This window comes from Meriones unguiculatus, chromosome 6 (assembly GCF_030254825.1).
Source record: "Meriones unguiculatus strain TT.TT164.6M chromosome 6, Bangor_MerUng_6.1, whole genome shotgun sequence".
Lineage (NCBI taxonomy): Eukaryota > Metazoa > Chordata > Mammalia > Rodentia > Muridae > Meriones > Meriones unguiculatus.
This window is the reverse complement of record NC_083354.1, coordinates 65581906-65637127: the sequence shown is the minus strand read 5'-3', so window position 1 is coordinate 65637127 and position 55222 is coordinate 65581906. Positions and strand designations below refer to the sequence as shown.

Genomic DNA, 55222 nt, shown 5'->3' with positions numbered 1-55222 from the left:
TACCATAGTGATCAAATAAATTTTAGAACCAACTGCATAACAGAACAGTACAGAACAATGTTAAACTATATGAATTATTCTTGCCACACCAAAACTATCAGCCAGAATGCTTTCCCTTTAAAAGAGCATAAAAAACATTTTGCAATGAAGAATCACCAGCTTTTTAAATTAAGTACAACATACTTAAATACAGTTCTTTCTCAAATCATATTAACTCTCTGGCTTTTTATAATACATCTACTAACCTGCAACATTCTATATACCTTCAGGTTCCTATGTTCGTTCTTCTGGCTTAACCAGACATTCTTACTTTCTTGCTCTCTCTCTCTCTCTCGCCTTTTATATAACATAAAAACTCTCATCAAAATCTTTCCCATCCTGACATGATCCTGCTGGAGCCCAGCATCCATAATTTGCTTTTGATAGGCAAAACAAAAAAACAAGTTACATTAATACAAAAAGTTCTGAAACTGCCAAATTCTTTTTTAAAATAACTTCCCTGTAGCAGATAACATAAAGGTAACATAAACAAACTCTAAGGCACTTAGAACAAATTTTAAGGAACTTGGTGAAATTTCCTCTTTTCTTTCTGAAGGTAAAGACCAGGGTGGTAACGTGTTTTTCCATAAACAAAGCAGCTTAACAAACAAACAAATTATGGAGAACAAACAGCTCTCCATAATTTACATTGTAAAAACTTCAATTTTCTCAGTTAGTGCAAACCACATGGCTTAGTTTTCCTTAGTAAAATTAACAAAATAAATACCAAAATTTTTTGTTCTCCCCCAAAAGGATCGAGAAACTTTCAAATTTTCTGTTATACTACCCAAGATCATTGTCATACACAAATGCCTGATGAACTCTAAACGTTTTATTATAGCCTTAAACATTTAAACAATCTTTTAAAACATGTTTTTGCAATATCAAAATAAAGTACCTCTTTTGTAGGAGAGAAGTCACAAGGCATAACCATAATCTTAAAAGTCAAAACCAGATTTTAAAACCAGAATTTACCAGTGCAAACAGTTTAATTTCTAAAAACAATACCAATATAAAATAACTCATCCTTTTAACCTAGAAGGAAATGAGAATTATTTGACTAAGGTTACTTTTTTTTTAACCCATACCAAGATGGCAGTCACATTATAACCCACATGGTCAAGTCAAGATGGTGGTGAGGCACTGAGGTGCTTCATATACCACGTGATAACCTATACATATGCGTTCATAGACCTTATAAACACATAGACACACGTATACATTTTAAACAAGTTTCATGAGGCCTTTCAGAACAAAAAAACAGAAGGTAGACACAAACAAATAGTGCACAGAGCCATTGAGACAAAAAACACTCAACAGCTGGCCAAATTTCCCGGGACCAAAACTGACTCTTCTGGGGCAGGCCGAACATACTGATTCCTCCTGCATTGGGTGCACCAGGCAAGGGCCCTGATGCCCCAGGAGACACCGAGTGGCACTTACTGGAACCAGGCGTACAGATTACCCACCAAAATACTGAAAATACTGATGAAGCTAGGGGCGTCCCCCTGAACTTTGGCAGCTGTGACCACCAGTGTGTCCACCTTGATCACGTCTTGCTACCCAGATACTGACACCCCGAGCTCTGAAGAATTTTCAGAACAGAGAACAGAAAGTGCTACACATACAGACATTACACAGAGACAATTAGACACTTACAGCCGGCATAAAAACCTCCAGGTCAGATTCCTAGAGTCTTGGGGTCCCGGGACTAGCCCCCAAAATGTTCTGCCCAGTTTATGAACCCAGAAGACCAGGAATAACTAGACTCCGCTGTAAATACATGAGGTTCTTTTTATTGTAAATTACAAGCTGCAGCTTGTGCCCACACAACCCCACTGCCCAAGCAGTGGGAGCCGAGCAGGCATTCTGGTCCATCCCAGCATGCCCAAGGCAGGGATAATTCCTGCCTGACAAGCATGTATTGGTTAAAATGCTACATTTTGAATTGATTGGCTATAGGAAGGTCCCCAGACCATAATGACCTGGTGTCCCTCCCTAGGGGGATGGGCCAGTTTCCTAGCAACTGTTATCTCTGGTGGGTGGGGAAAGAATGCAGTAATGCGGTCCTTCCCCTCAAGGCATTACTGGACTTCTCCACCCACCTAGTTCAGGCTTTAATTAATAATAGCTGCTAATTTTTAATCTTTTTGGTCTCTGAGTAGCTAAAATTCCTTGCAAATGTAAAACTGGAACTACCCTGAAATAAGAGCTTTCCCAGCTCTACAGTAACCTTGTTATTACATCCCGCTTATATATACATAGCAACCCAAAGAGATACAAATAGGAAAATAAGTCTGTGTGAAGCCTGTATACTCCTGGTTGTGCGAGTCCATCAAAGTATAAACAGCAGTATATGCGCCAAACTGTTCCTTATGAAGAATTCACTGACAAATAATGAAAACAATCAAATCACGTGAAAGCTAAATGAAAGAGAGCACTTGTAGTGGTTGGCTGGCTGTCTTTACTTAAGAGTCATTTCATTCTGGAATGCCGGCACATATGTCCTGAAACAATGTTCCTAGAAATGTGCACGGATCCTGTGGTCTTTCCAAATACCTGGCGTTCATTCCACCCGGACATCCAAGCTCCCCGACCCCATCCGCCCGAGGGCAGGCAGGAGGCAGCACCGGACTCTCTGCACTTCCTTTCCGGGAGGACTGCCTCCAGTGTCACTCTTATTCAGGACGCAGGGCACAAGTGTATCCCTAGGAACTCCACAAAGTGTGCTCCGGCCCTCCCAACCCCAGCGACACGAGGGCACGGTCCCCAGTACCAGCAGCCTCCACAGAAGCGCACGGGGAGGCTCTCCCGACCTGTCCAGTCTGCCAGCCCCTGGCTGCAATGCCGCGGCCTCACCCCGCGACTGCTGTCCTGACACACGCTCACAGCCAGCCAGGATCGGCCGGGCTGCGATGGTCGACACCCTTGGACCCGCCGCTCCAGCACTGCGGGGGCCCAACCCTCCAGCTTCCCACCGCCCAGCCGCGACGCCCCGCCCCACAGAGCCCATTGGATGGCTGCAGGGGCGGAGGCGGAGCCCGAGGGCGGAGGCGGAGCCCTGGACGGTGCCTGCCCCACACCCTTACCTGGCTTCTTCTGGTCCTAGCCTACCACGATGAAGTAGTTGGCTAGCCAAACTTGACCACCACCACAGCGCCCGGGAAGCGCGTTCCTGACACTGCCCTCGCCACTGTCGCCCACCCGGCCCCTGAGAGCTCAGCGTTTTCCCTTTGGCGGCTGTAGCCATAGCGTAGCTTCAGCCACCTTTGGCAACCGAGACGCGCACTGCGCCTGCGCGATGCCTCTAGTCCACCCCTCCCCCGACCCACCTGAGAGGGCTTGGCCTTCGGTTCCCGGGTTCGGGAGCCCACGCAGCACTCTGTGGCAGGTCTGACACGGGGCTCAGAAAGTCTGCGGCCGAGCGCAGGTGGCGAGGCTGTGCTCTTAGAGGCCAGGCCTCTGTTTCAACGTCTCCCTCCCCTACTCTTTATTTTCCTGGATTGAGGGTCTTTTCTTCCGCCTTCTCCCTCTCTCCTTTTTGCAGTGGAGAGAGAAGGGCATGGAGGGGCGCGGGATCACTTGGAAAGTTTGCTCTTTGCTGCTGCCTGCTTGCCACTGGCAGCAAGGATGAGTTCTCCTGCCCTTGGCTGGAAGCTTGGAGTTTGCATCACCGAGGCTGTTTGCTGCACGTTTCCTGTTTATGTTGTGCAGATGGGAATTTTAGAAACATGCCATCGAGCTGGCTGGGAAGGACAAGACTTTCACAATCTCCTGTGTAGCCCTGGCTGTCCTGGAACTCACTCTGTAGACCAGGCTGGCCTCAAACTCAGAAATCTATCTGCCTCGTACTCCTGAGTGAGTCCTGGGATTAACGGAGTGCCCCACCACTGCCTGGACCAATAAGTATGAATTATTAACCTTTGCTGTTGCTCTTAAGACAGGGTCTCACTAGAAACCTAACTTCAACCTAGTTTACTCCTGAACTCTGGATCCTCCTGCTTAATTTTCACCCCCAATACTGAGGTTAACAGCATGGAAGTAACCACCAGGCCTAGCTAGCTGAGAAGATGTCTTACTGTCCTCCTGATTTATATTTCTTTAATGACTCATGGTGTTCAGCATTTTTACCTGGGTATGTCTGCCATTTCTAAATCTTCCTTGGAGAAATGTCTATTCAAGTCCTTTGCCTAATCACACCCTTACCACACCCTGCTGAGGGTATAACCCTTGTCTTCCGCCATGTTAAGAAAGCTCTCTTGTATTGAGCCATAATCCTAGCCCAGCCCTGTTTGCTTTTGTTGTATTTGAACTCTAAAGACTAGCTATCTATCAAATATAAACTCTGCAGATGTTCTTTCTGTAGACTGTCATGTTATCTTCTTGATATTGCCCTTTGGTTCACAAAAGTATTTTACTTTTATGAAGTCCAAACTTTTATTGGTTTTCTATGATTTTTGTGTCATATCTAAGAATTGATTGTTGAATTTATCATCATGAATATCCACTTCTTTGTAAGCTACACATAATTATAGCCTTATATTTGGGCCTTTGATCCATTTTGGGTTGACTTTGTAATGGTAGTGTTCTCATTTTACCTTTTTTTTAAAGATCTACGTTTATTTTCTATGTGTTTGTAATTGTGTGTGTACATATGTATGTGTGTGCCTGTGATGACCAAAAGAAGGTGTCAGAGCCCCCAGAGCTTGAGTTACAGGCAATTAAGAGCTACCCAGTATGGATGCTAGGAACTGAACTTAGTTCTTTGGATGAGAATCAAGTTCTCTTAACCACTGAGCTGTCTCCCCAGCCCCCATTTACTCTTTAAATGCATATTGTTTAAATTCTACTTGCAAATATTGACACTAACCCAAAGTAATCATTATTTCTCCTACTAATACGAAGCTACATTCTTACCCTGCAAGTTTATTTTAATTTCTTTCTTTTACTTTATCAAAATTGTTTTTGAACCTAGAATTGAGCACTACCTTCCTGAGTATATGTATTCTGTTAAGGTGTTAGATAGACTAGTGGACATTTAAATGCCTGTTTTGTAAATGAAGTTCTCCCATGACATAAGGTAAAGGCCTCTTTAGGCCTTTATACTGTGTGTTCCTAAAGACAAAAAGCAGGCTATTGACCCTGTCTTAAAATTAAGTCTGTAAGCCAGGCACAGTGGTGCATACCTGTGAGCCCAGCACTCAGAGAGGCAGAGGTAGGTGGGTTGCTCTGAGTTCAGTGCCAGCCTGGTCTACAAAGCCAAGACAGCCAAGGCTACACAGAAAAGTCCTGTCTTGAGAAAAAAAAAAAGTTTGTGTACCAAGCACACCATTTTCAGTTTGAACCGTTTGGGATGCAGGAAAGAGAAATTCAGAGATGGCTGATGGACTGTGTCCTAGGCAATTGAGACTTGATTTTTTAAGTACCCGTGACTGTAGTGGCTCTAGTATAAATAGGTACTGTGAGGCTTTGGAGGCAGCTCTTACTTAGATTGCATGTTTGGTAAACAGGCCTTGTGTACATAATGTGCAGAGTCCAGTACAAAAAGTAAGTGAAGGACCCCTTGTTCAAAATGTAAGGATTTCAAGAGCTTTATCAAAGCATTAGAACAAAGGCTGGCTCCTCTGAGAGCAGATCCAGATCACCTGAACAGGGTGCATTTCCACAAAGCTGGCTGTGTTGGTGCAGTGTGTGTGCACACTGGAGTGGGGAGGGTGGTGCAGATGGCAAGAAAATCTGGTGGAAGTTCTACCCTGGGTGCTACCACCATTCTTCCCTTTCTGCTCTTCTAGCCCATCCACCACATTCATTAATTGAGATGATACTCTACTTTTGCTTTTTTTTTTAAAGATTTATTTGTTTATTTTGTGTACAATGCCAAAAGAGAGCATCTCATTATAGATGGTTGGGAGCCATCATGTGCTTGCAGTGAATTGAACTCAGGACCTTTAGAAGAGTGGCTAGTGCTCTTAACCTCTGAGCCATCTCTCTAGCCTGGGTTTTGGGTTTTTTCTGTTTGTTTTTTGTTTTGTTTTGTTTTGTTTTTATGTATATGAGTTCTCTACCTGCATAGACACCTGCAGGCCAGAAGAGGGCAACAGATCCCAGTATAAGTGGTTGTGAACCACCATGTAGTTGCCAGGAATTGACCTCTGGACCACTGGAAGGATAGCCAGTCCTTATAATCTGAGCCATCTCTCCAGCCTGGATATTCTGCTTTTGTTGTTGGTATTTTGGATCTGACAATGGGACCTAGAGCTGTCTTGTGCATGCTTAGCACACGATTTACCACTGAGCTACAAGCCCCAGCCTCAAAACAATCTCTGGTTGCTGTTGTCTTGTCTTTATTGTTGAGATGATCTCACTACATAGTCCAAGTGCACAATTCTTCTGCCCCAACCTCCTGAAATCCAGGATTACAGAAGTGTAGCATTACACCCAAGAATCAAAAATATTGTTTGTAAAGTGCATGTGTGTGTGCATATTTTCAGCTTTTAGGAACTTTATTTTTCTTCCATCTTTTTTCCCTTTGATCAGGTGTCTGCAGAAGACCTAAGGACCACTCAGTGGTGGCTCCAACCCACTCAGTATCCTGTGCTGTGGGAGCTGCTGACTAGTCCTCAGCGGATGACTGGCCACTGCAGTCTTCAGTAGGGCACTGCTGGATAGGTACAGAGGGCACCTGCATACCCTCAGACCAGTCTGCCACCTCAGGTTGAGTGGCAGTGAACTCAGGAGCTGACACAGTCCATTCACCCTGGAATTCCTCCTTGGTGACAGCTTTCTCAGCAGCAGCCTGCCCCTCTTTCTCAGTCACAGTATCATAGCTGGGAGGTACCTGTGAAGAAAGAAAGATTTGTGCTGAAATTTTAGATTAACTTTCAACTCAGTCTACATTGAACCGGTGAGTTCTCTGTAGCTCCAGAGCGAAGCCCAACATCTCAGAAATACCTTTTACAACACATTTTAAATGGTTTTAAAAGTTATTTTATTGTGTGTGGGTGGGTGTTTTGCCTACATATGTGTATGCGCCCCACATGGGTTCGGTGCCCACAGAAGCAAAACAGGGCATCAGATGTTCCCTGACTAGGGTTTGACAGAGTTGACAGCTGCCATTTGGATGCTGAAACTCAAATATGGTTGGAACATCTGGAAGAGGAGCCAGTGCTCTTAACCATTGTGCCATCATCCCATCCCCTTACACAGTGGTTTGTATAACTATCACATAAGACTGGAAGGGTGTCTCAAGTACCTGTTACACAAGCCTGGGGACCTGAGTTCAGACACAGTGGAACACACCTATAATCCAAGCAGTTGGGGAACAGAGACAGTGCTTAGTGCTCATTGGCCAAATTGATAAGCTGCAGATTTAGTGAGAGAGCTTGTCTCAAAAAACATGTTGGAGAATAGTTTAGAAAAATATCCCCTTTAGGTCTGTAACCTACACACACACACACACACACCACTGCATGTGACAGAAGCTGTTTTTGTTGAGCCTTACCCTTTCCCCTCCTACTTCAAGCACCAACCAGTCACCTTATTGGACAGAGTTGCATCGATCTCTTCCTGCAGTTTCCTCTGGATATCAGGGTGAGTGGACAGTGAATTTAAGATAAAGGAAAGTGTGGGGCTGGTGGTGTCACAGCCACCAAAAATAAAGATAATTGACTGAGCTATGATGTACATGTCAGATAGGGCTGGAAGTAAAAACAATATTTCAGATAAGTCAGGTCAGGATTTACAATCACAGATGGGATGAGGGGAAACCAAATGAGGCTCCTGTTTTCCTAAAGAGAAACACAGAGAAGCCATTTGGTCACCCTGAGCCTGTTATCACAATGACATACGTGTGACACATGCAGAGATGTGGGAGATTAGTTCAGCCAGGTTGTCTCAACGAGTGTGCTATTTTCCTCATCATCACCAGTGGTCAACTTGAAGACATGGGATTTCTTTTTTTTTAAGATTTACTTTTACTTCATTTATGTGTATTTGTGTGTGTGTGTATGTAGAGGGCTGCCACATGTGTCTGGAGGTTGTGCCCATGGAATCCAGAAAAGGATATTTGAAACCCTAGAGAAGGAGTTATAGAAGGTTGTGAGCAGTGAAAGGTAGGTACAAGAAACAGAACTTCAGTCCTCTGCTTGAGCTTCAGAATTTTTTTTATTTTTATTTATGTGTGTACACACACGTGTACAAGTGCCCATGAAGGCCAGAAGATGGCATTGGAGACCATAGAGCTAGATTTACAGGCATTTGTAAACCTTCTGCCATGAGTTCTCTGATTCTGTTGTTGGTAAATTCTTTCTCCTAAATAGTCCTTGCTTCTATGCTGAAACAGGAGTATAAGCCCACAACCAGTCACCATTTTCAAAATTAATATCCATTTTAGCAATCAAAAATGAACCAGAAGGGCTGAGGATATGTAGCTCAGTAGATGGAGTGCCCTGGATTTAATTCCCAGAACAGACCTTCAATCTCAGAAGTTAAAGGTCATGCATTCTCAGGCACATCCTGAATGTGAGGTCAACCTCACCTTTAAACAGGACCACAGAAAACTCTGTTTCTGAAGGGAAAGGAGGTACCAATGAAGTTAAAGTCAGCTGTTCACATGAAAGGCTTTCAAGTGGACAAACTGTAAGAAATTATATATAAAAGAATCAGTGACTTTGAAAAGTAAAAAATCATGCTGTTATATATGCAAGCAAGTGTTCACACTAAAAATAAACAAAGAGGTAACAATTCAAGGCACATGGAGAAAAAAGTCTGGAATTGGAATGACGTCATTTTGCAACCATGATATTAATGATGGATAAGAACACTTGTTGCAGCACAGGCTCTAAGAGCAACAATCAATAAATGGGACCTCATGAAACTGAAAAGCTTCTGTAAAGCAAAAGACACTGTCATCAAAACAAAACAACAGCCTACAGATTGGGAAAGAATCTTCACCAACCTTTTACCTGACAGAGGGCTAATATTCAGTATATATAAAGAACTAAAGAAGCAGAAACGCAAGAAACCAAGTAATCCCATTAAAAAATGGGGAACGAAGCTAAACAGAGAATTCTCGAAAGAGGAACATCGAATGGCAAAGAAACACTTAAAGAAATGCTCATCCTCATTAGCCATTAGGGAAATGCAAATCAAAACAACCCTGAGATTTCACCTTACACCCATCAGAATGGCCAAGATGAAAAACTCAAGTGATAACACATGCTGGAGAGGTTGTGGAGAAAGGGGAACCCTCCTCCATTGCTGGTGGGAATGTCAACTGGTGCAACCACTTTGGAAGTCAATCTGGTGCTTTCTCAGACAACTAGGAATAGTGCTACCTCAAGACCCAGCTATACCACTCCTAGGTATATACTCAAAATTTGCTCAAGTACACAACAAGGACATTTGTTCAACCATGTTTGTAGCAGCTTTATTTGTAATAGCCAGAACCTGGAAACAACCCAGATGTGCATCAACGGAGGAATGGATACAGAAATTGTGGTATTTTTACACAATGGAATACTACTCAGCAATCCAAAAGGAGGAAATCATGAAATTTGCAGGCAAGTGGTGGGATCTAGAAAAGATCATTCCAAGTGAAGTATCCCAGAAGGAGAAAGACAAACATGGTATATACTTGCTTATGTAGACCTACAAGATATGATAAACATAATGAAATCTACACACCTAAAGAAGATAATCAAGAAAGTGGACACAGGCGAAGATGACCAATCCTCATTTAGAAAGACAAATGGGATGTGCATTGAACATATGACAGGTGTCTACCACAAAAGGCATCTGAAAGACTCTATCTAGCAGTGTTTCAAAGCAGACACTAAGACTCATAACCAAACCCTTGGCAGAGTGTAGGGAATCATATGAAAGAAAGGGAGTTAGTATGATATGGAAAGGATAGGAGCTCTACAAGGACCAAATATATCAGGGTCTTTTCTGAGACTGACACTCAACCAAGGACCATCTATGGATATAACCTAGAACTTCTGCTCGGATGTGGCCCGTGGTAGCTCAGTAACCAAGTAGTTTTCCAAAGTAAGAGGAACAAGGACTATTTCTAACAGGATCTCAAGGGCAGGCTCTTTGACACCCCCCCCCCCCAGAGGAGGAGCAGTCCTGTTAGGCCACAGTGGAGGACTTTGCAGCCAGCCCTGAAGATACCTTATAAAACAGGGTCAAATGAAAGGGAGGAGGTCCTCCCCTATCAGTGGACTTGGAAAGGGGCAGGGAGGAGACCAGGGAGGGAGTTGGGATTGGAGAGGGAATGAGGGAGTGGGATACAGTTGGGACACAGAGTTAACAAAATGTAACTAAAAAGAAAAATAAAATTAAAAAAAAGAACACTTGTTGCACAAGCTTGAGGACCTGAGCTGAATCCTATGTCCCCATGTGAAAAACCAGGTGTGGCAGCACACCACTGTCATCCCAATGCTGCGTATCATTGGGACCTGCTGGCTGCCAGCATAGCTCCAGGTTTTGTTTTGTTTTGTTTTTAGTATTTTTTATTAGTTACATTTTATTAACTCTGTATCCCAGCTGTATCCCACTCCCTCATTCCCTCCCAATCCCATCCTCCCTCCCTGTTCTCCTCCCTGCCCCTTTCCAAGTCCACTGATAGGGGAGGACCTCCTCCCCTTTCATTTGACCCCATTTTATCAGGTATCTTCACGAAGTATCTTCAGGACTGGCTACAAAGTCCTCCTCTGTGGCCTAGCAGGGCTGCTCCTCCCCTGGGGGATGGGGAGGTCAAAGAGCCTGCCATTGGGTTTATGTCAGAAATAGTCCCTGTTCCCCTTACTAGAGTACCCACTTGATTACTGAGCTACCATGGGCTACATCTGAGCAAAGGTTCTAAGTTATATCCATACATGGTTCTTGGTTGGAGTATCAGTCTCAGAAAAGACCCCTGTGCCCAGATATATTTGGTCCTTGTGGAGATCCTATCCTTCCACATCATACTAACTCCCCCTTTTTTCATATGATTCTCTGCAGTCTGCCGAAGGTTTGGTTATGAGTCTTAGTATCTGCTTTGATACACTGCTAAGAAGAGTCTTCCAGAGGCCCTCTGCGGTAGGCTCCTGTCCTGTTACTTGTTTTCTCCTATGTCCAATGACCATCCAATTTGTCTTTCTAAGTGAGGATTGATCATCTTACCCCGGGTCTTCTTTCTTGTTTACCTTCTTTAGGTGTATAGATTTCATTATGTTTATCATATCTTATGGGTCTATATAAGTGAGTATATACTATGTGTGTCTTTCTCCTTCTGGGATACCTCACTCAGAATGATCTTTTCTAGATCCCACCATTTGCCTACACATTTCCTCATTTTTTATTGTTAAGTAGTATTCCATTGTGTAAAAATACCACAATTTCTGTATCCATTCCTCCAGGTTTAATAAGAGGATATAAGGCAAAGAGAGATTAGGCGAGATGCCTGGTGCCTTCTCTGTTATTTGTACACACAATGAGGGTTTTGTACATGTATGCATACTCATGCGCACACATGCATATGCCACACAAAGAAGATAAAAATATTTAGGTAGTTTTTAAGTGTGTAAAAGAATGGAGAGAAGCAGTGTGTTTGTACAAAGACCCTTTCCTCAGAAGCTTTTTATTCATCAGGAAAAGTAAAAGTTAATCTCTACCATAGATTAAGGTACAGAACACATGCAAACCAGGGGTTCCCAGAATGTATCAGTGCTATTTGGGTACATGCCTCGTGTCTGGATGTCTAGTTCCAAGTCAGTGTGTGGGAAAAGACAGAAACAGCAACTGTGCTCTTCTGGGTAACACACAGACCTCTGAAGTCTTCCATTGTGACTGACCTTCACATTTGGAACAGTTACGCCTGTGTGCCTTCAGAAAATTTCATGACGGTGATAGCCTTTCAGCAACTTGACAGAGGTATTCCTCTACCTAGAAAACCATCCTTGCATATTTTCAGAGCAGCCTGCACACTCCCCTAGAGCTTCCATGTGCATAGACCAGGGAGTCCTTGGTTACCTTTGTGAGACTCTTTGTCTTTGGGGTTCTTGTAAGCATTCATCATCAGCTAAAGAAAATCCATTCGGTTCTGGAAGTAGAAAGAGAAGTCACAAACATAGAAGGTCAGTAATGATGTCAGAGATGGATCTGGAATACAGAAGCTTAATTCTCTACTTTCTAAGTGTGTGGCTCCCTTATACTCAAAGGCATGGCTAGTGTCACTTGAGTCATCAAAGACATAAAGCACGAGTATCTAGGAAGCAATCCAGCCACCATATCCACTATTTTTACAATAGATTACCATTAGGCTCAATTTTAAATAGTCACTTTTATTCTTTGCAAATGCTTTTGAACGATGGGAAAATAGTACTTCCCACTCTTAAATCATTTTTATTTTTTATTAGAGAACTTCACACATGTACACAATGGGATATGATCATCCACCTCATTATTCTATAGCCTCTGTAACATTTCTTCCTCCAAACTTTATACCCTCATTTTAATAACTCACTGAGTACAACTAGTGCTACCCATATATGCAGGACTGTGGGGACATCCACTGCTACATGGGAATCCTCCATCCACAGCTAATAACTGCCAATAGTCCCTCAGTAAGGGGCATAGCTTGGAGAGTCTCCCTCTGATATATGTTAGAGTTTTATGGACTTGATCTTGTGCAGGTCTTGTGCTGTGTCTAATTTTTTTAAGATTTATTTATTATGCATACAATGTTCTGTCTGCAAGAGGAGCCCAGATCTCATTATAGATGGTTATGAGCCACCATGTGGTTTCTGGGAATTGAACTCAGGACCTGTGGAAGAGCAGTCATTGCTCTTAAACTGAGCCTCTCTCTAGCCCCCATGTGTCTAATTTTTTTAATTTTTCAATTCTTAAGCCTGGCACTCTAGTTTTCATTCTAATTGCTGAGGGTTAATTCCTGGCTTATCCTCAATCAAAAATTTAAAAACTCCAACTACTCCTCCTCCAGAAAAAATAAATATTCTCTGTCTCTGTCTGTTTGAGCCTTCTCTATCTACCTTTAGTGACAGATGAAGGGAAGTACACAGATCACATGTTCACTGCCTAACATGTTTTTAAAACGTGGACCTCTCATGAGTCCACCACTTTTTACCTTCTCATTAGAATCCAGGTGGTTTTCCTTCATTTTGTCCACAAATTTTTTGAAAAGTGCTAAGGAATCCTTTGGGAACCTGGAGATATTTAACATCTCATATATTGGGGAGAGGAATGGAAAGAGTACTGGAAAGAAAAAAAAGGTTTTAATAGACAGGCAAGTTTCATTTAGAGAAATCAAAACACAATCCAAATAAGCCAGTGTCTCAGCCAAAAGCTCTTCTCCCCTTGATCTTGCTCCGACAATGACCTTGCTCACACTGTGACCTTGCTCACTTTGGGTCATTTCCATACTGCTCATTCTGTACTTTGCAGCAGCCAGAGCTGCAAATCTGACTCTTGGATTGAACTCTGTTCCTGTAATCCTTGTGGACCCAGACAGAAAAGATGGGGGCTTTTGAGATAATTCAATAGAAAAAGGGTCCTGCAAACAACTGTGACAACCTGAGCTTGATCCCTGGATCCCACACTGTGGAAGAACACAACTACAAAAACCAAGGTGCACATGTATACACACACACACACACGCACACACACACACACACACACAAATAAAAACAGCTGACATTACGCTGAGAAACCCTGTCTCAAGAAAAAAAAGACAAGCTCATAGACAGGTAACCCCAACTCAGAAAAAAGACAAATCACAAAATGTCCCTCATTTCCCAGTTCTAGCCTATAAAGGATAAAGGTAACTATCTAAACAGGTATAAGTGTGGGCATCATATAACACTTAAAAGGAGACCAAGAGTGTTAGTATAATGTTCTTTTGAAATGTATACACCTTACCTTTGTTCATTCAAATGCTGATTTCTCCCCCACCCCCACTCTCTGGTTTCAATCTGGATATTGCATTGTGATACTTATTCTAAGCATCCTGTCTCAACTTTGGGTAAACAGGCCAAATAAAGCAACTAGTTACAATGTTGAGCAATGGCAGGAGCCAGAGGACAGGAAAGAGGGGAGGAGCCAGAAAGCAGGAAAGGAGCAGGAAGAGAAAGGGTGAGGCAGAGAGAGAGGAGAGCTGAGGCAGGAGCAAAGATCTTGGAAAGACGTGGAGAGATGGACTGGACCTAATATACCACTAAAAGCAAGTATAATGTGGGAAATCTAAATGTTAGTAAATTACGAGGGCTTGAAGGTTTAGAATGGAGTAACTATGCCCAGCATTGTGTTCTAAGTTAACTAAATAAATAATAGTCTCTGTGTGGTGATTTGGTTATACAGCTGTTTAGGATTAACAGCAGCTGTACTAAAAGATACATCAATAGTAAATATTAATTGCCACCTACAACACAAGAGGATAATATTAAGTGGTGAGGAAGAATGGAATGTAGGCAAAAGGACACATGGAAATGTAATTAATAAGAAAGTCATTAAAGCATAAATGAAGCACCACTATTAATACATACATTATATGTATTATTACATATATACTTATATATAATATACATATATGTATATTATACATATACATATAGATGTATATATATGGCCCCTCTACATGGGATGGAGACATCGCTCAGCAGTTAGAACTGGATGCTTTTTGCAGACAACCCAAGTTTCACTTCCAATAATAATGGCTGCTCTCTAAGGAGAAGGAAGTATGTGAATGAGGGAATGGGTTATGTGAGAACACAGGGACTGGAAGGAGAGGTGGGGGCTGTAATCAAAATGTTAAGTGAACAAATAAATAAATTTTTAAAAATAAAATATTTCCACATTAAAAATAAAGGTACCTTTTAACTCAGCAATGCTGATTCGAATATATACCCCAAAACATTAAAAAAAATTAAATATAACCCTTCTATGCATATGTTCATATCGGTAAAATTCAAGGCAAACATGTGAAACTAACTTCATGTCCATAGATAGATACAGAGCATTGTTTGCTTATGGACACAGGAGGTAGTGATGCTTGCTTCATTTACTATTGTGCTATATAAAAGATGCCTGCCACAGAGACCACATAGTCTATGATCCCATTGATGTGAAATGCCAAGGATATGTAACTATAAAGAAAGTGAACTGGTGGTTGCTTAGGTCTAGGCTGCTTAGGTCTAGGTGAAGGATGTTGGTCAAAAGATTCAAAATGGTTAGAACAAAGTACTATAAAGTCCTCATTGGAATGGGCTGTGTGGTCCTTCATTCAACGAAGATTTCCAAGTGATCAAAGTGCTGAGAACCAGTGACTGCTGAGTGCTCAGCCCTAAATGGAGCAATTGTATCAACATCCCACCCCACAAGGCTCAAGGAACATCCTGAAATAGGGTGTGGAAAGAAAGAGCTGGAAATGGGGCATCTGATATGCCATATCCCAGATGTGGCATAGTCCACTCATGGACTGAACACCTGCATAAGATCAAGCCAATAATACAGTTTGGCAACCTACCAGGAAGTGACTGGACTCACTGGGTCACCAAAACAAAGAAAGGGACATGAAATTAAGAGGAAAGCATGTTGGGGTGTCTGAGGGAAGTGGGAGGAAAGAGTTAGGGTGGGTCTAATCAAGATATGTTGTATTCCTATATGATAGAGTCAAAGAACAAATAAAAGGATTCTAAAACAAAGCCAGGAATGCTGGTGCACACTTTAGTCCTCAGGAGGTAGAAGCAGGAGGATTACTGTGAGTTCAAAGCCAGTCTGGTCTACACAGCAATTTGCAGGCAAGTTAGAGCTACAGAGTAAGACCCTGTCTCAAAGCAAAACAAAGTTATAAAACAAACATAATGGGCTACATGTTTTTGAATGCACTAAAACATTGAATTGTGCCTTTAAAGGGACGAATTACATGGCAACTGAATTATATACCAGTAGAGAAGCTAGTTTGGGGGGAAGTGTGGAATAGAAAGGCAGAGTGACAAATGCAGCCACAGACAAGAACAATGGATCAAAAGGCAGAACTGTCCACACACACAAATACGGATCAAAAAAAATCAAATCTTAAAAGCTTCTTTGCTTTTTCCACAAAAGGATCCTTTGAGTTGTTTAGGGAATCGACGTTCACTCCAAATGATGTACTGGTGACCACATTCATGCTGTAGGCCCCAAAGACTCTGAGGAGGGAGAGACATGGGAATTTAAGACAAGCAGCAAGAAACCTGAAATGGTTCATAGTTTGTGGCAATACAGGCAAAGCCACTTCAGTATTGACCAAGTGCCTTCCCATCCTACCCACCCTCTACATTTGTGACTTACAGACCATTGTGATTCTTTTTTTTAAACTGTGTATTTATCTAATATACATATTAGATACATATAATATATATCATATACACATCCATATGTATGTATGTATGTATGTATGGAGAGAATAAGCAGCTAGACCATGTGAGATACACAGGAAAAAAGCCCCTCTGCCCTAGTTATCCTTCCTCTCCCAGAATCACTTGGATGCACCACCACTTACTCTTTCATAGAGACAGGCTTGCCTTTCTCTGCCTCTCCTCTCAAGTATTTTACCAAAATATCTCCTTACTGTTCAACAACGGGGAACATCTGAGCACAAAGAAGAAAGAAAATGTCCATAGTTAGGACTCTCCATAGTGGAGAGTCAGGTCACACAAAGATTTCAATCATAAGTCCTGTTAGTCACCTCTTTGAGTTTTCCACTGGTGAAGGTGGGAGATAGGAAGGCTCAGATTCTCTTCCACTCCTTATCCTTAGATATGGAGACAGCTTTTTTCATAATCCCCACTGGGCTAAAATTCTACAGTCAAAAAAGAAAAAAATGTCTCTGTATAAGTCTGAAACTCTCCATATTTGCAAAAGTGCTGAGCAGAGAGCACCATATAACAATTAGTTACTGACTGTTTACTGTGGACTGAACCTCATGTTAGATGCAAAAGAAAAAAAAAAAGTCAGCATTTCCTCACAGCCTATATGAAATCCAGTGCTCACCAGGTAACCTGTTGTGGTTTCAAACCTTTATATCCCTGTATCCTTTTAAGTTTAAATCTCTAATTTAAATCTCCAGGGGTTGGGGAAAGATAGGAACAGGAAGCAGCAGGTGCCCCAGAGATGTGCAGGTGGCAAATGGCTTGAAGGAAGATAGAAAGTGAACTTTGCATCAGAGAAGTTCTACAGCTCAGTATTTACAACACTTGCAGTGTGAAAAGAGGTGTCTTGATATGGTGTGTGTGTCAGTGTGTGTGTTAATATCAGTGCTTGTACACATGCCTGTGTGTGCCCTTGTGCAGACCAGAAGTCTGTCATCTTCCTCTATAACTCTATACAACACTTTTTTGAGGAAGGGTCTTTCACTGAACCTAGAAGGTTCTTATTTGGTTGGAATGAGCTGGCAAGAAAGCCTCTAGGGACTGCTTGTAGCTATGCATGGCTCTGGAGTCTCACACTCTTGCTGCTCTGCCTGGCTTTTATGTGGATACTGGGGATCCAAACACAGGACATTTTTCCATTGATAGAGCCATCTCCCCAGGCCTGGGGCACTTAAAAGATTTGATGTTTGTTTTTTTAAAGAGTTATTTTTGTATTTTATGTATGCATGCATGTATGCATGTATGTATGTATGTGAGTATGTGAGTGCATGTACATGTATGTAGTGTATTCAGAGGACAGAGGAATGATTTCGGTCTTGTAAAGCTGGCATCACAGCTGGTTGTGAGCTGCTGGATTTGTAGACAACCAACCTCCCATTCTCCTTCAGAGCTTTTGGCCACTAAGTCTTTTCTCCAGCCCCTGGTTGGTTTGATTGAGGGGTTGTTTGTTTTTCTTTAGAAATAATGCTGTGGAAATCCATTTTCCTTAATTCTTTATACAGTGATAAAGGGAGAAAAAGAATGCTTTTTCCCTAATAGGACCTTTCTTCTATCTTCCACATTTATATTTTATACTAATTGGAGTCCTCCAATACAACCTTATATTACAGAACTCAGTACAACAGGAAGATAAGTAAACAGCTTGACTTGATTAAGGGCAGCTGCAAACAAGGCCTGCAACTAACTTTACCAAATGACCAAAGGCTAAATGAGGGCCACTAAGAGGCCTCAGCAGGAAAAGGTGATTGCTGTGAATCCCAACAACTTGAGTTTGGTGCCCAGGACCTACAGGGTTGAAAGAAAGAACAAACAGGCTTCCCCAGATAGAAGAGTTAGATACCCATGGTTTAAGAGATAGGGATTGCACGGAGAGAACCTACACCCCCTGTTCAAGGGAAACCCATAGGCTGCTCAGTTTCCAAGTGGATTCCCTAGTAATGGGAACAGGGGCTGTCTCTGACAAGAACTCAGTTGCTTCCTCTCTCCTCCATTTGGGCGGGGGGGGGGGAGTGCAGCCTTGCCAGGCCACAAAGGAAGATGATACAGCCAGTCTTGATGAAACCTGATAGGTTAGGATCAGATGGAAGGGGCTCATGTCCTCCCCTTTTAGGAGACTAGGGGAAGGGAATAGGGAGAGAAGAGGGAAGGAGTGGGAGGAGACAGGGAGGGGGATGCAGTGGGGATACAAAGTGAATAAATATATAAATTAAATATTTTTTTAAAAGATAGAGGTGGGGACATTGAAGTAAGTAGTACCCTGCATAGGAAAATTAACATAAATAAGCAATTGATTTGAGATAAAATCTCAAAAGCAAATCTACATAGGTGTGATAGGTAAACAGTCATGAGACTTGACATGTGAGAGCACATCCACCAGAAGGAAAATGGATACAAAAGGTAAAGGGAAGACAGGCTGTACACGATAGCTAATGGACTAGCAAAAGGGAGCTGTGTGGTCAGGGAGTTGCTCTGTATTCTGAGTGTTTGACGCCACACAAATCAACACCACACAGACATAAAGAAGGACTTGTGAAACAGGAAATGTGAATTACTCTAGATGGCAAGTGTCCATCTACAATTAGATTATAACGCTATAGTATATTTAGACTTACTCAAGCCATTCCTATTAGCAAAATTAATCCCTATACCCTGCTTGTACATTATGATGAAAGCCACTGTGAATCTATGTTTATTTCTATTTTTAATTGAGTAAGTAAAATGTAAAGGTTTACATTATGAAAAGGGGAGTCTGGGGAGATGACACAACAGTTAAGAGTGCTTCCTGCTCTTCTGGAGAACACAGATTTGGTTCCCAAGACCCCTGTCAGGCAACTCACAGCTGTCTGCAAGGCCAGCTCCAGGGGATGTCATACCCTCTGCTGACCTCCACAAGAACCTACACACATGACATTTATTCATATGGGATACACATATATAACTGTAGGCATAAGATTATTGTGTAAATGAAATGTTGATTTCTGTGCCCCCCCACATCGTGTTGTCATCCTTGTTTTGAGAATCTCCTGTCTCAATGTTGTATAAACACTGCTCCCTAATTGTACCCTGATATGTCAAGAAAGAAGCTTACAGCTAATCACTGAGCATGGGAGAGAATAGGGTAGGACTTACTACCCAGCCAGCAGAGGAGTTACAGAAGGAAGTAGGGGATGCAGCCACAGGCTAGGTTAAAGAGATGTGAGGCAAAAGAGCTGGAACAGGAAGCCACAAAGTGCAAGTACCTCTGGGATGTATGCTGGGAGGAATCCAAATTAGCTTAGAGAGTTAGGAACTGTTTAATACCTGCTCAGCTGTTGTGTTGTGAAGCTTATTATTAAAAAAATATAAAAGAGTCTCAATTATTTGTGTGAAATCTGCATTAAGAAGGAACTAAAAGAAATAACATAGTTTTATAAAAAATAATATTAATATGCACCCATAAATAAGATAACAAAAATGAACATTTAAATTTTTTGTTGATTTTGTTGTTGTTGTTTTATATGTTTTTTTATTCTTTATTAATTACACTTTATTCACTTTGTATCCCCCCTGTGGTTCCCTCCATCCTCCCATCCTAATCCCTCCCTTCCTCCACCCTCTGCATGCATGCCCATCCGCAAGTCCACTGATACGGGAGATCTTCTTTTCCTTCCTTCTGATCCTAGTCAATTAGGTCTCATCCGGAGTGGTTGCATTGTCTTCTGTGGCCTGGTAATGTTGCTTCCCTCTCAGTGGGAGGTAATTAAAGAGCAGGTCAATCAGTTCATGTCAGAGACAGTCCCTGTTCCTATTTCAATGAAACCCAGTTGGATACTGAACTGCCATGGGCTACATCTGTGGAGGGGTCTTAGATTATCTCCATGCATGGTCCTTGGTTGGAGTATTAGTCTCAGGAAAAACCCTTGTGCTCAGATTTTTTGGTTCTGTTGTTCTCCTTGTGGAGTTCCTGTCCTCTCCAGATCTTACTGTTTCCCACTTCTTTCCTAAGATTCCCTGCACTCTGCCCAAAGGTTGCCCATAAGTCTTAACATCTACATTGATAGTCTGCAGGGCAGAGCCTTTCAGAGGTCCTCTGTGGCAGGCTCCTGACTTGGTCCCTCTTTTCTCTTTCTTCTCATGTCCATCTTCTTTGCTTTTCTGGATAGGGATTGAGCATTTTAGCAAGAGTCCTCCCTCTTGATTTGTTTCTTTAGGTGTACAGATTTTAGTAGGTTTATCTTATATTATATGTCTATATGAGTGAGTATATGCCATGTACATCTTTCTACTTCTGGGATACCTCACTCAGGATGATCTTTTCCAGATCCCCCCCATTTACCTGCAAATTTCATGATTTCCTTGTTTTTTATTGCTGAGTAATATTCCAATGTGTAGATATAACACAATTTGTGCATCCATTTCTCCACTGAGGGGCATCTGGGCTGTTTCCAGATTCTGGCTATTACAAATAAGGCTGATACAAACATGGTTGAACAAATGACCTTATTGTGTACTTGAGCCTCTTTTGGGTATATGCCTAGTAGTGGTATAGCTGGATCTTGAAGAAGAGCTATTCCTAAGTGTCTGAGAAAGTGCCAGATTGCTTTAGAGAATGGTTGTACAAGTTTACATTCCCACCAGCAGTGAAGGAGGGTTCCCCTTTCTCCACAACCTCTCCAGCATGTGTTGTCTCTTGAATTTTTGATCTTAGCCATTCTGATTGGTGTAAGGTGAAATCTTGGGGTCGTTTTGATTTGCATTTCCCTGATAGCTAATAAGATTTAGCTTTTCTTTAAGTATTTCTCTGCCATTCAATATTCCTCTATTGAGAATTCTCTGATTAGCTCTGTACTCCATTTTTTAATTGGATTACTTGATTTCTTGCTGTTTAACTTCTTTAGTTCTTTATATATACTGGATATTAGCCCTCTGTCAGATATAGGGTTGGTGAAGTTCCCTTCCCAATCTGTAGGCTGTTGTTTTGTTCTGAGGACAATGTCCTTTGCTTTACAGAAGCTTTTCAGTTTCATGAGGTCCCATTTATTGATTGTTTCTCTTAGAGCCTGTGCTGTTTGTGTTCTGTTCAGGAAGTTGTCTCCTGTGCCAATTAGTTCAAGGCTCTTCCCCACTTTTTCTTCTAAGTGGTTTAGTGTTTCTGGTTTTATGTTGAGGTCTTTGATCCACTTGGACTTTAGTTTTGTGCAGGGTGATAAGTATGGATCTATTTGCATTTTTTTACATGTAGACATTCAGTTAGACCAGCACCATTTGTTGAAGATGCTGTCTTTTTTTCCATTGAATGGTTTTGGCATCTTTGTCAAAAATCAGGTGTCCATAAGTGTGTGGATTCATGTCAGGGTCTTCTATTTGATTCCATTCATCCACCAGTCTATTTCTATGTCAGTACCATGCATATTGTTGCTCTATAGTACAGCTTGAGATCAGGGATGGAGATACCTCCTGAAGATCTTTGCTGTAGAGAATTGTTTCAGCAATTCTGGACCTAGGTACCCTACACAAATGAAGCCAACGCCTCATGTGGGTTACCTAGTAAGGGGAACAAAGGCTGTCTTTGATATGGACTTGTTGTTCCATATGAAGGTGAGAATTTTTCTTTCAAGGTAGAATAGTATTCCTTCACTAGCACATTCCAGATCATCTCTGTGTCTGTGAAGACAAATGCAGGGATTTGACCATCAAACAGCCTGTGTAAGGAAAACAGATAATTAACCCAATTCAGTCTCTGAAGTGAGAGACATACCCAGACTTTTATTCTACTGTAGCATGACTCTCACTTTGATCATACAATGCACTGTCACAGGAGTTCCCAGGGCAACATGGACAGTCTGACCTCCGACTCAGTGAAGTCTTTGTAAAATGATAGGTAACGTCATTCAAGACACAGTTTTGCTTAAAGACAAAACAGTTCTGAAATTCACAACTAGCAATAAGTGGTGGGAATTTGTTAAAGGTAGATGTGAATGTGTGATTTTTTTGCATACATAAAAGATTGCAAGAGGCTGGAGAGATGGCTGCACAGTTAAGAACACTTACAGCCTTTGCAGAGGACCTGAGTTTGGTTCCTAATACCATGTTGGTTGGCTCACACCACCTGTAACTACAGCTCTGGAAGACCCTATGCCTCTGGACTCCATAATCATCCCAGAAGCAGATCGAAACAGATTCTTAGACCCACAGCCAAACACTGAATAAAGCATCGGGAATCTTGTGGAAAAGTGGGAGGAGGGAGGAGATTAGAAGTGTCTGAAGGAGACAGGAGCTCCACAAGATGACCAACAGAACAAACTAAACAGGGCCCAGAGGGTCTTGCAGAGACTGAAGCACCAACCAAGGACCATGCATGGACTGGACCTAGGTACCCTACACAAATGAAGCCAACGCCTCATGTGGGTTACCTAGTAAGGGGAACAAAGGCTGTCTTTGATATGGACTGTGTTGCTTGCTTTTTGATCACTTCTATTTGGTGTGGCTGCCTCAACAGGCCACAGGGGAAGAGGATGTGCTCAGTTATTATGAAACTTGATGTGCGTGGGTGGGCACTCCTTTACTAATGAATAGTGGAGAAAAATGGCAAGGGGAAAGAAGTAAGAGTGGTACTGGAAGGAGGGAAGGAGAGGCTACAACTGGGATTTAAAAAGAAGAAATTAACTAATTAAAAATAAATAAATAAAAGAATTTATTGAAGCACTTACATTAGCTTCTTCAAGGCTCAGATAATATTTTGAAGACAGGGCAGAAAGAATATGAGAACCAGCAAGAAGAGAAGAATGCAGCCAAATTCTGACTTCTGTACTGTTGAACTCACTGAAGCTGGGATTACTCCCCAAAGCCTTTGCATAATTTTACTGTCAGCATTCCAGCAGGAAATTTAAGGTCCTGACCCTAGCTGATGATTTACACATAGCTAGTTCCCGGAGAGTGAAAGCAAAATGGCCTAATGGTAAAAGCACGTGATGATATCAGTTCAGTACCTGGGATCTACATGGTGGAATGAAGGAACTGACTGCCACAATTTGCAGTCTGACCTTACATGTGTGCCACAGAACACATGCTTGTCTCTGAAAAATAAATCAATATAATAAAAAAATAAAAAAAAGAAAATAGTTGACCTCATGAAACTGAAAAGCTTCTGTAAAGCAAAAGACACTGTCATCAGAACAAAATGGCAGCCTACAGACTGGGAAAGGATCTTCATCAACCCTATATCTGACAGAGGACTAATATCCAGAATATATAAAGAACTCAAGAAGTTAAAAAGCAACAAATCAAGTAATCCAATTAAAAATGGGGTACAGAGCTAAACAGAATACTCAATAGAGGAATATGGAATGGCAGAGAAACACTTAAAGAAATGCTCAGCTTCCTTAGTCATCAGGGAAATGCAAATCAAAATGACTCTGAGATTCCATCTCACACCCATCAGAATGGCTAAGATAAAAAACTCAAGTGACAATACATGCTGGAGAGGATGTGGAGAACGGGGAACACTCCTCCATTGCTGGTGGAAATGTGAACTGTTCCAACCACTTTGGAAATCAGTCTGGTGCTTTCTCAGACAATTAAGAATCATGCTTCCTCAAGATCCAGCTATACCACTCCTAGGAATATATCCAAAAGACTCTCAAGTACACAAGGACATTTGTTCAACTATGTTCATAACACCTTTATTCGTAATAGTCAGAAACTGGAAACAACACAGATGACCCTCAACTGAGGACTGGATACAGAAATTATGGTACATTGACAAAATGGAATAGTACTCAGCAATTAAAAGCAAGGAAATCATGAAATTTGCAGACAAATGGTGGGATCTAGAAAAGATCATCCTAAGTGAGGCATCCCAGAAGCAGAAAGACACACATCACTTATAAGTGGATAAGTAGACGTATAATATAGGATAAACATACTAAAATCTGCACACCTAAAGAAGCTAAGCAAGAAGGAGTGCCCTCTCCCAGAAAGACAAACCATACAGACATCAGAAGAGGGAGAAAACAGGACAGTAGCCTACCACAGAGGGCCTCTGAAAGACTCTACACAGTAAGGTATCAAAGCAGATGCTGAGGCTCATATCCAAACTTTGGGCAGAGTGCAAGGAAACTTATGAAAGAAGGGGGAAATAGAAAGATCTGGATGGAACAGGAGCTCCACAAGGAGAGCAACACAACCAAGAAATCTGGGCCCAGAGGTCTTTTCTGAAACTGATACTCCAAACAAGGCCATGCATAGAGATAACCTAGAACTCTTGCACAGATGTAGCCCATGGCAGCACAGTATCCAAGTGGTTTCCCTAGTAAGGAGAACAGGAACTGTCTCTGACATGAACCCAGTGGCTGGACCTTTGATCACCTGCCCATGAGGGGGTAGTAGCCTTACCACTCCACAGAGGAAGACATTGCCGCCAGTCATGATGAGACCTTATAGGCTAGAGTCAGATGGAAGGGGAGTACGACATCTCCTATCAGTGGACTTGGAGATGGGCATGAGAGGAGATGAGGGAGGAAGGGTGGGATTAGGAGCAAATGAGGGTGGGGGTTACAGCTGGGTTACAAAATGAATAAACCTTAATTAATATAAAAACAAAAATTAAATTAAAAAAAGAAAAGTTGCTGGGAGAGCAAGATATCTTCTTCAGTGATGAACTGCTGGTGAGTTGTTCATGGTCATGTAAATAACCTCTCCCTCACTCATGATTCTGTAAGTCCAATTAAATTCACTGGTGTGTACACAGACACACAAAACTAGTTTTTAAAGTAAGCCAAAGATTTGATATAAAAACAATGTTAGGGCCAGGCATGGTGGCACATGTCTCTAATCCCAGCACTTGGAAGGCAGAATCTGGCTGTTTTCCAATTTCCAGGTCAGCCTGATCTACATAGTGAATTCCAGGATAGCTAGGACAAAATAAAGAGACCCTTGTCATGACTAATTTAAGGGTATGGTCTAATAATGTTTATTATTAGCCCTATAATTATTACAGTGTCACAATCAGTTAAGACACAGACAACTGACAGACTTTAGAATATCCTTACGTTACCTGGGACAAAACAGATAGTTACTTTCTAAATTACCTTTTCTTTCAAGCCCCATCCCAGGCTACCTCCCATCCATAATTTCATAAATTCTTGCATATTCTCTAATCTGTATCATTTCTTCCATGCCAGCATGTGCTTCTCTCATGCTAAACCATGATGGCTCTCTGCCTTCTTCCTTTCCCTCTTTCAGTACATGTCTTTCTACCCAAGATCCTTCTGTGCTCAAAGCCCAAGAACCTTAGCCCCACCTACCACCTTCTTCCCTACCCAGGTATAGGAATTTTAATTGGCCAGTCATAGATAATTGGCAAACATCCCTTCACATCACATGGTTATAGGAGATAGTTCAACTTTATAACAATGCCCATGGCAGGGCAGTAACCTGATCTCAAGGCATTGAGATCAGAATTTGAATGTATAACACCTGACCAGCCCCAAACAGAACCTGTTTAACAAATACATGGATAGAGAAATAGTTAAATTTTCAATGATATGAAAACTTGAAAAATCACTATCAATTGCCAACAAGCAATAAATTGCAAGGAGAAATTCATATGGGGCCATTGGACAGACAGCAATGCCTGCAGTTTACATTGAATGATATGGTCTTTATGGGCTATATCAACTCAGCAGAGCCTTGTGTTCAGGCCTGTGGTTCCTAAGAATGAATACGAAGAGATGAAGAGGCAGGATGAGCCAGAGCCTCTTTCCACATGGTTGTGTCACATAGTGTAATGACACTTTCTCCAAGGTTCTCACTAAACTTCCAGCATCAATGACAGAAAACAGCTGCTGCTTGTCCACTTTACAGAAAGAACCATTATATACCAAAGATCTGAGGGGAAAAGATGTGATTTTTAAATAGATTGTCTCTCTAAAGTCAGTTTAATTCAACAGGACACAATGATGTAAAATCATAAAAATCTTAGCTGGGGATGATGAGATTGGATAACAGATATAAAGCACTGATGGACAGAGTTCAATCACCTGATGGTACAGAACTAACTTCAACGGTTGTCATCTGGCCTCCATATGTGCCCCATGGCACATGTTCCCCTTGGCTTGAAATAAAATATAAACAATCATGACAAAGTCTCTACCTGTGCAGAATTTTTTTTAATGCTAAGCATAAACCATTTACCAAGGCCTTAGCTGTGTCATCCCATTCCTGCTTACAAAGGACATGTTAAAGTCAACAATGATGTGAAGAAGTGTGGACTTCTAAAGAGAAGTGAGTGGGTGTGGCAAAGAGATGGTATTACACATTTGTTAGAGCACTCAATCCATTTCATGCAATGAAGAAGTTTCAGAAGAGAAAAAAACATGAGCTTAGGATGCTGGATAAAATACCAAAGCCTGTCAAAAAGCCAGTGTACAAAGTTCTTAAGTTAATTAGTTAGAACTATGAACAGTGACACTTAATGACATGTGAAATCATCTTCATAACAGAGAGGTCCATTATTACTCTTCGGGGCTGGCACTGTGCTTGCACAAGTAGGATGCCTCCTAAAAAGAGTTGACTTGATGGAACTTTCCAGAACACTCACCCCCATATTTTTCCATACTTTTTATAGCATTCCACATCATATTTCCATATACCCTGGAAAGACAAATAGCATGATATCCATTATTGTCCTGTATGCAGTGACTCTTGTGTAGCAAGAGCACAAAACCCTCAAATCCCATGAAATTAGGTTTGTTGTCTCTGACAGAGAAACATCCTTCTTCAGAGATGTTTGAAGGATCACCAGGAAGATGTCTCAGTGGGAAAACTCAGAGTGATAGAGCAGGACATCTTCCTATGACCTCTGCATGCACACTCATATACATTATCTTGTGTACACAGACACAAGATACATACAACACACATATGGACAGGCAATTGATGGTGATGATGATGAAAATGATAATGATGATAAAATTGTTTAAAGAATGTTCAAGTTAAGCACAGAACCTTAAAAAGAAATCTGAGCCAAGAGCAACACATATTTTGTAACTTGCCCTCTTGATGTGAGCTTAGGAATGTCTCTCTGGAGTGCTGGTTTCAAAGCAGGTTAGTCACGAATGATCCACCTAAAATTAAAGTCCATATGGTGTATACTCACTTATAAGAGGATATTAGAGATATAATATAGGATAATCATACTAATATCTGTACACCTAAGGAAGCTAATCAAGAAGGAGGACCCTGGGTCCTCAATCTTCATTCAGAAAGGCAAATGAGACAGGCTTTGGAAGAGGAGAGAACAGGGAAGAGGACAGAAGCCTACCACAGAGGGCCTCTGAAAGACTCCACCCAGCATGTATCAAAACATATGCTGAGACTCATAGGCAAATGCTTTTCAGAGTGCAAGGAATCTTATAAAAGAAGGGGTGGGGTAGAAAGACCTGGAGGGAACAAGAGCTCCATAAAAATTGCAACAGAACCAAAAAATCTGGGCACAAGGGTCTTTTGTGAGACTGATACTCCAAACAAGAACCATGTATAGCGATTATGTAAACCCATGCACAGATGTAGCCCATGGCATCTCAGTGTCCAAGAGGATTACACAATAATAAGAACAGGGACTGTCTCTGACATGAACTCATGGGCTGGCTCTTTGATCATCTCCACCTGAGGGAGAAGCAGCCTTACCAGGCCACAGAAGAAGACAATGTGGCCAATCATGATGAGACCTGATAGAATAGGGTCAGGTGGAAGGGGAGGAGGACCTCCCCTATCATTTGACTGGAGGAGAGGCACAGGGGAAGAAGAGGAAGGAAGGGTGGGATTGGAAGGAAATGAGGGAGGGGGCTACCGCTGGTATACAAAGTGAATAAACTGTAATTAATAAAAATAAAATTAAAACAGTCTACATTTTCATTACTTAATTTCCTAGTAATTTTGTTTAATCATCCTTTCCCTAGGGGTTTGCCTTTAACAAATCTTCAAAAGAAACAAAAGAAAAAGATTTCCCTTTATAGTTAAGTATCTGAGGTGATTGACAACCATCATCCTGTCTCAGATACTCACAACTCAGACTCATGCCTGGGATTCTGCCTTTAAAGATAGAGAAGCAGCTGTAGTTATATTTCACTGGCAGAGCACTTTGCCTACCATGCATAAGATCCTGGATATCAGTTTCAGCACTGCAAAAACAAAACAGAAACTAAAATTTTGTCATTGGAAGCTGGAGATGTGGCTGAGCCGTTAGGAGCACTGCAGAGGGTCCACATTCCCAGCACTCATCTCCAGCATCTCACATTCATCCCTGGCTCCAGGGAATCCAGCACCCTCTTTGGTCCTCTGTAGGCATCACATTCACATGCACAAACCTGCACACAGCTAAATATAGATACACACACACAAAAAAACTTCTTACTAAATGAAGCAATCATTAACCAGGATACCAACTGCTAAAGAAAAAGAGTGAAGCAAAATATTCTAGTTACTCTGGTTCTCAAGAAGATCCCAAGCATGCTATGCTGGGGTTAGAACCATAGAAATAACTTCAGAGGTTCAATGACTATGCAGAAAACTCTAGTATATGAAAAGTCCCCCAAAAGTGTGTATATGGGCCTGTGATAAGTGGATCATTCAGAAATTGTCAACCAAAAGAAAAAAAAATGTTGAACATAAACCCTGGTACAAAGAGGAGATTTTTAAGCAGTGTCCTAGAAGTTGGAAACCCCTTCAAGATTTTCTCCAAATAAGTTCAACAGTGCCTTCTCAGACTCTACACTGGGTAAGAAAAAAACTCTTCTTTGATTGTTCACAAAATCAGAATATCATGTCCTGAATATCAAGACTGAATGAGTTGGAGATCTCAGCACTTCTGATGTAGAAGTTTCAGGGTTTTTTGAAAATTCAGATGTGTCATGTGATGTTTTGCTAAAAGCTGTTTTGTGAGAAGGCATGTGATGCCTTGCTGCAAGCTGTCTCATCCAAGGGGCATGACTTTGTCCAGCTGAAAACACCTGTGTGTAGACTCTGAGGAGAGGAGATATAAAAGCCCACAGAGAGTGAGATAATCTTCTTCAGATCTACATCACTTCGCTGGTCTTCTTTCTTCAACACTTGACTTCCCAGAGAGAGACATTCCAGAGAACTTCCTGGGGAAATCCAACTGAGGCTTGCAGCTCTCACTGACTTGTTCCAATCTTCTGAATCATGCTGATCTGTGTTGTAGTTTGGTGTTGGCCTTTGGACTGGACTGCTGGGTTCAGGACAATAAAGAGTGGACTTGCTCCAAGAAAATACTTCCAAAAAGTCTACAACCCCTTGTTACCAATAACCTTCTTTTCTGCCCTACCTCTGGTCAGTGGGTGGAAGAGAGGCAGAAGTGTTGAAGAACCTTAAATAAAGTAGGTTTGTTGAAAAATCTAAGCCTAAATACTTCACCTACTGTAAATCTGAGGCTCAATAAACTGACAATAAGGCCAGAGAGATGGCTCCAAATGAGAAGCACTTGACACCAAGCCTGATAACCTTAGTCCCTAGGACTAAGAAGCACACAGTATAAAAACTCTCTCTCTCCTTCTCTCTCTCTCTCTCTCTCTCTCTCTCTCTCTTTCACACACACACACACACACACACACACTGTTAATTTGGCAATAGAGCCCTAGGAGACAAACAGAAATTCTCTAGAACTATGAGAACACACAGTATGAAAGCCTGAAATCTCAAAGTTTCTTGCCAAAGAGCACTTACTAAAATTGAGCCATAATTGGCAGAGAAACCATATGAAAAGTTCAGTCAACACTCATCTTGTAGTAATTCAGTACTGTTCCTTAAAAGGGCACAGGTGTGAACCCAGGAATTCCCAGTTTCTTAAAAACTCCATGTGTATGAGTCCCAAACCTATAAAGAGAAAGAGAAATCCTTGTGACACACACAGAAGAGAGAGAGAAACATGACCATAATCAAAACATTAAAACAAATCAACAACATGGCTGCTCCTCCAGTTTCCAGGGAGTTTAGGGAATGGTGAGGGAACCTGTGTGCATGGCATCACAGTGTTCATTTCTGTGTCTACTGAGTTCTGGTGGATCTAGGGTTAACACAAAAGTCAATCAGGTCATACCAGATGTAAAACTTATCAGTAAACCTCACCAAGAGGGAGTTGAAGAAGGGTAGAGGTTGGAGTAGAGGTACCCAGAATATCTGCATAACCTCAGTATGAACTTTTAGATTTAGTATCACTGGAGCTATCATTCAGTAGTAAAGGCATTGCCTACTAGATATAAGCTCTGGCTTGATTTCCCATACCACCAAAACATTAAAATGCAAAATTAATTCAGTTGTCATTTCATTTGGGACCTTCAAGATGACACCACAGGGAGAGACGCTGGCTGCCAGTGTTGATAATCTGAGTTGGATCTCCAGGACCCACACAATAGGAGGGAACTGAGTCAGTAAAGTTGTCCTATGAACTATGCATGTACACATACACACACACACATACACACACACATGTGCACACACACATACACACACACTGTAATAGTTCTGCTCCTAACCAAAATGAATAAACACTCAAAATTTTATAATGTTTATACAAGAGTTCATTTCAACTTCTGCTATTATTTTTAAAATTTTTATTCTAGTGCCTGTGGAGGGTGATGGATACCCTGGAACTATAGTTATTGGTGACAGCCAGCTGCTTGTTGATGTTCAGACCTCGATCCTCTAAAATCATTCTCTTTCCAAAACCAATTGTGACCTTCCAGACAAAATAGGTCTGAGTGTTACCCCAATCACTAGGACATGGTCTAGGGAGGAACTTTGGAGGTTACTCACCAGTAGGAGAGCATGAGACTGATTGCCAGGAGAACCCAGGTTTCCAGGGAGAAAGCTGAAAGCAGATCCATCTTTGCTTGTCTGTCAGCAATTTACTCCTCTGTGTTCTCCCTCCTGCTGTGCATGCTACCCTTTGCAGGGCTTCACTTCTGCCTAACTGTGCTGCAGTGAGCACAACCTGTAATGTTTGTATGATGGGAAGATGGATGAGGCAGGGCTCCAGCCAGTAGATGGCTTAGCTCTGTTTCATCTGGACTTTGGTATCCTCTCCAACTTGACTGTTTGTAAAAGTTTATTCACAGCCTATTTTGACCTCCCTTGAGTTCATATCCTGTGCAGCAATCAATCAACAACTGTGCCGTATAAGTGAGACCAAAAGTTCTTCCTTTCTGTCAAAAATTCAAGCAAATTTATTGATGTGAAATGCCTTTTCACCAAGGCTGGCCTCATCCAAGAATACCTGAAATAAAGCCAAAGTTGTCTCAACCACAGATCTTTACAGAATGTCTTTGTCTACCCCTGACAGATACTTTGTCATTTATCAAAACTTAATTCAGGAAAGGATGGCAGTCTGTCTGAGTCTGTCTTTACCTGGACCCCTAACAATAAAATAACTCCCACATATGGTCATCTTCTTCACTCTAGACCACAGTGAGGGTCTTCCTGTATATCCCCCTTGGCAGACTGTGAGAATACTCTGGACAAGGCCACCACTATGCAATAGCATAGTCATTCAGACAGACTAATCACGTGGGGCCTGGTCTCATGGACAAGTCAACGAGCACAGTTCAGTGTGGGTCATGATTTATGGATGTTGGAAATGAGACTCAAGGCTGCAAGTGACTCCTGACAGCTACAGGTCACAATAGAAAGCTAATATGAAGCTATTAAACCCTTCTATTCAGTTGCTAGTAAATGGTAAGGAAGTTTTTTTGCTGTTTTTTTTTTTTTGGAGTGATGAAATGTTCTAAAAGTGACCAACTGCATACCTTCTGTAGAACCTTATAGAACCATATTTAAAACAATTGAAATGTATAAGGTGAATGGATAAATCATGCAGTATGTGAATTATGCATATCAATAAAGCTGGTGTATTATTTAAATTTTTCAATTTGTATGTATATGTGAATATGTATGCAGATGCCTGTAAAGGTACAAAGAGGGCATTGGATCCATGGAGCTGGAGTCACAGTTGCTTGGGAGCTTTCCAATATCCTATAACTCCCATGTGGATGCTGGGAAACAAACACCACTCCCCCAGAAGAGCAGCAAGAATGCTTAACTCCTGAGCCATCTCTCCAGCCCCCTGATGTGTGTTTGCTTGTTTGTTGAAAAATAAAAAGAATATCTAGGTGTAGTGATAAGGATCAATTAGTGCAATGCCAGCTCAGCAGTCACAAAACTCTGGCTTCATCCAGAACACTACATCATTGGCTGTACACTTCTGTAATCCCAGCGCTTAGAAAGTAGTAACAAATAGTGGAATAGGAGTTCAAAGAGAAAGTCCAAAGCTACATAGAGAATTTTAGAGCAGCCTGGATTTGACTTAACCCTTCCAGGTTACAATCCATCCATGAGGGAAGTCAGGGAGGGAACCATGGAGGAATGCTGCTTGCTGGCTTGCTCTCTGACTTGCTTGCTGACAGGCTCACACTTAGCTAGTCTTCTTATACTGCCCCAAAACACATGAATTGAAATGGTGCCACCCAAAGTGGGCTGGGTAGTCATGCATCACTTAGTAACCAAGACAATTTCCCGTGGATATGCGCTAATGTCAATCTAATCTAGACAATTCCTCAAAGGAAGCTTTCCTTTCAGATGTGTCTAGTATGTCTCAAGGTGACAATTTAAATGGGTCTTTGAAGAAGGTGATGCTACATGGTTAAGGTACTAGCTTGTAATGGAAGTTTTGGTTTCTTTGTATGTTATGTAAATATGTTTTTATTTTAATCCCAAGTGTGGGATTTTAGTTTGCCCACACTTATTAACTGCCATGTGCAGGGTATGATCTTTGCTAGTTGATAACAGCCTTCCACGTACCACATGGAGTGGGGCAGGGTCTAGGACTCTGAGAATATAAATATGAGGCTAAGAAAGAGACTCTGGGGTGGCATTCAGTGTGGAATTCAGTGTTGGCTTGTGGTGTGTAGAAGTTTGAGGAGAACAGAAACCAGAGATGGTGTGAATGTTTGTAGCAGACAGGCAGAGAGAAATGCTTCATGGCACAGCAGTGTGGAGAAGCCTGCTAGCTGCATCTGCCATTGATGGAGGTTGGTTTAGAGACCTAAAAGTACCCCTTGATCCTAACTAGGCAGGAGAAGTAAAGGGGTCTGGTTCCCCTCATTCCGGGGGGGGGGTTGGTGGAAGGAAGGTAGAGGCCTAAAAACCCCAAATAAAGTAGAGTTTTAAACAAGAGTACCACCGGTGGCTTTCTGCTACACTGCCAGCATTAGTTTCATCCAGTAGAGATCTGTACAGCAAGACTATACATTCATTTTGTGAAGAATCTCAAGACCCATGGAGTGTCTTTGAGAATAATTTCTGAAGGAAACTTTGGAAAAGACATGGAGGCTGGCAGTGAGGGCACACCCCTTTGATCCCAGTATTTGAAAAACAGAGGCAGGTGGATCTCCGAGTTTGAGGCCAGCCTGGTCTACAGAGGAGTTCCAGGACAGCCTGGGCTACAGAGAGAAACCATGTCTGAGAAAAAGAGAGAAAGAGAAAGAAAAAAAGAGAGAGGGAGAGAGAGAGAGAGAGAGAGAGAGAGAGAGAGAGAGAGAGAGAGGAAATAAAAGGTAGGAATGCCAAGGTCAGACCACACACATCCAATGTACAGAGAATGAAAAGGGAATTGTGACAAAACAGTGTTGTTAAGAATCATAGCAGTCCAGATCCCATGGCCCTACAGATCCATTACTTACTCTTTTATTATTATTTTCTTTAACAATTTATTCACATTATATCCCAATTGTAGTCCCCTCCCTCATCTCCTCCTGGTCCTTCCTCATTCTTTTTTCTCCCTTATCTTCCTCCCCTTGTCCACTGAAATGGAGAGCCCTCCTCCCTACCCATCTGATGCTAGCCTATCAAGCCTCATCAGGACTGTCTCTTCCTCTGTGGCCTGGCAAGGTCACACCACCAGAGGGAAGTGATCAAAAAGTAGAAAATAGAGTTCATGTCAGAGACAGCCCCTGCTCTCCTTACTCGGAAACCGACATGGAGACTGAGCTGCCTATTGTCTACATTTTAGCAGGTGGTCTAAGTCCTCTCTGTGCATGATCCTTGGTTGATGCAGGATCCCCTGGGCCCAGAATTTTTGGCTCTGTTGTTCTCCTTGTGGAGCTCCTGTCCTCTCAAGGTCTTTCTATACCCACTTCTTCCATAAGATTTCCTGCACTCTGCCTAAAGTTTGGCTGTGAGTCTTTGCATCTGCTTTGATCCCCTTTTGGGTAGAGCCTTTCAGAGGAAATCTATGGTAGGCTCCTGTCCTGTTCCCTCTCCTCCACCACTGCTGGTGTCTATCCTGTTTGCCATTCTCAATGAGAATTAAGTATCTCCCTTAGCTTCCTCTTTGTTGTTTCAGAAAACTTCAATGAAAATACATCTACCAGCTCTATCCCTGAGGAATACCTTTGCTGAGCCATTTTCAACTTGTTAAGGCTGTTTTTCCCCCTGAGCACACTGGCTCAGAGAAAGGCCACAGCCACTTCCATGAGGTATCAGTAGAAAATCATTTTAAATAGTCCTGACTGTGGTTGCTCTTTGGGCTCTGACATCACTAAAGAGAATTCCATCATTTAAACTTTATTTTTATTTTCTATATATGAGTGTTTTGTTTGTATGTGTCTGTGTGCAGTACTAAGAGAAACCAGAAGAAGGCAGGAGATGCCTGGGACTGTAGTGACAGCAAATGGTTAGCTACCATGTGGTTTCTGGAGATGAGAGCTGTGTTTTCTGTCACAACACCCATTGTTCTTAATTACTACTTTTTTTATTTAAAACTTATTTTATACAGTTAATTAACTACATTATCTCACTTTTCATTTTCCTGGCCTCAATCCATTCCTTCCCAATTTATTTCCTGCTAAGTATGTGTGAATATGCCCAAATATATGAATAAAATTTGCTGAGTCCATTTTTCTTGTTTGTATGTATATGGTTTCAGGACTGAACATATTGCATTGGAAAATCAACTCTGGTGCTCACTGTTGCTAGAAGCTAATTCTCCCAATTGCAGGAGACTTCCATTCTTTAATGAGCAGCTGGATGCTGGGGACACAAAGGTTCCTGCACCCACAGATCACGACAGATATCACACAGGTATCTTTAAACACACAGGTGTCTTTTCCCAATGAAGGAATTACAGAGAAATCAGAGGCCTGGCCAGGCTCCCAGCAAGCCAGGAGGCAGATTCAGTGAGGGGCAGGCCTCTTGGACTGAAAGACAGATCTCGACCCAGTGGGTGCTTAATCTGAGGTCAACAGAGTTTGTGGAGCACTATCCAGCCAGCCTAGCTGGCATCCAAACCCTGCGAGTTCAGTGGCAAATCTCCAGGGAGGAGGGGAGAAGTCCCTCCTTCAGAATAAAGGACTGATAAATTTCAGGTAGCCATGGCAGAAAGCTGATGGTATCACAGAACATATTTCTTTCCTATGCAATCAGGGATTTATAAACCTTGGGCAGTGGGGGTGGGCATTTAGAGTGTGAATGTGTTTGATTTTCTGGGGATAGAGATGCTAGGGATAGTTGGTTTACATGCTGTGATACAATACCTCATTTGCATGCAGTAGCACAGTCTTATGACAAGGAGAATATATTATCTTATGGATGGGGGAACATCTCCAGGTACAGTTGAAGGGTATTTGCTGAATGCTAAGATTTCCTTAGCGTAGGGTGGTGTACTTATAAGAATCCCCAGGTACTTGCTGAACAGAGTTCTTATCAGGAAAGGGCACAGCCTGTAATCTTCGCTTAAGGCTATGTGATGCTCCTTACAGGATCTTAGGTTCCCCAGATGAGGCAAAGATAGAACTCCACTGAGAAAGAGAGTCTACTGTAATACAACAAGCTGAGAGGCTATCTGGAATTGTCATACTGCAAAATTAACAGTAGAGTCCCACAACTGAGGTTCTGTATAAACATGTCAGTATCAACTCTTTATCAGTTTTACAATGCTCTTTACACAGTATCAGCTTGTTTGCTTGTTTATTAGATTTGCGGTGATGAGAATCAAGGCCAGGCCCTTCTGACCTGTCAGGTCCTGTATCAACCTACATTCCAACATCTTTTTTTTTTCAGTATCAATAACAGCATCTTATATACTACTGGTTTTGCATTTCTGTGAACATTTTTAAATTGTGCAAACATTATTTTTATATATTATGACATGAAAGAAATCATGCCTTGTCAATACCAAGAGTCACTTTAGAGCAGTATAGACCAGTAAGTAAAGAAAACTATCATCAGAATGAAAGACACATTTGCTACCTGTGTCTACAATCTTTAGAAACTTCTCTGGGTTTTAGAATTCAGTTAAAAAATGGCTTCATGCATCATGGGATTTTCAGTGTCTGTAGAGAAGGAGAAGGAAAGTGAGAATGTTCAGATGAAGGAACACTGAGAAAACTTACTCTTGCCATGGTTACACAACTAAGCTAGCAGCAAGATCTTACAATGCAGAAAAGCCTCCCTCGTATCTCAAAATTCAGTCTAGGTTGTGATGTGTTTCAATAGTACCGTTGAAACAATAGGTATGTGTACACAAAGAAACTTCTGCAGGCTACCACTGTTGTGTTACTGTCAGAGAGCTTCCTGAGTGTCCCCACCTGAATAGATGAATTCTACTGGACTAAAATTTCCTTGTGTAAAGTAAGGCAATGAAAAACAGTAAATGGTGAGAATCAGCTTTATCAATGTCTCCTGTATACACTTTATTTTAGAATATGTTTCCATGTAATTGACACTTACCATTCACTATTCTTTTTAAAAATAATCTTACTTATTTATTTAACATCCTAATTGTAGCCCCCCTTATCTCCTTCCAGTAATACCATCCATTCCTATTGCCCTCTCCCCTTCTCCTCAGAAAGGAGGAGCCCTACTCCCATACACTAACCCACCCTAGCACACCAAGTTGTATCAGAACTGAGTGTATCCTCTTCCACTGAGGCTAGGCAAGGCAACCCCAACAGGATGAAGTGATTGAAAAGCAGGTAACAGAGTTCATGTCAGAAACAGCCCCTGATTCACATTATGTTTCTAGCCCTGAATAGATGGCTTAGTACCTAAGAGAGCTGGGTGATCAGCCACTTGGCTTACCCAAGAGATCGCACAACTGTCTGTAACTCCAAGCATGCATTGGAGAACAGACATTCTCTTCTGGCTTCCACTGAAACCAAGGATATACTTCCACTGGCTAAACTAATACACCCAAATTACATCAACTTTAATTTTTAAGCAAAAAGAATACATATGTTAAAGAATATGCTTTACCTTAGGGAATCACTTGTGCATTGGTCTTTTCTCAGATTTCATTGTGTTGTCATCTAGGAGGCCAGACGTCTACATCTGATATCCTGGACTTGGAAATACAGGTAGGTCTGTACCATTCGATGTGGATGCTAGGAATTAAACTGGGTTCACAAGAGGAGCAGTACCACTAACTCTCTAGTTCCCAATGATGTCATTATAATGCAGGGGATGAAGATGCTGCATTAACCCTTCTGTCTCCTAACACTTGAAGGTGATAAAGTCCTTGATAAATGGCTGGGGAAAGATTTGATGGATTTTTACAACTCTGTGAATGGACTTTCCACATTGCTTTTTATTTTCCTTGTTACCACAGTTGTCTTGATTTGAGTAAATATAACAAAAGGCTTTGTGAGACCAGTAAAATTATATTAGAAAAATCCATAATTTGAGATAGAGTCTACATTCTTAGAATCATTTTGAGACAGGATATTTTTATTTAGAACTCAGTATGTGAACCTAGGCATGGTGGCACACATCTGTAATCCCAGCAGTCAGGGAGGAAGAGGCAGGCAGATCTCTGTGAATTTGAGGCCTGCTGGGTCTACAAAGTGAGTCTAGGATAGCCAAGGATACACAAACAAATTCTCAAAAACAAACAAAGACCTTACTCTGTGCACAAAGTTGGCTTCAGTCTCAGAGAGACTGACCTGCCACTGACTTCCAGGTCTAGGATGATAGGGATGCATCTCTAAGCCCAGCTAAAATATGTTTTTTAAATGACCTACCGTGGAATCAAGGAATGAAAGGATATAATAAAGATGTACAAAAGAACCCTTATTCATTTAATGAACAGTAATAATTCTTCAAATTCTATAATTATTTCCACTTACAAATCAATTCTGATTTTATCAATAAAGGGATGCTTTCCTGTGCTTTGTTAATTTCATCCATTTGAAAATGTTTGAATGTGTTTGTCTATACACCTACACCATGTGTCAGTGAAAGGACAACTTATAGCTATTTATTATCTACTTCTCCTATGTGAGTTCACAATATGAAACCCAAAGAGTCTTTTGGTCAGTAACCACATTGTCCCTTATTTAGGTTTAAAATTATTTATGTATGTGATGGTGTGTGAGTTTGTATACACAATAGCCCAAGCATAGAAATATTAGAAAAATCTCTAGGAGTAATATGGGCTACCCAGAGACTGAGCTCAAATCATCAGGCTTAGCAACATACAATGTGACCCATTGAGATAATTCTCTGACATTTACTTGTAGTTCTGAGAAAGTGCTATGAACAAGTCTTTACTCCTAAGAATGAACTAACACATTCCAAAAGAAGACAGCAGTGTATCAGTTCCATTTGTAAATAGCATTTATTATTCAAATTACTCCGTGTTCCTCAATTGTTAGATGACAATGTTTGTAATCTGAATAGAAGACTATACTGATGTAATGCTTCAACTAAGTTTATTTGAGTATCAATGAGCTCAGTGGGAAATGTTTGTGGTATGCACAACTGGCATAACATAACATAACATTGAAGATCATTTAATAATGACCAAAATAAACCCCACAAAGTGTCACAGAACTCTTCACATATGTGTCAGTCACATTATACAGACACACAACATGCTTTTTTTTAAATGAATCTCGTTGCTGTTATAATTATCTAGCACCTCTAGATAAATCCTCTTAAAAGGCAGTACTTCAAGATGAGGTGCCATATAGTAAGTAATGGGAACATGAAGAAGCATGGAACTTCAAACAATATGAACATACATACATACTTGCTATTAAGCATTTTAACATTAACATTGGTAAAAAAATATGTTGACAAAGAAGAACACATTGGGGGAAACATCTTCCACATTTGGATTTGTACTCAGAAGGCTGACACATGAGAATCCGGAGTTCAAATGTAGCCTTGAGTAATTACTGACATCCAGAAAGGCTAGAAAACAAACACCTGAAAGGAATTTGTGAAAACATGAAAAACAAAAGCACCATGCTTTCTCAGAGATCCTACCTTGAAAAGTATGCTCACACATTGCCTGATATAAATAAGCAATGAACCACAGAGACAATGGGGATCCCATTCTACACACTGAAGCAGAAAAATACCTATCACCAAGTGAAGATGCATTAGAAGATGAACAGCAGCCACAGAAAGAATATCAGACTTAATAAAAATCTGTGAATGGATTTGCTACACATACAGCAAACTTCAATACCTACTCCAATGTTTCAAAATATAGACCACAAAAACAGTTGGTGATCTCCTCTATTACATTTAAGTGAACATGGTAAATAATTTACTTCCTACAAGGCTATGATAAAACAGATTTTAAAAAGTTTTTCTTGAAAATGAATACATTTATTATGTCCAAAGTCATCAAATTTTTATATAAACAGGGTTGCTCTCTTATATGAATTGTTTTCCACCTTTTGACATCAAGATGATATATAAAGGCTTTGAGATATTTACAGTACTAGAGACAAGGGTGTGCAGATAGAAAATTTCATTCCCAGGATCTAGGTCAGGTTTTTTATAACTTCCTGTAGTTCCTTGTACAAGAATACCAAAGGGTCTGTCTTCATGGAAACCAGAATGGACAGGAACATAAACACACAAAGACAAAATGGCATCACATAGTGGAAATTAAAACAAATTTTTAAATTTTTATTTTATTTTTATTAAATACAGTTTATTCACTTTGTATCTCAGGTTTCACCCCCTCTCCTATTCCCTCCCAATTCCACACTCCCTCTCTCTTCTTCTCCTATGCCCCTCCCCAGTCCAATGAGAGGGAAGGTCCTCCTTCCCTTCCATCTGAACCTAGTCTATCAGGTCTCATCAGGACTGGCTTCATCATCTTCCTCTGGTAAGGCTGCTCCCATTCTCAGGTGGATGTGATCAAAAAGCCAGCCCATGAGTTCATGTCAGAGACAGTCCCTGTTCCTATTACTGGGGAACCCTCTTGGACACTGAGCTGCCATGGGCTACATCTGTGCAGGGGTTCTAGATAATCTCCATGCATGGTCCTTGGTTGGAGTATTAGTCAACTGTTCCAAATTTTTTGGTTCTGTTGCTCTCATTGTGGAGCTCCTGTCTCCTCCAGATCTTTCTTTCATAATATTCCCTGCACTATGCCCAAAGTTTAGCAATGAGTCTCAGCATATGTCTTGATACCCTGCTGGGTAGAATCTTTCAGAGGCCCTCTGTGATAGACTCCTAAGTTGTTCCCTGTTTTCTCTCTCTTCTGATGTCCAGACCATTTGCCTTTCTGAATGAAGATTGAACATCTTACCCAGGGTCCTCCTTCTTGATTAGCTTCCTTAGGTGTACAGATGTTAGTATGATTATCCTATATTACATGACTAATATCCACTTATAAGTGAGTATATATAATCTATGTCTTTCTGCTTCTGGGATACCTGACTCAGGATGATTTTTTTCTAGATCCCACCCTTTGCCTGAAAATTTCATGATTTCCTTGTTTTTAATTACTGAGTAGTATTCCATTGTGTAAATGTAACACACTTTCTGTATCCATTCCTCAGTTGAGGGACATCTGGATTGTTTTCCAGCTTCTAGCTATTACAAATAAGGCTGCTATTAACATGGTTCAGCAAATGTCCTTGTTGTCTACTTGAGCATCTTTTAGATAGATGCCTAGAAGTGGTTTAGCTGGATCTTGAGGTAGCACTATTCCTAATTGTCTGAGAAAGCGTCAGGTTGATTTCTTAAATATATGTTTACTCATGAATGGTTTTCTTGTGTAAGCATTCATTCTTGTAACTCAGGTGTTGAGGCATTACAGGCTTCTCTACACAGTATTTCTTCATCATGAATTCCTTCATATAACAGAAATGAAACATGTAGGCTTGAAGTCAGAGAAACAAATCCTTCTTTGTTGGTGGTATCATTTGGGAATGTTTAGGAAAAGCAGCCCTGCTGGAGGAACTATATTACTTGGGGTGGGCTTGAGAGTTTTCAACTGCATACCATTTGTACTTCCCACTCTCTGCTTCAGTTGGCAGGTGAAGGATGTGTGTTCTAAGCCTCTTACTTTAGCTGTCATATGTGACAGTAGTGATGGCCATTTCATAGTAATTCCATATCCCTCGCAAACCATAAGGCAAATAAACACATTTGAAAGTTGCCTTAGACGTTGTGTTTTGTCACAGAAAAGGCACTAATACACACCCATAAATTTTACAACTGGCTGATTTATTTCATGTAATTGAAGAGGATTTTGAAATCTAAAACAGTTACCTTATTGTTTAAATTCATAGGCCTTTTTTCCATATGAGCTTTCAATTGAAAACAAAATAAAGATGGATGTCATAATGCATGAAGATATTGTTGAAACTTGTTAGAATACCCCCCATACTCTCATGTAACTGAATGCAAGTTGGTTGGTCAAAGATCTCAACAAATCTTTTATCTTAATAGATTTACTTCAGAATGAGTTCTTTCATGTTCTCAAAGACTACTGTGATATGCAAAGTCTTTAATAGGTTGCTAAAGCTTTTACTCTTTTATAATGGTACCATGATGCACAAAAGTTTACCATACTGACTACATTCATGGGGTTTCCCTGCAGCATGACTTTTTATCATGATTTCAAAGACAACTCCATGAAAAAGCTTTACCACATTGCTTATTCATAGGGTTTCACTGCAGTGTGTGTTTTTTTTATGTATTTGGGGATAACTGTGTTAAGAAAAGGCTTTATCACATTGATTACATGTGTAAGATTTCTCTCTCCTATCTATTCTTTTAGGTATTCAAAGATTACTGTGATATGCCAAACATGCAAAAGTAATTTGCATGTGTGAACATGTCAAAGAAATTCATCCTAAATATTGCCTTTTAGATATCAGCCTCTGTTTTCTCATAGGGTGAACCTGAGTTTAAGTTCATAGTCCCTAGGAAAGCTGCAGACTTCCCAACAGCTGATCAGCTTTCATTATTCATTTTTTGTTCCTCAAAATGTGATGGTTCTATGCCATGGCTGCTGTTCCCCTAGTATAATGACTGCCCCAAACCACAGCTTCTCTTGCCTAAAACATAATACTGTTTCCTAACCACAAAAAAAATGGACATGATTGGTTGGACTGTAAACCTATATCTTGCATCAGGTGAAAACATCAGTGACATAAACAATTCCCATATCCCTGATCCCTTATTGATGAAAAAAAATTTAGTTGTAAATGGCACAAACATTTATGATTTTCAAGCTCAGAACCTCTGTCACTTTCTGGCTCAGAGGATAGGTAAGTGTCACAGTTCAGGTCCGAAGAATGTTATGTGGCCCTCATCAAGAAGTAGTGCTTGGATGACAATAAATTTTTGTCATTTGCATAGACCGAGTATTTGAGTTGTATTGGATTCAGTGGACCAAAGAAAACAAAGGCCTTACCAAATTGCTTATATTCATAGAATTTCTCTCCATATGAAACTTTTATGATGATGAGGAATGTAGACAGCTGGAAAGGCCACACATTATAACACATTCATAAGATTTTTCTCCAGTACGAATTCTTTCATGATAATGAAGCTTATACAAATGTGGAATTGCTTCACCATGTTAAATACACTCATAGTCTTTCTGTCCAGTATGAATTCTTTCATGACTTTGAAGATGATACTGAAAAGCAAGTTTTACCATATTGGTCACAGTCACAAGGTTTCACTCAGTGTGTGTTATTTTATGTATGTGTATGTATGTGTAGATTATTATGGCATGCAATGTGACTCCACATTGCTTATAGTCACAAGTTTTTACTCCAGTATGTGTTCTTCCCTGAGGAGATGACTGTTACATGAAAAGCCTTTAGGATATTAGTTATATTCATAATTATTTTCTCCATTATGCATTTTTTATGTATTAAGTAATGACTGTGTTGTACAAAGGTGTTACCACACTGATTACATTCATAAGGTTTTTCTCCAATAAATATTCTTTTGTTTTCAGAGACTACTGTAAAATGCATAGATTCATCACATTGGGTACACTCATAAGGTTTCTCTTCAGTGTATGTTCTTTTATGTTTTCAGAGACTGCTCTGACATTCAAAGGTTTTACCCCATTGGGTACATTCATAAGGCTTCTCTCTAGTGTGTGTTCTTTTGTGTAATACCAGATGACTGTTATGTGCAAAGGCTTTCTCACATTGGTTACATTCATAATGTTTCTCTTCAGTGTGAGTTCTTTTATGTATTAGGAGAGTGCTATTACATGCACAGGCTTTACCACGTTGGTTACATTCATGAGGTTTCTTTCCAATATGGGTTATTTTATGTATTAGGAGACAACTGTTGTTTGCAAAGGCTTTAGCAAATTGATTACATTTGTGGGGTTTCTGTCCAACATGAACACTTTGATACATTTGAGTTTACTATAATATGCACAAGCTTTACCATATAGGTTACATTCATAGAGCTCCTCACCAGTATGCGTTCTTTTTTATGTGTGAGGACTACTGTGATGTGCAGACTTCACCATACTGAATATCTTCAGAGGGTTTCTTGCCCCTATGACTGTTTTCATACCTGCAAAGATAATTGGCACATATGAAAGCTTTACCACACTCACTACTTTGATGAATCTTTTTATACATGCCAATTAATTTTATAATTTGGTATAAAGATAAAGAGGAAGTGCATCTTGAGATTCATCACTAATTTTATATTCATGGTGTTCTTCTACTCTATGGGTTGTTTTGCATATTTGAAAATACCTGTGATGGTAAACATACTTATTACCTGGCTCACATTGATACTATATTTTTCCTCTATAAGATGTTTTACCACATATTTGTAGAAAACTGCAGGACCTCAGAACTTTCGCACACTGACTGGCTTCATAAATTTTCCTATACTGTGAGCCATGCTACATTTGCAAAGATAACTGGGAGAAACAGAAGAACTTCCACATTCCTAAAATTAAATTTTTTTCTACAATGTGAGTTTGTGAGTAATCCTAATGAAGTTGAATAACCAATTAATTGATGTTGGTGTATATTGTGTGAAAGTGTGTTAGTATATGGGAATGTTGATTGCTGAGCCAGCAGAGAGCTAAGTGCTCACCAGATCTTAATATTGTTCTTTCTATCGCCCATCACCTGTCATCTATTTTGTAAACATTTGTCCTTCCGTACTTGTCTATTGGAAATAATAAAGTCCTGGCAACTGATAGCAGGGCACACAATGGATGGGAGAACTTCTGAGTGAGAGTTTCTGGGGAAAAAAAAAGGAAAAAAAAACAGGCAATTCACCAGCTGTACGCTAAGTTGCCTAAACTTTAAAATATTAAAAAGCCTCTGTGTCATTATTTGTACTGCTGGCATGTCTGAAAATCCCATATAAATCATAAACAGGTATTACATTTTAAATATCTACTTAAAGTGGGGACTATTATATATCTTTTAATTGTTTGGCAGGTACATTGCATCTTTCAATATCCCTATGCTAACATGGCTTGTATTCATTGTGACATATGATATACCTATTAAAAGAAGAATAAATGACATGGTATCACACTGCATTCACACAGTTTGATTTTTGTTCATCATAGATATGTGGTATAGGGATTATCATTTTTCTACAACAACATTCTTAACTCTAAAAAACTCCTCTTCTCATGAAAATTAGCAACATAACTATAAGTTTGAATATTCCCAAACTTTGGTCTATAGGAATGGACTATTTCCTCAGTATAAGGTTTTGCACATACTTTCATAATCTATTTTATATGAATACCTTTTGCCATATCTGAGTTATACAACACTAAACAAATTTCTGTTCTACAGAATAGCACTAGTGGGGCTATGATTTAAATGGGGATCTTGTAAGGTATTCATTCCTTGCATTCTTTCTTTAGGAGTTCCTTGCAAACAAAAATCAAATACCTGACATTGGCATACATGGTTCAGTAACGAGTTAGTAATCATCAATAAATACACTTATAGCAGTTCTGTTACACTATTGCTTTTCTTTCAAACTTCCAGGGCATATTAATTTTTTCAGAGCCATATTCATATAAGCATGCACAGGAAAATTAACTTCCAAGTCTTCTACAACATTAACAATGCTCTTCAGTATTATGATCTTCCTGACTATAGGCTAAAGTATAGTAGCAGAATATGTATGATGTTTTTGAAAATTAGGCAAAATTTGAGTCATTATCTATGGTCAATGATAGAACCATTCACCTCATTCCTCCTCATGCACAATTGAAATTACAGAAGAGCATCAATAATGGAGAAAGTGTTTGCCCCTTATTTTAAAAAGTGAAGAAAATTCATTGTTGTACCTATAGCCAAGAGCTTTATGTAGGTCTCCACCATGACATCTTCATAGAGACTCCTCTGGGAAGGATCTTGCAAAGCCCATTCTTCTCGAGTAAAGTTCATATGCACATCATTGTAGGTCAATGGAATCTAAATATCCACACAAGTGTAAAACCAAAACCATGATACTGACAACACTGGAAATGTATACTTCATTTACAACATTTTCACATGTTTCTGGTGTTTCTTCCTCTTATTTTCTGACACACCAGTTATAATGTAATCAACAATTCCTTTTTGGATAAAACTGAATAGTCAGGTTCACCTCTCTAATTTCTTCATCCTTTGATTAAAATGTAGCCTTGACTTCATCCCAGGCATGCAGGGGTAGCTCAATATATAGAAATACATCAATGTGATCCACCATATTAACAAACTGAAAGACAAAAAAACCACATGATAATATCCTTAGATGCTGAAAAAGTATTTGACAAAATCCAACATCCATTCATGTTTAAAGTATTAGAGAGATCAGGGATACAAGGCACATACTTAAACATAGTAAAGACAATATACAGCAAGCCTATAGCCAACATCAAACTAAATGGAGAGAAACTTAAATCAATTCCACTGAAATCAGGGACAAGACAAGGCTGCCCACTCTCCCCATATCTCTTGAACATAGTTCTTGCTACAGTAATAAGAAAATTAAAGGAGATCAGGGAATACAAATTGGAAAGGAAGAAGTCAAATTATCACTATTTGCAGATGCAATGATAGTATACCTGAGTGACCCCAAAAATTCTACCAGGGAACCCCTTTAGCATATAAACACCTTCAGCGAAGTGACTGGATACAAAATTTAAAAAAAAATCAGCAGCCCTCCTGCATAGGAAAGACAAAAGGGTTGAGAAAGAAATTAGGTAAACAACAGCCTTCACAATAGCCACAAAGGACATAAAGTATCTTGGTATGAACCTAACCAAGCAAGTCAAGGACTTGTATGAAAAAAATTTCCAGTCTCTGAATAAAGAATTAGAAGAAGATATCAGAAGATGCAAAGATCTCCCATGCTCAAGGCTTGGCAGGATTAACATGACAACAATGTCTATCTTACCAAAAGCAATATACAGATTCAATGCAATTCCCTTCAAATTACCAACACAATTCTTTACAGACCTTGAAAGAAAAATTCTCACCTTCATATGGAACAAGAAACCCAGAATTGCTAAAACAATTCTCTACAGTAAAAGATCTTCAGGAGGTATCTCCATCCCTGATCTCAAGCTGTACTATGGAGCAACAATACTAAAAACTGCATGGTACTGGCATAAAAAAAGACTAGTGGATCAATGGAATCAAATAGAAGACCCTGACATGAATCCACACACTTATGGACACCTGATTTTTGACAAAGATGCCAAAACCATTCAATGGAAAAAAAGACAGCATCTTCAACAAATGGTGCTGGTCTAACTGAATGTCTACATGTAAAAAAATGCAAATAGATCCATACTTATCACCCTGCACAAAACTAAAGTCCAAGTGGATCAAAGACCTCAATATAAAACCAGACACACTAAACCACTTAGAAGAAAAAGTGGGGAAGAGCCTTGAACTAATTGGCACAGGAGACAACTTCCTGAACAGAACACAAACAGCACAGGCTCTAAGAGCAACAATCAATAAATGGGACCTCATGAAACTGAAAAGCTTCTGTAAAGCAAAGGACACTGTCCTCAGAACAAAATGACAGCCTGATTGGGAAAAGATCTTAAACAACTCTATATCTGACAGAGGACTAATATCTAATATATATATAAAGAACTAAAGAAGTTAAACAGCAGCAAACCAAGTAATCCAATTAAAAAATGGAGTACAGAGCTAAACAGAGAATTCTCAATAGAGGAATATTGAATGGCAGAGAAACACTTAAAGAAATGTGCAACCTAATTAGCCATCAGAGAAATGCAAATCAAAACGACCCCAAGATTTCCCATTACACCCATCAGAATTGCTAAGATCAAAAACTAAAGAGACAACACATGCTGAAGTGTTTGTGGAGGAAGGGGAACCCTCCTCCACTGCAAACTTGTACAACCACTCTGGAAATCAATCTGGCGCTTTCTCAGACAACTAGGAATAGCGCTTCCTCAAGATCCAGCTATACCACTACTAGGCATATACCCAAAAGAGGCTCAAGTACACAATAAGGACATTTGCTCAACTATGTTTGTAGCAGCCTTATTTGTAATAGCCAGAAACTGGAAACAGCCCAGATGCCCCTCAGTGGAGGAATGGATCCACAAATTGTGTTATATTTACACAATGGAATATTATTCAGCAATAAAAAACAAGGAAATCATGAAATTTGCAGGTAAATGGTGGGATCTGGAAAAGATCATCCTGAGTGAGCTATCCCAGAAGCAGAAAGATGCACACAGTATGTACTCATTAATATAGACATATAATATTGGATAAACCTAATAAAATCTGTACACCTAAAGAAACTAATCAAGAAGGAAGTCTTGCTAAAATGCTGAATTCCTTTCCAGAAAGGCAAAGAGGATGGACATCAGAAGAAGGAGAAAAGAGGGAACAAGTCAGAAGCCTGCCACAGAGGTCCTCTGAAAGGCTCTGCCCTGCAGACTATCAATGCAGATGCTGAGACTTTTAGGTAACCTTTGGGCAGAGTGCAGGGAATCTTAGGAAAGAAGCAGGAAACAGTAAGATCTGGAGAGGACAGGAACTCCACAAGGAGAGCAACAGAACCAAAAATCTGAGCAGAGGGGTCTTTCCTGAGACTGATACTACAACCAAGGACTATGCATGGAAATAACCTAAGACCCCTGCACAGATGTAGCCCATGGCAGTTCAGTATCCAAGTGGGTTCCATTTTAATAGGAACAGGGACTGTCTCTGACATGAACTGATTGACCTGCTCTTTAATTACCTCCCCATGAGGGGGAAGCAACATTACCAGGCCACAGAAGAAGACAATGCAGCCACTCCTGATGAGACCTAATTGACTAGGAAGGAAAAGAAGACCTCCCCTATCAGTGGACTTAGGGAGGGGCATGCCATTCAGAGGGTGAAGGAAGGGAGGGATTGGGATGGGGAAGGGAGCCACAGGGGAAATACAAAGTGAATAAAGTGTAATTAACAAAGAAAAAATTAAAAATTACTAATAAAAGAGAATATAAAAAAAGAACCCTGAGATTTCACCCAACAGAATCGCGAAGATCAAAAATTCAAGTAACAACAGATACTGGAGAGGATATGGAGAAAGGGGAACCCTCCTCCACTGTGGTGGGAATGTAAACTTGTACAACCACTTTGGAAATCAATTTGGTGCTTTCTCAGACAATTAGGAATAGATCAATCTATACCACTCCTAGGCATATGCCAAAAAGATGATCAAGTATACAACAAGGACATTTGCTCAACCATGTTTGTAGCAGCTTTATTTGTAAGGGCCAGAACCTGGAAACAACCCAGATGTCCCTCAAGAGAGGAATGGATACAGAAAATATGTCACATTTTCACAATGGAATACTGCTCAGCAATTAAAAACAAGAAAACCATGAAATTTGCAGGCAAGGGGTGGAATCTAGAAAGTTCATCCTGAGTGCGGTATCCCAGAAGCAGAAAGACATACAGGATATATATTCACTCATAAGTGGATATTAGACATAATATAGGATAAACATACTAAAATCTGTACACCTAAGGAAGCTAATCAAAAGGAGGACTCTGGCTAAGATGCTCAATCCCCATTCAGAAAGGCAAAGAAGATGGACATTTGAGGAGGGAGAAAACTAACAGGACGGGAGCCTACCATAGAGGCCCCCTGCAGGGTATCAAGGCAGATGCTGTGACTCATAGCCAAACTTTGGGCAGAGTGTAGGGAATCTTATGAAAGAAGAGGAAGATAGTAAGACGTGGAGGGGACAGGAGCTCCACAAGGAGAGCAACAGATCCAAAAAGTATGGGCACAGGGGCCTTTTCTGACAGATACTCCAGCCAAGGACCACTCATGGAGACGTCCTGGAACCCCTGCACAGAGGTAGCCCATGACATTTCAGTGTCCAGGTGGGTTCCATAGTAATGGGGACAGGGACTGTCTCAGATAGGAACTGATTCACCTGTTCTTTGATCACCTCCCCCTGAGGGGGTAGCAGCCTTACCAGGTCACAGAGGAATAAAATGCAACCACTACTGATGAGTGCTGGTAGACTAGGATCAGAGGGAAGGGAAGGAGGACCTCCCTTATCAGTGGACTGGGAGAGGGGTAAGGTTAGGAGAGAGGGAGAGAGGGAGAGAAGGAGGGTGGGGTTAGAAGGGAGGGTGGAGTTGGGAAGGAGGACGGGGTTGGGAGGGGAGGAGGAAGGGAGCCTCAGGGGGATACAAAGTGAATAAACTGTAACTAATAAAAATAAATTTAAAAAATTTAAAAAAGATATAATCTTGTAAGAGAAATGCTAATTAACAGACATAAAGAGGGGGAGACAAGTAAACAGATCAACTGTGCTTAGCCCACCTCAGAGAAATTGTATGAATAGTTCCTAAGTATAAAAACAATGCACAAGCTGAGTGTACTTTGTCATGCTTTAATTCCAACAACCCTCAGCTCATAGAGCTGGATGGTAGCCTGGTCTATGCAATGAGTTCCAGAATAGTCAGGGGCACATAATACTTTGCAAAAATTAATCAAACCAAAAATAAATAGAGAGAACTGACAGATCTTTGCTCAAGTTTCTACAAAGAGCTATTCATCCCATCTAGTTATGTGCACATCTTCTAGAAACATTAATATGATCTTCCTAAAATGAAATCTATGTTTAAACAGTTACAAAAAAAACAGATGAAAGCATCAGCAATGTAAATGTTTATCAAAAATAGGCAACATAGGGCATGAGAGTTGGCTCAGCAGTGAAAACGTTTCACTGGTCTTGCAAATAATTGGTCCTGATTGCCAGTAACTACATAAATGTGGGAATCAGGAACCACGGGGAACTGGAGTGAGTGGCAACAGAACCCATACAGAATCCTGGGAATCAAACTCCAGAGACAAGACTAAAAGGGGCAGATCTAGCTTTATTGTCCATTGTAACAGCCTTTAAATGACTGAAAACCCAATTAGAACATCCCTTGCTTCAAGTACCAGGAACAATCAATGCACTTGATATAACTATAAGGAAATGTGGGAGTTGAGTGGGGAGACAAGGTCAGGTTAGGAGACTCCATAAAGAAGGGGAAGCAGTCATAGCCCTTGGCTCCAATCCATTTTGACACTTCATTAGTGTGCTAGCAGTCCCTAGTAGATCAACACTGTGTGCAGTGGATCAGGACCTTTCAGGAGTCGTGGGAGTCACTGAAGCTTCAATTGCCATTCCCTATGGGTCTCTGAAAGGCTTACCTTGACATACATAGGAGTGCACTCTTATCCATTACTCTAAGTTCAGGAGTTCTGAGGCCATCTTCTGACTACTATGAGGACCAGATACAAATGATGTACTTATAGAAAAATAGTAGTATTCATTAAAAAATTTAAGACAACCACTAAAAAGGAAAAAAAAATTATCACACAGTTGAAATAATATGACTCAGAAGGTTCAAGTAGTAATATCATGATGAAGATCAATACAAGTGTATATGCTTGACATGTACAAAACATTCCAGGACTATCAGATAATATAAAAACAAAATAAAAATGCCTGGCATGTGAGCCACAACTTCCATAAGATTAACTCTAAATGGATCTCACACCTGAATGTTAAATGCTAAGGTCAGAACTTGTCGAAGATTTTAGAGAAATAAGTGCTCTCTGGGTTTGGCATCTTAACAAAGATGCTTCTACACACAAGCCCCTGCTCCAAAATTTTTACCCAAATGTAGTCTCATAGTGAAGTTATTCAGAGCCCACCCTGGATCAAAGAAATGACTAGGACCACAAGAGACCTAGGAGGTGGCTGCACATGGTCGCTGCTTACCACACAATTTCAGCGAGTATCCACCCCAGCAGCTCCTGGAGCTCAGCTTCTTGCTCTTCCCCGTTGTGGGCAGTGAACCTGATCTCACCCTGTTGCAACTTCAAATCGTACCAGGCCTCCCCTCACAGCACCCTGTGGTGCTCAGAGGTGCTACAGCAAGCTCAGAAATGGCAGAACCTGCAGCTTGGTGCCTGGAAGAACATGTCTCCTCTTATGCCTGCAGGCCCTAAATGAGCAGTGTGTCTTGAGTGACATGAACCCCTCAGGGTTAGTGTGTGGTGAAAGGGAAAAGCATAGCATTACCAATCCTAGGCTTCCAGTTCAGGGCCATGCCTTTTCCAGATCTGCACACATTTGCATTTCAGTAGTCCTTGTGCCTGTCTTCCCATAGCTTACTCATCTGTCTTCCCATCCTGCCTCAGGCAGGACCCTCCGCTCCAGCTTGCTGTGTTCAGCAGCCTGCTCCTTCCATTTGTGGGCAAGGACCCTCCACTCACCATTTTGGGACTTCAGAACTTGCTCTAGCTTCCTTCACAATATCCAGCAGCAGCTTTTACAGCTCATCACACATGGACATTCCACTCAGAAACAGAGCAGAACCTAGAGCTGGGCACCCAGAAGGACCTGCCTTCTTTTCTGCCTAGACACCCTGATTGGCCAGTGAGTCATTAGTGACATGAGTCCCTCTCTTAGGGATAGAGTGTGCTGAGGGGCACAGCATAATACTACCAGGCCATGGTTTCCAGCTGAGTACTGGACCTTTTCCACACCTGCAGAGATTTGCATTTCAGGAGCACTTGACTGTCTTCCCAACTATTCCCAGGCAGGTACCACCACTCCATCTAGCTTTGATCAGCAACCTGCTCATCCCAGTTATGGGCAGTGACCCTCCACTCACCATGTCCAGACTTTGGAACTTGCTTGAGGTTCCCTCAGAACACCTAGCACCAGTGTTCAGAACACTTCACATGCAATCATTTGAGCCTGATCAGCTACAAAGAAGAACGTCTAGCAAGACTCTATGAAGAACTTGGCTCCTAGCGCAACAGGCAACTCTCACCAATGGACCAATCCTCCAGATAAAACCCATACTGTTGTCCCGCCTGCTCACATGGGAAGCTGACTTGGGAGCCTAGAAACAAGAGAGTTCTGAGAAGAGACGGTATCCCAATGAAAAGGTGTGTGGAACCATAGAATGGCTGTTTGATTTCTGCCTGCTTGGAATCTATGATGCGCATTGTGCCTTGCATGGTACAGTGAGTTTCCATCTCTGGACTGCAGGTGCTGCTTTGAGCTTTGTAGAGGTTTGTTTAACCAAAGATTTGGCAAGGTATGCATATGAGAACTTGCCTCCTGCTTACCTGGTAATGTTCATTCTGCTTCTATTTTATGGAATACTTTGAAGAGAATTGGAGTTAGCTCTTTTTGAAGGTCTGTAAAATTCTGCACTGAAGCCCTCTGGTCCTGGTTTTTTTTGTAAGGGAGACTTTTGAGACTGTTTCTCTTTCCTTGGGGCCTATAGGACAATTTAATCTATTTACCCGATCTTGATTTAATTTTGGTAAATGAAATCTATCAAGAAAATTGTCCATTTTATTTATATTTTCAAATTTTGTGGCATATAGACTTTTGAAGTAAGTCCTAATGATTGTTTGGATTTCCTCAGTGTCTTTCATTATTTTCCCTTTATCATTTCTGATTTCACTGATTTGGATAGTTTCTCTCTGCCTTTTAGTTAGTTTGCCTAAGGGTTTGTCTATCTTGTTGATTTTCTCAAAGAACCAGCTCTGGGTCTCATTGATTCTTTGAATTGTTTTCTTTGTTTCTAATTTATTGATTACAGCTCTGCGTTTGATTATTTCCAATCGTCTACTCCTCTTGGGTGTGTCTGCTTATTTTTTTCCTAGGGATTTTAGGTGTGTCATTAATTTGCTTGCATGAAATATCTTAAACTTCTTTCTGCTGGCATTTTGTCCTATAAACTTCCTCTTAGCACTGCTTTCATTTTATCCCATAAGATTTTATTACTATTTCTTTGTAGTACAACTTGAAGTCAGGGATGGTGATACCTCCAGAAGTTCTTTTATTATACAAAAAAGTTTAAGCTATTTTGTTTTTTTGTTTTGGTGTTCCATATGAAATTAAGAATTGTTCTTTCAAGGTCTATGAAGAATTGTGTTGGTATTTTGATAGCAAGTGTCTTGAATCTGTAGATTGCTTTTAGTAGGATGGCCATTTTTACGATGTTAATTCTACCGATCCATAAGCATGGCACTCTTTCTATCTTCTGATATCTTCTTCAATTTATTTTTTCAGAGACATGAAGGTCTTGTCATAGAGGCCTTTCTCTTGCTTGGGTAGTTACACCAAGATATATTATTTCTGGCTATTGTGAATGATGTTGTTTCCCTAATTTTGTTATCAGCCCATTTACCATCTATACACATGTGGATTACTGCTTTTATGAGTTAATTTTATAGCAGCCAGTATACTGAAGGGGTTTATCAACAGTAGAAGATCTCTGGTAAAAATTTGTGGGTCACTTATATATACTACTATATCATCTGTGAATAGGGATATTTTGACTTCTTCCTTTTCAATTTGGTCCCCTTGATCTTTTTTAGTTGTCTTATTGCTCTAGCTAGAGCAATAAAGTACTACACTGAAAAGATAGGAAGAGGGTGGGCAGCCTTGTATTGTCCCTGACTTTAGTGTAACTGCTTTGAGTTTCACCCCATTTAATTTGATTTTGGTTATCAGCTTGTTGTATATTGCCTTTATTATGTTTATGTATGGGCCTTGTATCCCTGATCTTTACAGGGCTTTTATCATGAAGTGGTGCTTGATTTTATCAAAAGCTTTTTTTTTCTCATCTAATGAGATGAACATGTTTTTTTTTTTTTTTCTTTCAGTGAATTACAGTGATAAATTTAAATATGTTACACTATCCCTGCATCCATGGGATTATGCCTACTTGATCATGGTGGATGATGTATTTGATGTGGTCTTGGACTGGGTTTACCAGTATCTTATTGAATATTTTTTCAGCAAAGTCCATAAGGGAAAAGGGTTTGAACTTTTCTTTCTTTGTTGGGTCCTTGTGTGGTTTAGGTACCAGTGTGACTGTGGGATTCATAGGATGAGGTTGGCAATGTTCCTTCTGTTTGATTTTGTAAAATGGGTTCAGATAGAA

The 55222-nt window shown here is 40.6% G+C and overlaps 1 pseudogene; it reads right to left on the bottom strand.

The window, feature by feature from the left end:
* Positions 1 to 3170: 3170 nt before the first annotated feature.
* Positions 3171 to 31425, bottom strand: LOC110566331 (cytochrome P450 3A1-like; annotated as a pseudogene).
* Positions 31426 to 55222: the final 23797 nt, after the last annotated feature.